A 66,340-nucleotide genomic window follows, 5' to 3' on the forward strand; every position below is an offset into this window, starting at 1 on the left:
TTTTAGAATTTATATGATTTCAGCCTTATAATTTGCTGGAAAGCCTAAAAATAACACGACACTGGCCCTGTTAGACAATGATTTATCTACTTAGAAGATGAGGGAGAGAAAACAGAGGAAAAAAAAATCTGTGCTTGACAGAAGCAAAGGGCCTGGTCAAAAGACCATGTATTCAATTGAAAGTCTTCTGCAGAGTCCATCAGGTTCTGGGGCTGGTCCTTGTATTCCTCCAGAACACGGCAACAATACTACTTCAACCCATAAGCTATGTATCCAAAACACAACCTTAAGTAAAACTCAGTGTTTATTCTATAGAACACACCTCTAGCATCTGTAGACCCTTGATTCTTACAGCACTTTTTCAAATTCTACATTTTTCAGGAGGAACAATGCTGTTTACTTGCATTTATATTTTTACCCAGAGAATTAACCTGTAAAAACAGCACATTGATTATGCATGTATTATTAATTTCAAATATGCTTTCTGTTTACAAAATCTGAGCATGCAAAGTCTAAATCTTCGTCTCTTCAAAGTCAAATTCTGGCTGGTTCTTTCATATACTTTGCAAAAACAGAACTGCATCTCTTCTGCATTTTTCTTAAATTCAAATTTCAAGTTTCTCTGTCTTTGGAGTGCAGACAGTAGATCTTACAGACAATGTTAGACCCAGGTGAGATTCTGAAGCTGTTCAAAGGAAGTGTGCATACTTTCCACGGTTTATATCTTCTGGCAAACTACATTCAACTGTGAATGGTCCAACGGTTTGTGAGCATCCAGATAAAAAGTAAACAAAGCAAGCAGCAGTTGCTTGGTTTACCTAGAGTGGAGGGCACAGAAGCCCTATGTTAGCTTAGGAAGAAAAACATTTTTCTGGAAATTATGCAGTAATATTGTTTTCCAAAGTTTTATCCCTCATCTATAAAATATATTGCAGTTTCTGACCCATTATTCAGACATTATCATAATCCATTGAATATTTTTCCTCTCCTTGCAGCATGCAAAATAGAAAAAATATATTTAAAATGGCTTGTTCAAAATTATCAGATAAAGGGAAGGCTTTCTTCATTCTAAAAGCCTTTGTGATGTTATTGTCCGTTTCCCAAAGCAGAATGCACAGTAAGGTCAGAGCTGAATAAGGCAAGATGCCGTTTCAAATTCCTTTTCGAAGCTGGCTGATCATAGAATTTGACTTCTATGTTGCCATTGCTGAATGCCTCCCTCCTAGCCTCGTCCAAGTCAGTGGGATCTCTTCGAGAAACACTTGCTTTTTGCCGCCTCATAGTAATCCCCAAGTCCCCAAGTCGCCTGGCTGGTGATGCATTTTCTTTGACAACCCAAAAGCAGATGGCAGACAGAAAATTTTTCTTGAAGTTTTCATTCATAAAAGCATACACAATAGGGTTGCAAATAGAATTGAAAAATCCAATAATTTGGACAACAGCAAAGATCATTTTGACTGTCACATCATCATACTCCTTTTCAAAGTTACCTGGAAAGAAAAAAGGAAATATGCCGTAAGCACAGAATGGTATGAATACCCATTACTAAGCCCATTTATATCCAGTCTGGCATTAGAAGCTTTTGTCTAGTATCTTGAAAGCAATAGGATTTCAACAGCAAGCAAAGATCAAGACCTATCATACAGTCCTGCTTTGTATACATGTAAGGAAGGACAGAGTAGTCTGAAAGACACAACTCATGAGCCAGTAAATAAATAAATAAAAGTAATAATAAAAAAAAATCTTGCCCAACGGCCAAGTGACAGAAAGCCTCCAGTCTGCTAAATGTAGGCTTTGTTTATTGAAGCATTCCTCTGACTAGCTCACGTTCATGAGAAATTTGTAAGTACTTTACCACAATAACACTAATCCCTGTTTTCACTGACTATACATACACAACTTGTTTCTCTGAGCTGACACAGATAGGCTCATGGAGTAAAAATGCATCTTGTTGATATCTCACATTTTAATTACTCGAGATCACAGAATTCTCCGAATTTCTTGAATTCAAATACTTGGCTAAGAAACTTTGGAATAAGCTGTACAAGGGTTTACATTGTGAGCCAAATAAGGCTTTTAAGCAGTGGAAATAATCCCTGAAATTGACAGCGGAAAGAGAGTGAAGTGTTACATAGAACAGTTCAGGACAATCTCAATATGGGACAATCCAGACAATTTTAAAAGTTACAGCTTAAGCATTTCTGGTTCTGTCCAGACATGAACATGATTTGGTTCATCTGACTGGCTGTAGCACTACTGATTTACCTGCTATGATCTTATCTGCAATAGAAGAAAAAGAGACAACTGTTGCTTTGCAAGTGGAGCACAGCTGGTACTGAACACTTCGGTGTTCCTACACATGGCTAGCTGCATAGTCCCACCTGCTATCACTGCATCCACGTAGAAGGAGGGAGACCAACAGTGCCCTCTCCCACCCTCTCCAAAAACTCCAGGCGTGGTTTACAGCAAGACACAGATCTTTTGTAGTGCTACAGCAGGGAAGAGGAGACCTGGCTGACACATCAGTATTTCTCACATATGTTACTCTCTCAAACACTACATCTGATAAGAGATTTTTGAAATGTACTTACATTTTCTGTGAGCACTGCAGATCTGTCTATCACTCATAGACTTCAGAGAAATTCATCTCTTGCTGATTATGTATCTCTATTACAAGACAGTGATTCAGGATTTATAAGCACAACATTAACCTTTGCTAGCAGAAGGTATTTTACAGCTAAATGCTGCAGCAGCACTAGCATTTCACAATCTGCAGTTCCATTATTGAAAAAGAAAAAAAAAAAGCCCTAAAAAAGATTTTACTGTATGACACATGGCAGATACTCACTGTATTCTATCATCATGTGAATCACATGGAAAGGTGCCCAACAGATTGCAAAGAGAAACACCACTGTCACCATCATAACAATTGCTCGCTTCTTCTTCCTGAAATTGCACGAAGACATTTTACACTGAATCATTAAGTTATGTAAGTTAACCTAAGTTTCACTGAGTTAAATCTGTAAGTATGTTCTGATGGATGCAGATGCAAATAACTTCTTGCGAGAATGCTCTGAAGTACATAATTCCTTTTGAAATAAAAAACTGTAGTATCATATACATCTGGTGCATAAATTAACATCTTTTAATTTCTCTCTTTCAGGGAAAACAACGCATGTGGCAGTTGCAGCAAGCAATGACATTAGCATGTCTTGCAAGGCATTGTCACTCTATTTAAGCAAATATAATTCCAGTAGTAACAGATGTTGAAAAACACTTAAAATTCCATTATAGTTCAAAAAACAAGTGTCCCTTCCTAGAACTGGGAGCACTGACTGTACTTGCAGTACCTCATTACACAGAGAATTTGACAGAGAGCAGGTGAGGCTATGTCCCCAAAATTGAGTTTTTGTTGCTAGGTGAAGTGCTGGAATAAGGAGCAAGGGATGCACTCCCTGCCCTAAATCTGACAGACTCTACATACGTATGAATTTATCATTGTTCCTGAATTGATATCATCAATATAACTAGTTTTATAGATCCCAGGATAGACCTCTCACTTGAGTTAAAGAAGTAACAATTCACTGGCAGCAATTACAGGATCTTCTCTCTGCTATGTGAAATGTTCACTAGCTGAGGACCAACACAAAGTTTAGATGAATGTCACCCTAAATGATGCGAGATCACATCCTCCATCAGTTTGACTGATAATGGTCTGCTTCTTGAGGCACTTCCTCAGACATTCATCTAAGGAATCTTTTGTCTTTAAGCTGCTTGCTAGTATTTTCCTTACAGTCTGTACTTCATTCGATACTTTCCTCAACGCACACAATTATTACAGGTTTCTAGTACGTCAGGTAACAGATCAATTTGCCAAATTAAAAGTAAAAGTGTGAGGTAATATGAAAGGTAGCCTATTTATAATAAGCAAAGTTATTATAAATGTAAATAAACTTATTTATTTGTCCAATGGATAATTATTGGGTTTATAACTTTTCAGATACAGAGTTACCATCTGGATAGCCTCACAAGGCACAACAAATCTCAGAACATTCAGATCTCTTTGGAAGCTATATCAAGTTAAATTGTATCAAAGTAGTTTTTAAAGCGAGTTCTGGTTTGTTTGTTTGTTTGTTTGTTTTTCCTCCCCATGTGCCAGTTTAACCTATAAAGGGCTCATAAAGCAGTGTTCACAGTCTTGGAGTTGTATCAAGAACTTTCCAAAGAACATATGGAAATAATATAGCAGCATTTTCCCAAATCATTTTCTAACTCACAGCCTACATCTTTTAAAAGCAACAACTTCACAATGCATAATATGAGATTTATTGAAGTGGCTTGATTTCCAAAGTGTGTCTACTGTATACTTTGATGAAAACAATCTGTTTAAGCTGTCTTAAATCAGGCAGCTAAGTGATAAATAGCCAGTTAGCTTTAAAAATCTGGGCCATGCTTGTAGACCTCCCACTGGATAAGGACAGACTTTATTGCACTGGTTCTCGAGAACTGCCAGAAGAACGAATCTGTTTTTTAAAAGTCAAAGTTCCAGCTGTTTTTTACTTTATGATCCTTGATATTTTATTTACAAACCTTGATATTTTAGACATTTCATTCCCATGAATGGTTTGAAGAACTGAAGCATCTCCCACTCGTTTCTTAATCCAGAGTTCATAACCAATTTTAGTGTACAAGAAGAGCATCAACATCAATGGAAGAAGGAAGAGTATAACAAGAATGAAGGTGGCATATATCTTCTGATAAATAGGACTGGTCCATTCTTCCAAGCAACAGACATACACTTTTTCATACAGAAAGTCATATTTAACCTGCAACAAGTGTAAAGGAGATGAGTTAACTACAGTAATCACCACAAGCATACAGACCAAGCACATTCAAATGTTCCTTGCTTTTAATATAATGACAGAGATTCAACAGAGAGAACTTTCAAAGCGAGAAAATTCTTCCAATCACTTTCCACATGAAGTGGTGGATTTATTGAAGTTGACAGAGAGGTCAGGATGTGCTGTGCTGTGATTTGTAATCGTGCTCAAAACTTTTTTTTTTCCTTTCTTTTTTTTTTTTTAAACAGGATTTTCAAAGGAAACCTTGGCTACATACTTTGCAAGTATGTAGACATGTCACAAAAAATCCCTTCTTAATGAAGTGTTCCTGTTAACATTCAGACCCACAAGCTGCAGATTCTGACAAGGCATTTTTCCAACAGTACATAATAACTCCTTAAACTATAATGGACAGCTAATTACATTTTAAACTAGATACAGTTCTTCCACATCCTGGAGAACACTATTTTATCCTGAAACAGTAATCTAAGCCATACACTGCTGGGTGTTAGTGCACCTATAAAACAAAAGCAAGGCACAGTGCAAGTCACATTTGCAGTTATTGCTCTTTGAAATAATTGGGGTATGTAGGTATGACCAGTCCCTGCTGGTAGTCTTTCTTCCACAGCATGGTAGTCCTAAATATTCGTCTTTCTCATGTTGGCATACAGAACAAAAGCTTCGTTTCTGTTGATCCCCTCTCACATTTGTCAGAAAGCTTATTCAATCTTGTTGCTAACCTTGCAAAAAGGTCCAGCAAGGGCCAAGTTTAAAACATAAATCTCCATTTCACCTAACATACCTCAAGCCGTTGCACGTGCCACATAGGTGACCCAACAATAACTGCCAGCAACCAGACTATGCCTGTAAACAAATACATTTTTTAAATACTCTGTACAACAAGAAGTGTAAGTTTCAGTGTCAATGAGTTTAACAGCTTCATCTGTGAGAGTCAGGTGAAGTAAACAATTTAAATTAAGAACAATATTTTTAATCTATGGCAATCATCAGTCAACATTCACATCAACAGCACCCTCTTCAATCATTAGTCTTCATTCTTTCAAGCTACCTTCATTTGTTGATATCCGAGTGTAAGGACAATTTAATTTACATAAGCAATATTACCTATGTTCCCTGTGTAACAATGGAAGGACCATTTACAACTGCGACATTCCTTTAGCTGTGCTTGTATATTTTGAATATTTCTTCTTAAAGAAAATGGCTGTCAAAAGTCTATCAGAGTCCTAGTCAAATAAATCTTTGACTTAGGATTCTAGATTTATTGTCAGGATTTTGGCTAGTAATCACTCCACACACAGACACTATCCTTGAGCTATTTTATAAACATTGCTAGATTTCAGCATTAACTCCACCTCTATATCACTAGTCCTATCAGTGCCTTTTGCTCTTCATACCATCTACACCAGTTAGACACATGATTAAGTCTCCAAACACACAGTCAGTGCAGGATGAATACTGGATATGCCTAAAATCTTACCAAGCATTGTGAAAGCTCTTTTATTTGTGTACTCAAACTTCATTTTCAGTGGATGCACAATTCCCTGATGTCTTTCCACAGCAATGCAGGTCATCGTGAGAATCTCAGTTACAATAGCAGTGGATTGAACAAACGGTACCATCTTGCAAGCAAAGGTACCTGCAATAGTCAGAAAGTAAATTACGCAACTCTTGCAGTTCATGAAAAAATACTAACATCAGACTTCATTACTGAAGTGATATTGTGGAAAAAAAGGCTGCTTATTTATTTTAACAGCTACACTGCTAAGCTGTGTATTTAAAACTATTCATCAAGTGGAGCTTTCAATAGTCATTACACCTGCAAAAAGAAGAGTTCTTGCTTTGCTCTGTATCAGTCAAACTCAGTCAAAAACAAAACAGGAATAAATTTTCAACCATCTACTTTCAAATGTCCCTAATTATAGGGATACTATCTTTTATCTCAGCAGATTATCCCTCAGTTTTACAAAGATTTTGGGTTTTCTGTTTTGAATTTTGCCTTTTCTGCTGTTACCAATACATTCCTTCCATTCATTTAAATACCTCTATTTCTGTACACTTTGGCACTTAAAACACCATTCTGCCAAGTGATACATAGAAGTCCTTTAGCGGGCTTAATTCAATCTCTTCATTTTTCCATTCTCCAGCTCTCACTCTTCTCTGATTAACACATTATGCTAATGACACTGCCTGAATTAAATGCAGTTTCCTGGGTGCAGCTTCACAAAAGTTGTAGAGTTTCCTACTGTGAGGTGCTGTATTTATGCACAGCTAGCACAGATCTATGGCCTTCATTGCTGCTATAGCTTCCTGAAAGTAGGTATTTAATTCTTAGCCTATTATTAGTCATTCTCCATTACTTATTCTCAAGTCTCAACCATCTCAACAGCTATGATTTGAATGACTCTCTCCTGTAAGTCTTTTATTAACACCTTTCCCAACCTACTTCTCATTTATTCACTTTCAGTCCATATTTCTGACTCTAAGGCAATTTTGTACACCTGCGTTCTCACAGTTCCCTCCAGTTCAGTATCAGTTATTCATTTCATTAACAGCTGAGGTTATTTCCTGTACTTGATCATTAATTATTCTTCACATGCCTTACCCAGAGATAATCCATACAACTCAAAATAGTCAAATGAATATCTGATTCAATTTTAAGTTAAGCTTAAAATATGGATGGCTATGTGCATCTTATGCATTTAAAAAAACAAAACAAAAAACACACATACACAGAAATAAAACAAGAAACTAGCAAAACTTAATCCTGCCCTTCAAGAAGGAAACAAGGAACAGGGAAACTTCTGTCCAGTATACCAGGCTGAAGCTACTGTAGCTTACAAGAGGGAACTGGTTTGCTACTGGTCTTATCAATTCCCACTGGCCAAAACAAAAAAACAAACAAACAAACAAAGTCACTTTTTCCTGCAGCTCCAAAAAGGGAAGGAGAGGACAAAGGGGGAAAGGATGGAAGTCAAGTACGTGTTCAACACTAGTAACACAGCAGGCATGCATGCAGATCTGGCTTAAAGCAGAATTATAATGTACCACATGGCCCTATTTTGAGCTACTTGAGTGAAATCTCAGCACAGTCAGCAGGAACTGCATGGAATAAGATACTCTGGGCTGCACGTCTGCTTCTCACCACAGACACACTCTATGCTGGTGCATATTTTGCCAGGGTGTTAGAAAAAGCAAGATAAGGCATCTTATCATGTCAACTGTAATTTATACAATAAAAATACCTACCACTACTTCCTCTACCTCAGTAAGCGCACAAAGCAAATCCCTTATGAAATGTAATCCCAGCCCAGTACAGGAGGCACTTACACACACGAGCACCAGACCCACTTTGCCAAATTCATACAGTCCTTCAATCAAAAGTGGCTGAAAATTCTATTGCAAAATGATAAAAAGAACAAGCCCAAATCATGCTTTCTTCACACATGCCAAATGCTGAAGACAGCCAGATAAGAGGCTATGACGAACAATCTCTAAATCAGTTCACTACCATCAGTAAAGCAGAGCTGAAAGGTTCTTTGGTCAGATCCAAATTGTACTGAATCAAAAGGAGGTTTTCCATTATTGGTTTCCAGTTCTTTTTCTCATTGACAGAGTAAGCTAGAAGTGACTCCTTATATAAGTAACTAACAGAAGAACAAAATTTGTACCTCCAAGAAAAATGTTTATTAAGTTCCTATTTCATTAAAGAAATGAGTCCAAATTTGAGTGCTAGAGCTGTAGCAAAAATATTCTGTCATATGCTCTTTCTTATAGTTTGGGAAAGAAAAAAAAAAGTACAGTACATCTGAGTGACACTACTTCATTATATGGATCTTACTTTAATGCATTACTCCTTTACTAAAATCCCAGCATTCCAGAGAATTCTTCAGAAGTCAAGCAACGTCGGTTTGTTATCCTACTTAAGTAATGGAAGTCAGACAGTGACTTTCACTAAAACTGTAATAGCTTGGTGGAATTTTCATCTTACATGTAAACTATTCAGAGAGCAAACCGAACACCAGAGTTCAACAGGTGGTAACACCCAAAGAAAGAGTAAAAAGATCCCAGAGACTTTCATTCCCTCTTAGCAATATCTTCTCCTCATTTTCTTCCCAATAATTATGCATCAAAGGCAGCACAGGCTACCACTATGCCTTTAACTGAATCACCAGGAGAAAAGTCTGCAGAAATTCCTTATTTCTTATCTCTCTGGAGGAAAATGCACAGAAACTAATCAACTAAGTTACATGGAAGTAACTGTTAAAGAGGTAGTAAAATGAAAAGAATCTCCATAATATCTACAGATTGATCCCGCTATGTTAAACTACAGGACACATCACCACTTCCAGAAATGTGATACAAAAAAATGCTTTTCACTACAGACTGAACTGGCTGAAATAGAAACACGTGCTCAGTCATACGGTATGCGTTTTGGGTCCTTGATGGATTGAACCTTTGTGACCAAAGGAAAACATGTTCACCATACTCATTTTTATAATCCAGAAATAACACGAAACTTTCAAAAGGGCAGCAGCTAAAAGCTATTCCAAAAGCCTCTATACATCTATAGTAAAAATAGAACAGTATTTCAACCTCCCTAAAACTTCTCATGCCACTAAGGCCAAGGTCTCCAAGTATCAACTTGCATTAACATTACAGTATTGCTTCAGGGCTCTTTTGCTTGCCCTAAGTTGTCACCCCCACTATACAAATGCTTCCTATCTTCTGAAATTATGAAATGCTCATCAACTTCAAATGAAGTCTGATATCAACATGCTTTGGATCCAGCTCCATCATCCCTGTTTGAATGGTATTCAATCCTTTAAGATTACAGGTGTCACTCTACTTGACTAAATAGGATATATTTTCACAAAAATGTTCTAATCTGTTCTAATCTTAGATTTTAAAACTTTCATGATTTACAAACAGACATCAGCCATTTCAAACTGCATAGATAATGACAGATTTTCTCCAAGTTTTTCAATACAGTAAGTCATATAGAGCCTACATTTTCAAACTACAGACACTCTCCACTTTCGTACAAATGGAAAATGAGAATCATATTTATGCTTAAATAAGATAACTATTTCAGAATGGTGGAGGTGTGGAGATAAAGATGAAAAAGAATCTGGAACCCTTATTTCAGATTCTTAAAAAGCTTTATGTGACCACACTGATTATTCAAGTGATATTCTGAAACTGAGCAGTTACATGGAGAATAATTCTTCAGTAGCTCTTTTCAAAACACTTCAAATCCACAAACCCTAAATCATATTTCTTCTTCACAAAAAGCTTGTTATTGTTGAGTTAGAACTAGATCTCTGAAAGGGCTTCAGATGGATGTAGAGATCAAATTGTCATTTTGTTCTCTGGAATCTGCCTAATCTTCAAAGTGCTGACTCTGCTGCTCTCTTCCTGCAGATACTTCTAGGCAACAGGTTCCCAGCATGGCCTTGCAGAGTTGCCTCAGTCTTGCCAAGCATAGAAGAGAATCACAGAATAACTCAGATTTGAAAGGACCTCAGGTCTCTAGTCCAACCTCCTGCTCAGAGCAGGCTCAGCTATGAGGCCAGACCAGGTTGCTCTAGGCTTTTTCCAGTCAGGTCTTAAAAATCTCCAAAGTTGAAGACAGCACAACCTCTATGGGCAACCTCTTCCTCTGCTGCACTGTTCTCACAGTGTTCACAGAAAAACATCTTCCTTATATCCAGTCTGAACATCTTGCTACAGACTTGTCTCTCATCTTCCCACCACGTACCACTGTGAAGAGCTTGGGCTCATCTTCTCAATAAACTCCTCACACATACAGCAAATTGTTATTAGATCTCCCCAAAGCTGCCTCTTCTTCAGACTGAGCAAGCCCTGTTCCTTCAGCTTCTCCTCAAAGCACAGGTTCTCCTGCCCCAGACATCTGGGTGACTCTCTGATGAAGTCATTCCAGTTTATCAACTCCTTTCTTGTATTGAGGGTCCAAAACTAGACACACTAGTTAAGATACTAAACACAACCTTGCTTCTAAGACTTGATTAAACAGGTAAGGAAGGTTTTACTAGATCACAGCCTACTCAAAACACAGATGTGGCATCTCTTCTTCCTTCACTTTCCATAAATTGGGTGAATGCTGTACTCACTGAACAAGGAAAGTGGAAAAAAGCAACTGGAATCCTTCTTTTTCCACCCTTTCAGGGGGAAAGGCTTATCACTAGGGCCCCCAGATATCCTGGAAGGGCAACACCTTCAGGGTCTCTGTCTGAAAGAGACATGCCTCTGCAAGAATACTTGTGGATTTGCAAAGCCAGAAAAATGTAAGAGCGAGCATGCAACTTTGCAGGTATTAAGGAACTCTCTTGGAAAATAGGTATTGAGGTGCAGACTCTGGTCCAAAAATTCACGCATATTTCAATTAGTATTTAACCCATTCATGTAGAACAAACTTCATCTGCAGCAAGAAGAACTGTTACAGTCCCATTCTCATATGCTTGTTAGTTGGAAGTCCCTTCTAGAAAAATTGAAGAAAATACTGATTTCCATTATAAACAAAACATACACATTTTGTAAAAAACAAAAAAACCCACAAATTATGCTAGCACATTATAGGTTAGACAGCATAATTAAAATAAGACTAGGATAGGCAAGAAACAGCTCCCTGTCTGAAACACTCATATATTCAAAACACATCAAGCTAATTTTCATGTGTTTATACTCAGGCTTATCACAGAGTAACAGATCATTTTAAGGGACTATACCATTTTCCTTGTGGCCTTTTTTCCTAACCAAGCCAATAAGGATGTAGCTGTTTAGAATATAGTTTGGAGAGAATAAGGTTTAACAGCTAATATCTAACAATTTTATCACTTCCCAGTTTTCCAACATTTTGCCAACCAGTAGCACTTCAGCACACTTCTTGATCCACAAAATGCTCGCAATGCCAATTCAATGAAATAAATACAGAACCTTTGCCTCTTCACATGAACATATTCTTCATTGAAGGCATTTCCTAAACTTTAGTTTGTTGTGTTATAGCACAGAGTTTTCACATTAACGTTTCAAAGCAAACAGAATAACTGCAGTGATAAGAGGTCTGACAGCAAGAGCAATTCAGCCATTCACCAATGAAATCAAGGTGGTTTTTTTTGGGGGGGGGGGGGGGCGGGGGGAGAGGTGACGTCTGTTAGATATTTCAGTTATTTGTATCAGGTATGATATCCTTGTCATGACGTGCTCATATTTAATAAATCAATATTGGATTGAGAACACAATGAAGTTCTTTATCTCCCAAGCCATCTGAGAAGAAGAATGGATTTGTATTTTATCTTCATGATAAAGGTACTTGGAAAAGGTTGTTTGTTTGTTTAATTACTTTTTAAACAATACATTCTTTAGAACAGAATTTCAGATGCTATCTAGACAGGACAACTAGTGAAAGAGTAACATACAGAAGGAAAGAATAGAAACCACTGAAGAGAAGAAGTTTTAGGCGGATTGTTTAAAGCTCACTTCTTATTTTGTTTTGGGGTTTATTAAGCTAACCAGCATTTGGACAAAGGAAGTATTTGCTAAAGAAAGTAATCACTATCTCTATGGGGGAAGGAGGGGAAGATGAAATGTTTCCTTGCTTCCATACACACTGAAATAACACTGAAAAAGCAAAAAGGTTTTAACACAAATTTTTAGAAACCTGGTTTAAGCTGTCTCAACTGATCATCAACATAAATCCGCAGCCACTATCAAGAAAGCAGCAGCCAAAATTGTTTTCTTTCATCTCACAGGCTACCTGCCTCTTGTTCTGATCATCAGAATTAGACATATTCATATTTTAAAAGGTGAGAAACAATTCAAAAGCAGAAAAGTATGCTTTTCTCTTCAAATCTATGAATAAAAACGAGGTAGGAGAGAATAAGATCTACTTGTTTCAAATAAACTTGACTGATACATCAATTAGAACAGTTCATTCACTGCCTACAGGTAACGCCATTGAAAAAAACTCAGGCCTCCATTTTAATTACAGTGCAGCTTCCATCCAACAACTCCTTAGTACTTGGCTAATGAGAATCATATAGCCATTCATTGTTTTCTAACATAACATACTAAGTTTCCTTAAAGGAAAAACCCATACATAGTAACATATAAAATATCCTCTTATATAGCAAAAAAGTAGTTGTGGGACAACTATCTTTAATTAAAAAAGACAACATATTTTAACGATTCTTAACTGGCAAGACGATCCCTTTCTAGCAAAAGAGCTGTAGAGTACAGATACCAGACAAGATCAAAATTTATATAAATCAAGCTAGCTGCTCATTTAAACCTGCTGATTTGCTAATGCCAAATTGGTTCACTTGATAAACATAAGATAAGAGAAGCTCCATCATTCATTTTATTTCCAAGCTAAGCACTTTGTTCTGCTATTTAATCCTTTATCTCAATCCAACCACTACAGTGTCTAAATCATTGAAAACAAAACAAGATCATTATTATTTGCCTCTTCCTTTTAATGATGAAAAATGCAATAAAAGCAGAAAAAAGCAAATATACATTCCCATAGGATTAGGCAGCTAAAGGCCCACTTTATACAACAGTCTCACATCCCTGCACTCTCAGTCCTTATTACCTGCTCTCAGAAGGTAAGCCAGTCTTCATGAACTACTTGGCTTGCTCATGTATTACTTTTACTTGACTGAAATTAGGTTTTTTTCTATCAAACCTCAATATGGTAGATTACCTGGTAAGTACAATATACAGAATTAAAAATGTAGAGAGACTTCAAAATTGAAATTTTTCTTCTATAGGCTGCTTGTACACACCTCCTGTTAAGAAGATTTCTCATTACTTTCCAAAAAGAAGGGCTCTCAACAATTACAATTGGGGGTGGGGGGGGTGGGTGGGAAGGCTGTTCCTTTTCAATATCAGTCCTCATTTCCCACCTGGAAATGCAAAGCATTCTTCCCCCTTAAAAATAAAGTCCAGAATCAGGGCATAATGACCAAAACAAACAAACAAACAAAAAAAACACAGGATGAATACAATCTCTGACTTAATCTTGAAAAACAATAATTTGCCTGATTTGGATGAGAAGCCTGGCTAGATTTTCACTTGAGCTGAAGTTAATATTCTTAAGACAAACTCCAAAATTTGTGCTGACATCAATCTGAGGTCATTAATCAACATCCAATGAGTCAAATTCAGGTTCTAAAAATGATGAAGCTCAGGAAAAAGGGTGCCACTGTCTGCTTCCCCACACAGAGCCCAAAGTCAGACCTATTCCAGGTCTTAGAGAGAGTTGGGAGATTTCTATGCTACGCTTCATAAAATATACAGCATCGACTCCGAACACACAGATAAGCACAGCTCCAGCACATTAACCCTTCTGATGTCATTGCATGGACTGAAGCCTTTTTGTGCTAAATAGGGTAGTGGGATAACTTAAGTCTATTTCTCAGATTCCTATAGGCCATTTTCTTCGTTTTGGCTAAGCTAAATTTTTCAGAATATAATTTTGTTTTAGTCCTTTTGCAATCCATTAAGTAGTTTTAGGAATCTAATATTCCAAAGATTTTTAAAAGGCCATTGAAAAAAACTAGCTAGAAAAGTATCTTTTTGGCCCTTTCCACTTAAATCCCCTCAATATAAAAATGTGTGGCTTTTTTGAAAATTTTACAATATATTTTACCTAATATTTTAAGTATGTATCAAAAACATTTACCTTTCTACAAGATAAGTCTTTCAGTAAACACTTCCAATAAATTGTTACTGAAAACAACATTTAAGCATTTAATACTGATCATTTCCAATGGGAAAGAAAATCATTTCCACAGGATTACTGGGAATTAAAATAACTAATTGCTTCTCCTTTTCAAGAGGCTAAGAGGTTCCCAAAAATACTCCATATGCATGGCTGAAAAGTGGATGGTTTTTTCAATGATTAGAGCTTTCCCTAACAATAACATATTCAGAAAATTGCAAATATAAATGATGTTCCCTTAAACAATTCTTCATATCTTCATTAGCAAACATTGCCCATGTATGAGGTAGCAGTTTCATCACCCATATAAAACATTTTTTGTTTTTACTCAGGTAAAAAAAGCAAATTTCTAAAGCCATTTTGTGATAAAAGTTAAACTGCTACTGGATCTGTTAAAACTTTATTGACCAAGCCCTTGTGCTTAAGTCTATGGAGTAAATCTCTATCACAGTATGTAAACCAGTTCTCTCCAGCTCACAAGGTGCAAGCAAGGTCTGCTTTCTTGTATTATGTAAGTTCAGGGGAGAAAACAAAACAGTTTCCACCATATAACAGATGATACGCTTGAAGGTCTTTCCAACTACACTGGGCAACACATTTTTTTATATTAGTTCTTGGGTATACAGGAATTTTATGTCCTTAGTATATAAGCTGTGATGCACAAGTCCCTCACATGTTACGTACACAGGAAAAAGAACACAATTTACATACATCTGCCCAGAAGAAGGTATAACTATGGCACATGAAGTAGGATCTGTGCTAGCTTAGTCTGATTATTTACAGTCAGCAGCAGCAGTTGAGATGAAACAGCATGGTATGAACCCACACAATTAGACTACGCACCTTGAAGAACCCATAATTTAGTTACCAACACATCATAGAGTCCAGACCACTGCCTCTATGCTGTGATTTGGAAAAGTGGACCATACAGCTTGGCCTAGCTCACCGCACTATCCCATCCCTGCATCATCCACCCTCCTTTCTCCTAGGTTCACAGGCAGCTTCTCCGCTTATGGGTTTAGAGCCACTGCAACAGGCACCACAGAGTCTTAAAGGCAAACTGGAATCAGCAGCAGCTTATTTCAAAATGCAGCAATCAACAAGTGAAAAATGTAAACACAAACGTGCAAGGACATGGGATAGCTAAGCAGCAAAGCTTTGCTGCTAGAACACAAAACTACTGCAGGAAACTGTACTATGAGTAGTTGTGGCACGAAAAAATAGTACAGGAGGAGTTTTTTGGGAGGGATAGGGGTTAGAGATCTAGATCTCTCCTGAAAAAAGGGGAGATCTAACAGGGAGAGAAGCAGCAAATGACAAGCATAGTCCTTGTTCACTCAGTGCAAGGCAAAAATCTCCAATCATTTCTACCACAGAAAGGAGGAAGTGACCGCCCCACTAAACCAATTCCTGCAACAGCAAATATTTTATGTCAGTCATTGTGTTTAATGCTCACATAAATCCACTAATGAGATGCACAACTTGTTAAAAAAAACAAACAAACAAAACCCCCCCCACACACACACTATGTTAAACGTGTGGATACAATTAGTTCCCTTTGGTCAACATTGTTTGCTGCTTTTCATTTTAGTCAGGTGTCACCCTGTCCCTCTATTATAATAAAACTAAGCCTGTTACTTCCTTTGCTAAGGCATTCACTGTAAAATCCTCTCTCAGCCTTTCTTCATATAGAATTTTATTCCTGCTCATGTGCAAATGCCTGAAAATATCAACAGAGCCATGCAGAATGAACGATAAGGCAGGATTTCATTGGCACAGACAGGATAGAACTAAAAAATTATCTTGTTCTTGTGGAAACAGACCAATCTGGAGAGACAACCTCTTACACAGCAGGAGGCAGAAGTGTCTTTCTTAAATCCCTGACTTGATGTAAAATGTTTAGACACAACTTAAATCAGAAAGTCAGAAAACCTTAAAAACAGGAGATACAAACAGCTGAATTCCTCATGTCCTGTTTTACTGTCTAGTACAGATCACTTGAACATACTTAACAGTATGCCAAGAAAGTTTGAGATTTCTTTGATACTGAACAATTTCCAAATAAATTCCAGAAGTCAGAGTGAAGAAGTTTCTAATGTCATACTGAAGAACAGAAATGAGATTCTATAGAGACGTCTCAGAATATCAGACAAAAAAACCCCAACTTCATTGCTAAGATTTATTTTTAATCTCACAGAGAGGGATGTTTATACATTCTAACACGGAAAATGTTGTAGGTAGGGATGCATAACTGTTGATACCAGATGGTTGGCTAAGAACTGAGAACACCCTAAATGCAGAACTGGCTACAACATGCAACTTAGTTTTCACATACATACCAAGGAGCTGCCATACCAAAGAACAACTGAGGTGCCTAAAACCAGACATCTACTGCTCTTCTAGATGCCTTCAGTAAGCAAGACACCTGTGTGTAACAGGGAGATACAACAGAGAATGTACAGAAGACCCGCACCTCTCTGCAGCAGCAGCTAGAGGCCAGGCAAGATACCCAAGGGCCTCTCAAATGCTGTTTGAGTGTCCAGTAGTGCCTCAGATGATTCACTACTCTGTAAACAGTGAAGAAAAGCCACCCTCTGGCATCTGTTTTGAGATGATGTATTTCATCTGCTCTACAGTAACCCGATGTCTGCCCTTTTCTTTTGCTGGTGCTATTATACTACACAACATCAAGAGTTATTTTCCTGTTGCTTCAAGCAGTACTGCAGATACTGCTTTTACTCAGCTAAGTATTTTCAGAAAATAAAGCATCTCATGTAATGTTTGGCCCAACAGGCACAAAAGCTGAAATTCATCTTTAATGGTACTGCCATGAGTATGACAATGAGACCTCTACTGCTCTCTCCTGTCTATGATCACATGAAAGCAAGATCTTCAACTGATCTAGTTTGCACTGAGATTACCCGTTTGCTGTATGTATTGATTAGCTTCTTATTCAATTTCCTATTTTATCCACCTTTACTAATAAATATGATCCCAGTGATCATCTATGCCAAAGCTGCAATTCAAATCTTCCCCCATATCTTCTACATAAGAGGGATTAGTTTGCAGCACTTGCATTAGAAGGTCTTCTAGAAGTTACAGCCTTCTTAATGGCGAAGTATAAGTAAGATGCTGCATCATACGCTGTCGTTTTAACAGTCTCATACACCTTTACAGATTCTTAAGCACTCAGGGAACCAAAGGTAAGACTGAATCACCTATTTTTGGTCATGATGCTGATGACCAAAATGTTTCCAGTTGCTGCCTATGCAGAGCTAGCAGTTCTATGTTAATGCTGGATAACCACCAGGCAAAAGGAGGCACACATTCAGCTTCTTGAAACTGCAGTTGCTGTATTGTAAGTGAAGTTAAAATGTATTAAGGAGTACACTAAGGAAGAAGTCATGCCAGTGCCTTAGTCTTTCCCATCTGTCAGAAGTGAGCAAGTTCTAATAAATGTAATGCAGTGATCATGAGAAATCTTCAGTTTCTAAAGAATTTAGACAAACACACTATCTATCATACGAGCCACTCTCTGCAATTCACAGTTTGAATTATTTTACATCACCAGCTATCAGTGTTTTCTCTGGAGTTCTGTTGTAAACTATGCACCTGGAATCCTTTGGGATGAAAGTATTACATCCTTCACTTTAGACACACCAAAATGGTAATTAGTCCTTTCCAATAGCACTCCCAAAATGCCTTAAAAATTAACAACTGCTCAAAAAGGGTGGCTGTTCTTGTGTTTGCATGTACAATCTCAATAATCAAAGGTGTTAGCAGTTCTGCCATCACACCTCCCATTCTGTTCTGCTGTGGATTTTTTGGAAGCGAGAATAGGAGAAAGTGGAAGGAAACAAAACATATGCATACAAGCATGCAAAACCAGAATCAAATCCAATTCAAAGGCCAGTACAAAACATACCTATGTCTCAGTTCACATAACCTAGTACAGGTGTTTGTTTTAGTGAAGCAAGTGCAGCTAAATCAAGAAATTAAATGACCCCAAATGCTCAGCGATCCAAAGATATTTCTAGGAGCAAGTGTCTCAGGATGCACCACCTCTTCCAGCAGGGATGTATTATGGCAATCAAAGTGCCTCGTCCGTAACAGGATTGGAGCTTGTGCTACTTGGAGCAAAGGTCTTGCACTAAGGTGGACGAGAATAAGCTTTCCTCAGACTAAAAAGTGGGAGGCAAAAGAAAAACTACACCAGTAAAGCCAGCAATGGAAAGACTCCTCCTAGTTTGGTAGGCTCTGATTTGCAATATGACTGTAATCGCTGTTCATGCTTCACAGTGTGAGCCTCGAAAATCAGATACCCTTGAAGCAATGCCATCAATTTATATCTCATTTGTTTCCTTAAATTTTACTTAACTCTTTTTCAACAGTCAAGGGTCTGTTGAACATCTAAACACAAAGGTTTCAGTCGGTGGCATTTCCTGCAACTGTATCATACTTTTTACCCCCACTGCTTCCAGATTTTGTCAAGCACCCCTCCCCGTAAGAGAAGGTAAATGGGAACATTATGTTTACTTTCCCTGTACTGCTCCACGTGCCTCTACCATATGTACAGTGGTTCACCTCCAGCAGGGGCTTCATCCCACCCAACTTCTAGATGACTCTGGTCAGTTGCGGGGCCTCAGGCTTGACAGACTGGAGTGCCCTCTATGAGGGAGAAATATCCCATTTGTTATCTTTACGGGAAGCAATCCAGTCCAGTCGTCTCCCCTTTATGGGGAATCTCTTGATGCCTCCAAGAGCTTTCTGCTGTATTTTGTTTAAGCAAAGAGAAGTAGAGCTAAAATAGTCAAAACAAGGACATGCGAGAGTAGATACCAATGTATTCCTTTAATGTTATTGCACATGCTTATTAATTTTGGGGTTCAGCACTTGTACTGCTTTAAAACAGTGGTGGCCTTCCCTAAAGACAGCTTGTGAAAAAATAAAACAGCTGCATAAAAATAATTTTTCATCATCCTTACTATCAATTACCCCTATTGTTCCTCTGCTCAGCATTTCTCCTACAAAGTTCCTGGTTTTGAGATAAAAAGTAAAGCTTACTTCTCACTGGATTAGACTTTCAGCAGTGTGGTTTTCAAGTCTGCTCTGATCTGCCAATTTCCATCCCATATTTTAGCCTATTGACTGTACTGGAATTAAATCTCCATGTTCTGAAGGTAACCTTCACCAACTCCCAACAGCAGAATCACAGGGAGCCTTGAGAACTGAAATGTAATGGTGCCACTGTATGAATAGCCTTTCAGTTACAAATGTTTCAGTTTGCAGAAAGACAAGATCTTGTCTGCTGCAAAACAATCCCTTATATTTTTTCCCACATATGATTGTCAACCACCGTCTTAAGATCAGGAGAAGGAAGAGAACTGTCCTTTTGCAATGTTAATCCACCTTTTTCTTTTCATAGCTTTACTTCTTTGGAAATACAATGCAAAAAATTACACCTGGGCATCAGTGACACCTTACCCAAAGGTCCTTCATATCAATGGGAGGATAACATAATTCCAAAGACACAAGCAAGTCTTAAAAATAATTTATCATTCCAACATAAATGAAAATTCTGTGCAAGAAAAATAGTTGTCATGAAATTTTCTATCCTGCAATCCCCCAAAAAGCTGATACTTTACAGTTGGTTTACAGATAAGCTTCTTTATAAATAGCCAAGCCACTGGCCAAAAACACCCAAAGAGCCTACACCCTAAGAAAACTGGACAAGTTCCTTGTGTATTACATTTGGTCAGTCACCAAGATACCTGACCCTGCATATAAGCAGCTCTTAAATTCAGAATATCCTAGAATATGTTTTCTCACTGCCTCCCACCCTGTTTTTTAAGAATACACTTCTTTCTAGAGAAGGGTTAAAGGGTTCCAACTCCAAGCCTACTGATCTCAAAGGAATTTAAGCTGAATAAATACGGAATGATGTTTTACTTGTCAGCCAGATCTCTTAACTTGGGGAAGATTGGGGGGGGGGGGGGGGAAGAGAGAGAAGAAACATAAAAAAACTTTCATCTGCACCACACGATCTGTTGTTTCTTACAAACATACTGCAACTTTTAGGAAGACGGGAGCACAAAAGAACGAGAGGTTTAACATAACCTGAAGGGTTGGTGCAGCCATTATGTAACTCTGCTGAAAAGTAACAGTACACTGAGGGTAAGGAATTAAACACCTAGAGATAAAACTCTAATCCCGTGAGAAAGTGTACGCCTGAGCACGGCCAACGGCTCCCGAGAGCACACACGTCTGAAGTTTTAAAGAATTTAAACGCTGTAAGAGTACGAAGCACTTCACAGGTGTGCTCAGAAGTTCACAAAAATACGTTTCTATTAAACATACCAAGAGACCAGCAGCGCCCTTCACAGGCGGGTCACCGCGCTCGTCCCTGGCGCGCGCCCTCCTGCGCGCAGCCCAACGGCCGCGCGACACCTGTCGCCCTTCGCGCGGAGCCCCTCACGGGCGGGGCGGGGATGGGGGGGGGGGAACAACGGCTTCACGCGGGGTTTTGCGGCGACAAGCGCTGCCCCCGGCAGCCTCTCCGCCTTCCCCAGCCGTCGCCAACCCCATAACGGCCCGGGAGCGGCCCCTCAGCCCGCGCCTCGCCCCCCCCCCCCCCGACACCCACCTCCGAGCCAGTTGGAGGAGATGTTTTGCAGCATGGTGAAGGGGACGCAGAAGAAGGCGATGAGGAGGTCGCTGAGCGCCAGGGAACAGATAAAGATGTTGGTGACGGTCCTCATGGCTTTGCTGCGGGTCACCACGTAGAGCACCAGGCAGTTGCCGAAGAGCGCCAGGGCGAAGATGAGCACGCAGATGAGCACGAAGGCCACCTTGGTGCGCCCCGGCAGTTCCGGGATGTACACCAGCGGCTGCAGCCCATAGAGGGCGATGAACTGCTCCCGCGTCATGTTGTTGTCCCGCAGGAGCTGCGCGAACTGCTCCGGGGTGATGTTCAGGGACCGCATGGCGCCGCCCAGACCCCCCGACCCCCTCAGCGCGCCCGCCCGGGCCGCCGCCGGTGCCCCGCCATCGCCGGCCCGCCGCGGGGCGAAACACGCGGCGCCGACTGAGCGGGCGGCGCCGCACCGGGGAGCGGAGGCACCGCCGAGGCAAGCCAGCAGAGCCAGGGGCGCCCCCGCGCACGGCCCTGAGCAGCCCAGCCCAGTGCGAGCGGGACACGGAGGCAGAGCGGCTGGGCGACCCGCTCCGCGCGGCGGCAAACTTTGAAGCGGCGGCAGCGCCCGCAGGCGCCGCCAACCGCCGCCACCAGCGGCTAGAGAGGACGGGGTCGGGGGGGGGGGGCCTTAATATGAGGCTGCAGCCAATCAGCGCGCAGCGCGGGGCCGCGCCCCGATGCGGAGCGCGGGGGGCCAGCGCTGCCCTCCGCGTGCCCGCCAACGGTCCGCTAACGGCCCCTCGGCGCCGGGCGGCCCCCGCCGGCACGACTCCCTGAGCCCGGAGGGAGCACCCCAGCCCAGCCGCTGCCAGCGTTTCCCCTCATCCCCTCCAGAACAAGCTGCCGGCGGCTCTCAGGACGTATTTCCCCAATGGAAGCTTGAAATACCCAAGATGGGAGCTGAAACTGTGGAATCAACCTCATGGCATGTTTCCATTAAGCTGAACAGCAAATAAAAGAGCCTGAATCGGTGCACAAGGCCTTGGCTGAAACAATAACAGCACGGGCATCAAAAAAGAGATAGGGCAAATCAATAGTATTACCCAGCTCCTTGACCTGACTAAAATCATACTTTGAGTAAATATGGTTGAGTCACAAGAGGTGACCTGGTCTAAAACCTGCTGAAGTTACTGAAATGACTTCTCTGCTTCCCTCACTCTGCGAGAAAAGCATAGGGGAAAATTTTTCTGGGCAGACAATTTGTGTTCTCCCCTATCATGTGTCCTGTGGTCCAGCTCTCCCAAGGGATCAGCCACTGCCTGCTTTGCTGCTTCCTGCAGGTCACAAAGCAAAGCAATGTGGCAATGTGAGCCTAGTTTCATCCAGCTGTTAAGTAAAATAACTGGTCATGTCTCTTCTCTAGAACCGAAAAGGGTGTACACATGTAAGGAGACAGTACTAACCTTGTTCCTATCCAAAGATATATGAAACAGCCTTTTGAAACAAAATGATTTCTTTTTTCTTAATTACCTTTTTATTTTGTAGAATTCAGCAACTTACCTGCTGCCTCGCTTGCCAAAGATGGATACATTACATTTTCCAGCATGATTTTTTTCAGTTTTTAATTATGATTCTCCATACTTTCCATCATTCATCCCCAAACCCTCTTCTGTTTCCACTGAGATCTACAGAGTTTTGCTATTTACTGCAGTGGGTCTTAGGTCACACCATTACATGATCTTTGTAATACTTAACCAATTAATGTTTGTAAGTACTTCGAGAAGCTGTAGAACACTACAAAATGAAGATTGTTATTAGCAGGTACATACCTTTATAAATTATAATAATTTAAAATATATCACTTTTATGAATAATAATCAGAGGAATGAAAAAGTATGTTCTCAAATATAAAGCAGAGTTTGAAAAAAAAGTATTCTAACAAATAATTGACTACACATAAACAGTGTATTTTTCCTTAAGCCAATTAAATGTCTAGAAGTATTTTAGTTGTGTATCTAGTATCCAGGTGAAATAATCTTGCTACTTTAACAAGGACACCTGGTGGGTTTGCCAGAAATGTAACTTTGACCTCAAAGAAATTATTTATTCTTTTATCACAAGTCTATAGATTCATGATCATGGAAAACTGCTGAAATACTACTTGTACCAGACTGCACTCTGTCAAAAACACTCGTTTTTTTCATACCACCACATGCAATCTTTTTTGTGTAGATGAGTCATCAATATGACACTTTCTTCTCACTGAAGAAGACAGATCCACAGACAGAAATACTGCCAGTCAGTTTGTGCACAGGTGATAATCTTTCACCTTGCAAAGCTAAAAGAAGCTATAATTGCACTCTAGTTTTCCCCCTTTCAAGAGCAAGCAAAAAGCTCAGGGTATGGCTGCTATGAAAAGAAACAACAACGAAATTTGCAGATGGAGTTTTGCAAAAATTTTGTAAACTGAGCAGCATGAACCTGGTAAAAATTGTGATCGGCAGACATTCTGAACCTAGAAAATAAATATTTACTCTGTGTAATCCTAACATAGAAATTTTAAAACATTTTTTTTCTTCCAAATCTCCAGTCACATACTCCAGTACAGGCAACAGAAACAGATGACAGTACTACTACCAGAATTTTTTTTTCCCCTCTTCTTCTTCCCTTCCCTTAACATTTCCAAAGACTTTGGAAAAGATACCTTGCTTCAGATGCATGTTACCAGTTTTTAAACAGCCACTGCAACTAATGACTAGCAACTTTTTTAGCCTTGCAGTCTTCGGTAAATATGTTGTGAATATGCTGGCACTCACCTCTAGTCTAGATTAGTAGCACAGCTTTTAGGATCGCTCTTCAAAGTCTCATACTGTGACCCTGCTGATAAACACTGCTGGCTGACGATCCTTATTCTTGTGCAGCCTTATCTCTCCATGTTGTGTTCATGGACATCTTTAGATTTAGGGATCCCTACTTAGTTTTATAACCCAGATCCATCTTTCTGTGACATTAATGTGTAGTGCTTGCGAGCATGCCTGTGTATGAGAGAGAGAGGGACAAAGAGAAACACATTTAGCCTCAAACAACTTGCTAGTAATATTTGATCGAGCAATCTAACACAAATTAGAACACACAGGAGATTATTGTCTTTGTTTAAGCAAGGGAAGCCTGGCCTCACTAACCTTGACTTTGAAGAGCAAACACAGATCCCACCGTATCTCTCACCATGACTTGTTGCACGGCCCATGTTTCCAGAATGCGGGCTGTTTGGTCAGGCAGCTGTTGTGCACCTGGCACAGCTCTACTCTGTTCAAGACTGAAGATATGCCAATGATTTGCCGTGGACCCATGTAACCTCTGCATCTAAAAATTAACATGAACAAGTTTTTTGTCTTATAGAAAATATTAGCAACTTCTCCCAGTGCAGTTTCTCATTCACCCAAGCCAAGACTTGGTTGCTAAAGCTGTTTTGATGTTATTTGCATTATAGGTTTTATCCTCTACAGTCTACCCCAGCCCTTCCATGTGTACAGTTGCCACAGAAATCTGTTCACTGAGCCTTTTAAAATCACCCTGAGAAACTGATCTCTTCTCTCACAAGAACACATTTCAAATAGGTCCCAACATGTATGAAACTTATCTCCATTTATTTTTCACCCCACTTTCTGACAACCTTCCCTTTGGCTCCTTCCTGGATTTTCTTCCTGCTGCAAATGAACACTTTTCCAGCAGTGTCAGTCCTAGGCTAGGACTAATTCTTTTAGACACTTTGACTTCTCCTGTCACTTGTCATCCAGAAACATTTAATGAGGAAATTGTAGAATCTAAAATAAGCTGCAGCAAGTGACACTCTCAAAGAAAAGAATTAAAATGGATTTTTTTCTTCTACTTTCCCACCTTTCCTCTTCTATCCTCTCTTGTCATACAAATGTAACCAAAATAAAGAAAAAGACAGTCAACAGCTCACAACTTTAAAAGATATACTCTTAAAATGGTTTTTTTCCTTTGAAGATTGGCTTTAACTATATTATCTAAAAATTAAGTAGCTATTATCTCCACATGTGCGAGTATTATTCATATACATGCCAAAATGCTAGGCCATAGCATTTGCAGATGGAGTTTTGCAAAAATTTTGTAAACTGAGCAGCATGAACCTGGTAAAAACCTGGTAAAAACTGTGATCAGCAGACATTCTGAACCTAGAAAATAGGTTCCTGAGTAGTCATCTCACTTTCCCCTTTTCCATATAGAGTTTCTGTTCCTCCTTTCCTACATATCACCACGTACGTTTCTCTAGTTCTTTCCACATGTTTGTGCTGAGAAGCAGTTCATCGGTCTCTAAAATCTCTAAATCTCTTCTCTTTCTAATGACAGTTTCAATCAGCTTTCCCCTTTATTCACATACACAGAAAACCGGCTACTTTTTGCAGCCACAACTGCCACAGTTTCCCCCACGTAAAATTAAATTTCCTCATGTGATTCAGAATCAGGTCTTTGTCTCAGCTGCTGATATTCTCAGGTGAAAACTCTCAGTCACCTCACACTGCAAAACAATTCATCTTGTAATCTAGCCAAAGCTACCCTCACCATTAATGGAAGACTATTAAACCTATAGGAATACTCTGTGGAAGATGCAGGCTGCTCCAAATTAACTCCAACGGCATTGAGAAGAGGTATCAGCTATACTGTTTAAACTTCACATACTTGCATATTCATGCTAATCACACCTCCTTTGCTGACTGAGCTATGCAAGAAAGTCAAAGTCCATCAAAAGTGTGACTGAAAAGCAAATCCTCAAAATACATGTACACCAGCTTGAGAGGAAATCTTATTTCCTTGTGTCACTCAAGGTATCTGTGGCCAAATGTCAGTCTCTGAAAGCAAAAACATGGAGCAACCCTCCTTTTTGTTGAGCCAACTCAGGTTATCAAGAAGAGCTCAGGGACATAATTAAAGAAGGCCCTGTAGCCTTCCATGGACACTTTGATCATTTCTACTGCTACTGCAGCAACCATGCTCTCCAGGCACTGAGTGTTTCAGGAGAGGTACTGGGTAAAATCTGAAGACTTGCCCTCTGACAGCTCCAGTGAGAGTGCTGATTTACAAATGACTCAAAATCTGCCTTCTCTTCCCTGGAATACATCATTCCTCCTTTATAGCATAAACCCTACTAACCACAGTGGACAAGCAAGAAAATAGTAACACATTTATTTTCTCTCCCTCAGCCCTTCTTCACCCCGCTCCTGTAAAGCATTAACAGAGCTAGTGAAGGCAATACTAGACGCAGCTCATACAACTCAACCTACAGAAACCGTCTCAGACTAGCCATCACAAGACAAACACTGGAAATCACCATCCATACATAGCCCCTCCAACATCTACCCTCTCCAAGGGAATTGTTTGATGAGAGCCAACTGCAAACAGAAAAGTTTTCATTGTTTCCTTTGGAACAAAGCAGGACAAGCTTCTATTCCCCATCATTCAGTAATTTCAAGAGAGAAAGAGAGTCTGTCCTATTCCAGATATGGAAGGACTCAATGGATAATACAGCACCTCAGGTTCAAGATGACATTTATTTCCATTATTTCTCATTCAAAAGCTCAAGCCAACAGCTTTTGGCTTCCAAAAGGCCATGCAGTATATTGCAATATACATACATTCAGCTCACCAAAAGAGCTTGAGATCTGCAGCAGGGCTCAATAATTAGCATTTAAGTCTGCCTTTTGTACTCTTAATACTGGGAATAGTTACCAAACACCATGCAACACTGACAATGGACTCTAGGAAACAGGTCACCCATTTCCATCCAGAGGAAGGCAACATTTTCATTGCTCCCAGAAGGACTGCCAAAAAATCCACTTGTCTTAGGTCATTGCAATGATCCGTACTTCACTTTAGGACAGTAGATTTCATATTTTAATAATAAAAATAAGATTTGAAAAAGGGAGTTACAAATAGCACTGCTACAGCTTGTAGAATGGCATTTGCTGTCTGGAAAAGATTCTGCAAAAGTTGTTAAGGCTGATACTTCACAAGCTTTAGAGGGTGGATATTCCATACTCTGGAACAAAGCAATAGAATCATTCCCTTATTACCCTCAATTTTTTGCAAAAACACTTAATCAGTTAAATGCTCATTCCCCTTTCAAAAACCACAGCTCCTGTTAGATCAAACACGAACAGTAACAATTAAACAAAGAATACCATATTGAATTCTATTTGCTGATTTTTTTTCTGTATAAAACATTAATATTTACAATCCTTCTTAAATCTTTATACAAACGACAAAGGATTTGCAAAGTCAAAAAATAACTTCACTTCAAATGCAAGACAGTGTCCCTGAGAAATTACTTGGAAAACAAGCTGATGAACAAATTAATAGGAAACACTGCAAAGATAGAATGAAACAGAAATAACTAGGGGACATCAATATAAAAGTATGAACAAAATTTGGTAGTATGGTTTGGCTCCACAGTTCCCTTCCCACAAAAGAACTTGCAGAACAAATCCACAGATGGAGTGAAATGAAGGTTGCCCACCTACAGATAAAATATTTCTTATCCTTTTTGGTGAAATTAGAATTGCATACTCAGGCTTTTTTTAATTTAAGAGTGTTCCTACTGCGATTAATCTACACATTCTTTGAGAAGGTAATTAGAACAATCACACTTCTTCTATGAACACCATGGACTAGATTGTCAAAAAACATCTGATGATTTAACAAGTAATAGTCTCAGTGAAAGTCAGTGCACAGAACCACTTTCAAAATCTCAGCGAAGGGCTAATCCTACCCTTTTTGATCTGGGTGTTTGCTACTTTGCCATGATATCCATAGCAGCTGGATCAGTCCCTCTAAACTTTGGAAGATTTCATCACAGCAAACCATGTTCTAAACCCTAGATGTTTGGTCTGACAGGCAGCAGTTTCATAACTTAATTTATCACAATATTTCAGAAAAGGAGGAAATTCAGTTGATCAGATCCCCTGTGCACCACTTTCCTTTAAACCATTCAGACAGCATTCAAGTAGGGATAAATCATAGGCCCCTTAATATAGTCAGGCACAGGCAATGTAGGGTTCACGTGAATGATAACCAGGCTCTTCAGCTATAATCTGGGTATCTTTTAAGTATTCTCTAATACTATCACGACTGGGGACCCTGCTAAAATGCTACTGCACCATGATTTAGTTAGGTGTGATTAATTTCACATAGCCCATATTGTGGTAAATTAGATCAGCTGATTCTGAGTCACTTCTATTAGAATATTAAATCATTATTCTTCCTTTATAATGATTTGCATAACTCCAGCTAGAAAGGGTAGCACAACGTGCTAAGTAGTAAGAGACTCATTCTAGCACACTTCTGCTGCTTATATTCATGTTACCACCTGCTGTCCACAAAAATAAAATTTACAGAAGAAGATACATCTGCAAAAGCACAGACTCTAAGGTACAGGCAAATTCCAGGAGCTTTTCTCTCCTGAAGTAATCACATATAATATATAATCCTTATGAAGAAATTGTTTTAGGACATTTAACCAAATGCATATTAAAAGTGCCAGGATCAACAGCATACAGACACAACTGAATTTTGTACTTTTAAGGTTTAAAGGCTTTTTCTTTTGGACAGGGATAAAAGATGATGATTGCTTCTGTGACAGATTGCCTAATTTACTTTCACTTAATATATCTCCATAAATTGAGTGTCACAGCACATAACGTCAGCATATAACATGTCACTGCTACACAATGACGTAGGAACCAAGATGCGTCTGAATGCATTGTGCAAGCACACACATTAATCTGTAGAATATGGGTTAATCTCCAAGGAGAAGTTCGTTAGCATCCTAAGGATTACGAATCAGTAGGGCAGAGAAGAAAGGATGCCTAGACATCAAAAGAGAGGGCTACCAAGTCTCACCTCCTTTAGGCAACAGGTATAGAAGAGGAATAGCTACAATTTCTCACATGGAGTTACATCAGTCTAAGGAGGTGGTCACCAGGCCAGCAAAACCAGCTGCAAGAACGAGGAAGAGAGAAAATAACAGGAGCTGGGAGAGACTGATTCTCACTCTCAAAGCTCAGATGGGCAAGAATGGGTTTATTCCCCCCACCCTTCAAGCACAAGGTTATAGCTTGCTTTTGAATAATAGTTGAAAAGTGAGTTGCAGCAGTTCTGCAGTTCCAGTAAAATTAAAAATAGTATTAAATAGTTAAAAAAGATCAAATGCCATAAACAACTAGGGAAAAAAAAGTAAGATTTTCAGTCAGTTACAGAATTCCAGCCTAAGGCTGAATAACAGCAAGCTGTCATAGGTAGATGCAGTTGCCAAAGACCAGGTTTTTTGACTGTGTTATGCACTAACATGGAGTTATGCAACAGGAAGATTTTATACACACCTGAACTCCACTGATATCCATGGGAATAGTGAGATTTCCAGGACTAGGTATCCAGTTGCCAACTCTTTCAATTTTTTCTAGAATCTGAAGAGACATCAACATCTCTATGTTGGTACAGCAATACTTTAGAAAATTTGGCCCGAAGAGTCTTAAGACATAAAAGAAAACTCATTGGTGTAATCCAAGGATCCAAAGTGCCAACAAACTGGGGAAAAGCTATTAAAGTTCATTTAAAAAGTGCAGGCGTTTTCCAGAACAAATGTGGAGATTAAAGACTGAATTATGTAAGAAATTCTGGGACCTTTCAGTTAACTGAAGTGCACTGAGGTGCAATGGAAGTGCAATCCGATTTTTAAATGGCATCTATACCAATAATCATTTTTCACATTATAGAAATGTATTCAGGGCCACTGTGATCTTTCTTTTATTGTATGAGCATGAGTGGTTTACAAAGTAAACACCATAAAATGAATCTAAGTAGTTCTTCCCTGGTTGCAGTAGAAACAAGAAAAATAGAGCTATGAATCAAATCTTCACCATTTAATATTTCACAGCTGTCATTATATTGTACACTGTCCACCGTGAACTTTACTCAGATAGAATTCAGATCTTATTTCAGGTATGCAGGCCTCTCGACATCCGACCCAGAAGAAACAGTAAGAGTAGACATAGGGACTTGCACCTACACACTAGCATCTCACAATCCCCCCCCAAATTATCTCCAACTGACACAGCACAATTTTATATACATAAAAACCCTACATATTCAGAAAGTATTCAGCCCATTAAGCAACTGATAGCAGAGAATTTTGCAATTTTTCAAAGGGTGATTTGAGCGTGGCTCCATGCACTGTTCCAGTGCTTTATTTGGTAAATGAAGTGTTTAGTTCAAGTAGGCGGAGAATTTCTGCCAAAAATTTCAGTAAATCAGGAAATCTCATGCCTGAACACAAGTTAGAGGGTTCCCAAATGCTCAAGATTTAAAGATAAAACATTTAGGTACTAAGCACCTCATCCATCTCTCCTTGCCAGTGCAAAGAGTTTGCTAGAAAAGCTTTATTTGCTTAACAGCCTTGGATAAACTTGTATTTGATCCTGTAATATTCACCCAGTACAGAGAGAAGGAAGGACGGCATGTAGAAAAATAGTTCTGCCTGCACTGGAAGTGCATGCACGGGACTCCAGGAAAACTCATTATGTTAATTTTTTTTCCTCTAAATGTTTCCACATTTTCCTACTCATGTTGAAGCAAATTAAATCTCTAATCAGTATTTATGAGCATGTCACAAATGAGAGCTTGTTCGAGCACCCATCACTCCATTTTAATCAAGATAAATACACTGGACAAGAGGTGGGAAACAACATCCTTTCTTGTGGCTGAAAAGAATTTCCAAATACCTTTTGGGGGTTACTTCACATCTCAGGTCCATCTACACAAGTACAAATTTATGACTTTCAGATAGGATTAATTTACCTAGTTATGGCTCAGAGCGTGGACGGAAAGCGCATGGAGTAGTCTGCACTAGCCCCAACATTGATCTTAGTCCACCTGGGGATTTCAGAAACCCTCCTTGTCTTCAGAAAAGCGTGGATAGGAAAGAGAGTTCCTGCTAACAATATGGTTTCTATCTTTGATACACCACCTTCATTTAGAAACAACAGCCTACATTCACAGTGCCAACAGCAATCCCATCCCATCCCTACCTCCATGGCCATCCGCTAGAGGGAGAATGGCTGCAAGGACATGCCACTGTCAGGCACCATGGCAAGGCAGAGGAGGGCAGCACAGGGTCTCAGGAGTTAGCAGGGCACTTGATAACAAGCCTGAAGATCAGCATCCTTTTCAAGCTGAATTGGAACAGTTTGGTCAACGCACCTGCCTGTTGCAGGCAGACACAAGCCAGCTCTCTCTGCACTGAGAGCAAGCCAGGCACCATTCAAGAGATACATAGCTACATCAGTGTAGCACCAAGTCTAAGCTAATATGGCCTCTTGCTAATTAGCTTGAACGCAGCTCTACAGCTTCCCAGTCAGAGCTGACTCCAGTCATACGGCTCCAAACACAGGCAGAGTTTGTTCAAAGTTGCTCAAGAAGATCCTGTAGGACAATGCAGGAGATGAATCTTGCAGAGCTACTTTGAAATCTTCTTGCCTGTTCTGAGGGCAGTGGGAGAAAAGATGAGGCAAGAATAAAACTTCTTTCCCTCACTAAATCCCAAGAAAAGTTATCTTGATGTTTGAGGTTTCTTTTATATCCAGTACAAACCACTGCTTACCTTCTCAAGAGTAACACTGGTGAACAAATATAACCATAGCTGTCTTCTATGTTTGGACTGGCTTTAATAACATACCCTTCTTTAAGTTAGAAAGAACAGAACAGCAACAGCAGTTAAAATTCCCGCATGCAAGTACTTACGATGTCTCTGGAAAGCAATGCAGCATAGCACAGACACTCTGACATCAACTGACATTCCAATGCTTTCCACAGGAAACAGTAACATTTTACTAATGGGAAAGCTGAAGTACAGAGAGAGATGATTTGCTAAGGGTCATTCTGTAAAAAAACTAGAGATGAGACTCAGGGATTCTGAATGTCAGGCCAGAGGTTTCTCCACTAGACCACAAGCTTTCCCCCTCGCATGCTCTGTATGGAAAATCCATTCCATATGTTTTGTTTCTTTCCCTCCAGTGCTTGCCTCAGATAAAACATGTCACTTGGCAACACATGTATCTTGACATGGTGCAACAGGACAAAAGATTTCACATCTACATACCTCCTTGTTCTCCCAGAGCCACCCAGTGACGTCTTCCCGCCACAGAACGCTGCTCTGCCTCTTGTGAGCTGCCAGCTGTGGCTGCAGAGGAGCCTTGGGGAAAACTGCCCAAATTCCTGTCCCTCACTTACAAGGCGTTGCCAGATGACAGGCAAGCCCACATGTTCCTTATATAAGCTTGTGTAGTAGTGTCATGGGTCTGTGTGTCTCTAGCCAGTGGACAGCAAAGCAAGCATGAGAAGAGCCTTTCCAAAGGACCCTCGTGTGCCGGTGAGTTTGGTGACTCACAGCAAACGTACTGTGCAGATGCACCAGGCAGCCTTATGGCCTGCAGCTTAGAAACGGCTGGGTGTTTTGTGTAGGGCACTGCTCTGGGACAGTCTTCTGCAGCCCATCAGCAACTCAGCATAACCTTATCCCAGAAAGATGGGCTTGTTGAGCATAGCAAAATAACAGCTGAGAGAGAAACTGCTCTTTTCAGACATCTAAAAAGCATAAATACTAGAGAAGAAGAGCTATTCAAGCTGGAAAACTAAGCTGGGCCAAGAACAAATGTCAAAAATAATTTGGGGTTAGGAATCAGAAGTCATCTTTTTTACAAAATCTAGCCCCTGCATCATGCTGTGCTATGCCTGTATCTTAAATGCAGAATGCAGTTCTCATTCCTCTCAGTGCAAAAACAATTGAGTTAAACTAGAAAAGGTACAGAGAAGGATGAAGAAGGTGAACTAGGCATGGCTGTTCTTTAAAAAACAAAAAAAGAAAGAAAAACAGGGTACAAAATGAAATCAGCAGTTAGCAGGTTCAAAACAAGCAAGAAGAAACCTTCCTTCATATAACATCCTCCTTGCCAGAGGATATTTATATGAATTCCAATAGTGACCAGAGAAACTGAGGAAAGAAAAGTTTGACAAGTCATAAAATTACTACCTGAAGTGCTTTTTGCTGGAGTGGAACACCCAGCTCTGGAAGTACCACTGGATACTCCGCCAAGACCACTTTCAGATACAACTAATAAATTGGATGAGTTTTTTATCCAATGCACTATGGCCATTGTCCACTTCTTACAAAACTTCTCAGACTGAGTTTCAGGAAAAATCTCCCAGTAGGAGCATAGGGTGCAAAACCAGCAGAAATAGACAGCTCAGTTTCCCAAAAGGACTGCATGATGTAGTAGCTACAATACCAGGGACATGCTACAACTTTAAGATCATAAAATCTTGCCTACTTCCAGTCCTGTGTTCCTATTGTCTCCAGATTAACTCTATCTAATTTAACAGGTATGTTGCTCATTTGCCTGTATTTGTGAGCACTGCAACACCCCACTGGCAATTAATTATTCATATAGCTTATCCTTTTGCTGAAGAATTTGTCTGATTATATTTGCTCTTTTCAAGCAGACAATGGCATAAAAAAATTAAAACCACAATTCTGAGAAGACACAGTGTTTAAATTTCTAAGTTATCATAAATGCATTGTGTTTAAATATTAAATGTGTCAACAAAAAATGTATTAACTTGACCCACATAGGAAAATAGAGGTGGTTGTTAGTAAACATGATGTCTTCTCATTCACTACTCTGGCAAGCTACCAAATCTCCACCATTCAGCTTTCCATTACTTTTTAACTCCAGGCTGACAACACTCAGCCCCAAAACACTTCTGTCCACCGTTTTTGCATAGCTAAGTTACCAGAGATGGTGAACAGGACAATCTGCTAGGAGAGAGTGAAAGGACACACCACCCCGTGTACAGGGGTGGACACGGTACAGCAGTGGATTCAGCGACCTTGTCAGATGGAGAGAGAAGAGAGATAAGTGACAGGTCTCAAATACGCACAAGTGCTGTCTCCCTTTTCCACAGGCTCCAGATAAAGGCAAACCTAACTCTGATGTACAGACTGACCTCCTCATGATCTCTTTATCTTGTTACTGCCCAGCCTGCCCAACATCAGCTGCCGTTTCAATCTGAGACACATTCACAGGGAAACAAAACAAGAGTTACATGATATGGAGATCTACAGTGGTGTGATTGCTGTGAAAAGGGATGCTGATTAATTATGGAAGAACAGATTAATAAGATATATTAACCAGACAAACAGAGACGTCTCAGGAAGACTGAAAGAAAAGAAGGATGCCCGAAGTAATCTTTTCTCTAGTGCAGGCCCCATCTGCATTGCTCTCCGGTGCACACTCCAGGGCCCACGGCAGAGGGCAATTTCTCGTCTGGAGAACCCATTCATGAGGTATGATCAAAGACAGCAAAAACCTTCCTGAGCTTGTACTCAAGGAACAGGGAGGAATCAAGGAGTATGGCACAGAGGAGATCAGGAGCAGGAAGTGGTTACTGGGTATGGAAGCACCATTTTTCATTATTGCTGATTTTGTATCATATGGCTAACTTGATATTTTTCTAGCTAAATTTTCCTTTTGTTCAGGATGAAGATGGCATTTTCTAATTACTTCACCTTTGATATTTTTGAGTTAGTGACAGCCAAGCACAACTAAAAAAGAAGACAATTTTTTAACTTGCATTGGTTCTGCTTATCAGAAAGAATGTAAATCATTGCTTTAGAAAAATTATTTTGCAGTTTAAATAGTTTTGAGTTAATGCATTTTCTATATAAAATTGCATTTGAAATAAATACAAAGTATATTCCATTTAAAAATAAATAACTTAGAATTTATAAAAACAATGTTCAAGAACTGCCTAGTTACTGCCAAAGTCATAAAGAAGGAAGACCACTGAATCAGGAAAGCCACTGACTGAAGAATTGCTATTGGAGTTTTTTGATAACTGTCATAATGAATAGTATTAAATTTAGCCTAAAGATGAAATTGCATTGCAGACCAACTCACCTTAACGATTACCATTGAGTGCAGGTCAGCCTTTCTTTACAAAACAAAAGTAAATTTAGTTATTAAAACAAGATTACTTGCTTGCTGCGTTAAATCATATGGGTTTATATCATTCCTTACTACTTATTCTTTTTGCCTTTGGCAAAGTATCACTGAGGACATTTTTATCACTTCTGTGCAAAAAAATATATATTTTCCAGAAAACTTTATTATATATTTTTTTTAAATTCAGAGACAAAAAAGTACTATGACAATCAGGTACTCAGCATTTAATATTTGATACTTTTAGAGACCTTTAGAGAACAAAATGTCAGATTTTGAGATTTCATTTTACAAGGGCACATCAATCTTTTCTTAGCGTTACAGAACTCCGCTAACTCCAGAGATTACCCTTCCTTACCAGGGGTACTCTACAGAAAAACACTGCAGAAAAGTTTTAACTAACGTGTATTTTTTCTTGCCATATCTCAAGATCTTGCAGAACCCTTTTCTAAAAGTCTTTTTCATTTTAATACGATTCACTGGAAACACTGTACTATACACAAGCTGAAAACCTGAAACTTACAGGGCAACTGGATATATAAGAAATGTTCCATGAGAAAGCAGTCCCTATTTGGACTGCTCCCAGCCCAGATTATCTTCCCAGCTTAAACAGCACTTCTCCTTCTCCAGTGTTTGTTCTGTAAGTGTTTGAAAAGAGCAATCAATTTCTCTCCCAGCTGTTGTTTTGCTGGTTATTTCTGGGAAAGATAACTCCTAAGAGAACTTCACATCTATCATTTGCCAATTCGTTCTTTTCTTTCTTTTTTAAAGCTATGATTCACTTAGCTGAGGTATAAAACATAAATAAGCAACATGACAAATAGCAAAAGGTAGGTTGGCTGGGTACCCCTTTTTGTCCTGTTCTTCCTGTCACTTAAAACACCAAAGATTTTCTTTGTTCTGACCACAGCATGACTTTCAACTTTCTCTGAATCAGAAGGCCCCAAATATTTTCCACGAGAACTATAACCCATTGTGAATCTGACATATGTAAGTAGCTGGAGAGCCATTATTTTACCATCACCTTTTTGCAGACCTCTTACAGGTAGTCCACAGACCACGAGCTAAGTGTTCCTTGCCCCATCTGCCGGCAGGTAGCTACATCTAAGTGCCGTTGCAACACGTAGGTGGTTAGTACTGGAAGTGACACCAGCGGAAAGAATACCTGACATCTGAATAAGCACCTAAGACACACTATGAGGTAATTAAAGCTGTAATACAGCGATGACAGGCAAAGCAAGTACCTTCAAAAAGACCCGTTGATGTTGTCACAGGTTGAGCACGTTAGTATTAAAAACCTCCTCTAGTTAGTAATGTGGGAATTAGCTTATAACACATTCCTTTAGATGTTTTTAGATAGATCCATTCCAGATATGCCTTTTTGATTTGAGGAATTTATTACCTGCTTCAAAAAAAAAAAAAACCTCACAAAAAAATGTGCAACACTACCTGCCTACACCATTTCCAACAGGCGCTTCTTTTGGATGAGCTTAATTTCAAAGCTGTGTCAGCAGCCACTGGGTTCTGCTCCCTGCTGTGCAACAAGATTAATCACCTTTGAAAACTGGTCCATGTTGTGTACAGCTAGGTAAAAGGAAATTCCCTGCCACCATTCATCTATTGATTTTTACTAATCTGCTTACACTTGGACTAGAATAAATAGCTTCAGACTCTAAAGTCTATCATAAAACCATTCTGGTAAATGCGAATGCCATCATTCATTGATAAAACTGAGTTTTCTGACAATGTATTTTCAAAATAGGGAATAAATGCATATTTTATTACTTCAAGTCAAATGACTTTTACATGTGGCTCTCTTTCAATAAAACTTTGAAGAAAAACAAGGGTAAGGAAGAGCAGCTTTATTTTTTTCCTGTGTTAGCCTTAGACTAGGCCTGTCATTGAATACTAATTCTTTAGTTTGCTTTTAGCAAAAGCGTGTGCCAAACTGTGATTTTCTTTGATCAACTTAGATTATGTAACTAGAATTTTACACTGATTTTTAAGTGCCAAAACTGCAGCTTGAAGAATATGGTTTGATTCAAGTAGCTACAGTGGCAGCCCTTTCCTAAATTAGCAAAGTTATCTCAGTCTTCTTGTTTGTTATTCCAAAAATAATGGTTACCATTTCATATAATTGCCCACAGTGCATAACCTGTATTTTTAAGTAAGTGGAACATTTTCAGTAAAGAGTTTGAGCAACTACAGCTATCTAACAGTGAATATTTTCCCCAAGACTGAAATTTGGCAAATTTCAGCATACGCTACCTTTTCTTACAGTTCAGTACTAATTTTTAATGCTGGACTGGTTTCCCACTCATTTCAAGTTCTTACTTAGGGCTATAGGTAACAGAGAGTGATAGGAGTGATCAATTTTAACAGCGTTTTTCAACAAACCTTGGAAATGTCATTCCATTTGTTTCATAGGTTCATGATGAATTTGTCAAATGAAAAAAGAATCATGCTTAGAAACAAGATTCAGTTTTAAATGGAGATCACAATGAAACTGTAAGATATAACTCACATAAGTATGCACTGGGTACACACTCTAGGGTTAGCCTTCAAGCCAGTCCAAGAATATTCTGGCAGCTTTTTGGGTAAAAACAATGGCAGTAGCAAATTTATGCACAAGTTTCCAATGCCTCTCAGAACGCTGCCTGAGATGGTAATTGAGTTTTTGGAGAGAGGAGAAGGCTTGGCAGGAGCTCAGAATAAAAAAACCCAGCATTTCCCTTTTAAGTGTCAGAAAGAAAGATTTGGCAACATCTGTTGACAAGCAATTCAAGACAACTTTGTCTTCAGCTTTCAGGGCATAATTCAGGAAGCAATTGCTTTGGTGGCAAAGCTGGCAGAAAAAGTTCTTGATTTTGCCACCCATGTCCTGCTTGCAGAGTTTACCATGCTCTCATTTGAACCAGCATAGTGGCTTGTGGATTTGCACTGTAAACCCCACTACTGACATGATGCACTTCAGAAATAACCCATCACCTGCGAGGTGACCAGCAAAAAAGCACAGGGAGTGAAATGACCACACAGGAACCTGGCTTCTTAGCCAAAGCCATTAGCTTACGAAATTGTGCCCTTACATCCTTTACTTCTGGGGCTTGTAGTCTGCACCTTTCAAGGTGCACAGCTTTAAATTTGTTTTATTTGAATTAGCTTAGTCTCAGGCTATTAATTGTGGTAAGTTTAGGACCAAAATTTTAAATTGTCATTATAAGCTGGCCATGACATAGTTTAGGAGCCTGAATATAGCAATGATATATTCTTGGAAGACTGAGTGCTGAAGGAGCCAGGCAAGTTTGTTTGGTACCAGTGGACAAGAGGCACCATTTTCCTACAGAGATCTAGTGATGCACCTGGAGGTGACAAATGCATTGAGGGTTGCTGCCAGGTCCAGACAATGAAGATTCCTGGAGAACTGAAAGCACAGGTGGGATCCTGCTATTTGGTTATCCACGGCTAGCAAGGAATTCAACAGGGATTCAAGGAGTCCTACAATTACAATCAGCACTGCTTCAGTCAAGTTGGGAGATCAGAAAAAAAAAATATATATATATATATGACAGGGGGCAAGAGTTTCTGTGCATGTGACAACAGAGGCACGGCAAACTCACTGAGTTTCTAAACCTCAAAATCTACATATGTGTAGATGCCATTTTTGTCTGGGAACTAGGAAAACCTGTTTTTTTAAATATGCGAAGCCTTTTCATTTCCATAACACCTTTCCTTATAAACTTTGAATTATTTTTGCTAAGGAAAGAGAGTTTAGAATAAATTATAGAGCAGCCATCTGCATAACTTCTGTCTCCAGAGATAATCATTCCTGCCTTACCATCATCAGCAATTTCTTAATGAAAACAGCAAGCATTTGTGTCATATAGACTGAGGGGACTTCACCGATCCTGAAAGTCTCAGTAGTAGTTGAATCCTTAAGACAATGTTGTTTATATCCCTTCCTCCTCTAACTTTTTAAAAATTTGAAAACAGCCAACGAAATCAGTGATAGTGTTTCTTCTCAGACATTCCTAGGTTTACTTTCATTAAAAATATCTCCCCAGAAAATAGGTTTCCTGTTCTGTTTTACAGATATGCGGCACTTGCTTGTACAATCCCAATAGTAATTGGTTGCTAGAACAGCTTCTTATTATTATTCTGTACTTTACCGGAAAATTTCCTTTCTCATGCTGCCCTCACATTTGTTTCAGGTTCATATTATCTACACTTATTTCCCTTAAAATTGATTTTATATATATATATATATAGAGAGAGAGAGAGAGAACGGCCATTCCTAGAACGTGAAAGAGCTTTGTGCATTCAGAACGTATTTCAGCTTGCTTAATTTAGAGTAAAACAGTTGCAATTAAGAATATTTCTTTTCGTACTTCATATTCATATTGTATTCACAGCACATGAATCTGACTATGGGAACAAAGGATAACGATGCTTAATTATACTAATTTCAGCACGTTTATCCTGCTTTGGCACACAATATGATTTCACAAAGAGGTAATTTGTAGGATATCCCTGAAAACATTTTTTCCCTCTAGCTGCATTTTTATTCATCCTTTCAAGTAAGAAGAAAAATACCAATATTTAATTGAACAAACTTATTACACATCCAAAGAAATGGCATAAAAAGAAACAGGTGTTGATCATGATTAGAAATAACCTTGTCTATGATACAAGTGATGAGATGGCTAAAATAAAACAGACTGTTGAAAACATGGGTTGGCTCTGTGTGGAGTAATTGAGTAATCACAGCATACTGAAAGCTGATATTGCTAGTAAGACTGCTAATTAGTTTAATACAATCTTAGCTTTTGTTCATTAAAAGTGTTCACTGCCCATTACACTATGATTTTGCAGCTCTTTCGTTACTGGAATACTTTGTTAGGAAAAATGTCCAACTTTTTTTGTTACATTCAAGCAATGGTATAGCTCTGGAAAGTCTTTTCTGAAAACAGCATACAGTTCTGGGTAAGAGATTTTTCTTTTTCTTCTTTCTTTTTTTCTTTCTTTAACATCTAAAAATAGCAGTTTAACGCCTAGCATTAGTTATTACCTTCACTTATGTCAGCTCAATATTTACAGCTCAGAAGAATACAATAATCAGATTAGTGCACAGATTCCTTCTACACAGCCATGATCTTAACTTCATTCAGTGTGATAAGCAGGTACTCCACACCTCCTAGATAAACTTCCATAAAACTCAAATGAATTACTAAAACCTATTACAAGACTAAATACTACAGCAGTCTGCACTGGGAGAGATGCTCCTTCCAATCAGTAAGACTATAAACACAGACTTTGTTGGGGGGGGGATTATTTTAGCAAATTTATCACAAACCTTGAAAGCAAAAAAAGCTGAATGCTACCAAAATATTTCAGGATTTGAAATAAGCTTCTCTGAATCTAAGTGCACAGAATAAGGGAAATGGGCACCTATAGATTTATAAGTGCATTAAAAACATGTATGTTTCACATCATCATCTTATTGTCCCAATGTAGCAATTATTTCAAAATAAGCTACCTCAGAAATGAGTCACCTTGATCACAGCTTGCCAGAACTGGCCAATATCTATCCAAGACCACCAGCCAAAGCAGTCTGAGCACAAGCTGAAATTCAGTTTGGCCTTTAGCTGGCATTGCCACATGTTCCCCCCACTCAGGCTGTTAAGGCTCCAGAGGATGATCAGTGCCAAGTGCTGCTGATGTACATTGCAGGATTGATATGTTAATTTATCTGAAATGTTTCCCACAGCACATTGGCACAGAGGTCATATCTGAGCCTGCTGAGGATTTGGCAGCAGAAAGGATGCAACAGGAAACAAGTGGCCAGGTCTGAATTATTAACCTCATTCAGCCAGGTGCAGTCCCTGCTTTTGGCTGTTTAATAACTCCGCTGCATTCACCTCCAAGAATGGCTCCCGTCCATACCAGACCTCAGCAAAGCCCTGTTGCACAAGTCTGCTTCTGAAAATTAATGTAAACACACTTTGCCAGACAGAGATAGAAGAACATAGGAGATAAGGTATCTTAAATGCATCTGAGAAAGTGGGAAGAATTATTAGCACCAGGAAGGGTGAAGAGTGGGAAGAGAAAAGGGAAAGAGGACAGTACCTTGAATTACTATTATTACGCATTCTGGAAGTATTAACTCTTCACATTTTCGCTTGTCAGCATAGCCTATCACAACAGGAGCAAGAACAACACTTATTATGTTTGTATAATTCTAGCCCCAGTTTTCAATTTTCTCCTGAAAAATTGATCTGATTTTACTGAATCAAGTAAGTTTTGAACAGTTGAGCAAAAATAGTTAAAACTACTCTGAGAACAAACAAGGTTCAAAAAGAATGTGGTTTCCTTACTTTTTTAAAAAGATTGATATTTTTGCATGTCTTTAGAGCTAAAATAGTAGAAGGAATAAAGCTGAAGAATAACATGGAAACACTTTTTATAGAAGAAAAGTTGTCTGTTATAAAAGAAAAAGCAGGTTTCAGGTAATCTCATGATGATACCTAAAAAAAAGCAGAACACACATAAAATTGGGAATTTCCTACTTTTATGAAGTATATGTTAGGGAAATCGGACTCTGAGAAACAATGTTTCTCAGGAGGAGGTCTGTGGAAGCTTACAAAAGGGGAAGGCCTATGGAACGGTCTATGTGGAGAAGAGCAAAGCTCCAGAGCTGAATCTTCAGCTCTGTACCCCTGGCTATAGGCAAAATATTTTTTGTGAAAGAACAGCTCCTAAAATGAAGTGTGGAAGTTACTCAGGGCACACTGTTCTAGAAAGAGCTATGAGATTCTTGAGATAAAGAGCTCGTAATATTTTTTTTTGTTCTGCTTTTACCAAAAGGAAATGAAAAGAAAGAACATGAAATTATGATATCAAAAAAGACAGACATAGTATGAAGACCTAAAAATAGTGTTCCCTGACTTCTGAGGATTTATCAATACATATTCCTCTTTGCTTTTCCTCCTCAGTATGCATATTCTATTTTGAATCACCCACATCACATCTTGCATTTCTTCATGCAAAACTAGCTTGCCATATCTGTTCCAGACACAAATACCTCATATTTTCAGGCAGCATCTTTACTTATTTTTCAGTATAAGAATTCTTTTTTTCCACACCTGATTTAAGGATACAATAATCTCATAAGTTATCTATGTCTCATCTAACATATAAATTCACTCTGTTCATCCCAGTTTAATCCAATGCGCACAATAACTTTATAATCTATTTTCCCCAAATTAAGTATATTACACCAAAACAGCTAAATTGATGATATGCTAGAAAGTAGTAGCTGACAAGATGCTTTAATACACTCAAAACGAAACCATTAAAGTACGAGTTACAAGAGAACTTTGTAAGATTTAATTTTGGTAAATTGTTGCATGTACATAATATATTAGCACTATAATAAGGTTCGAGCAATATTACTGCATTTTTCAGAAACAATTAAGTGTGTGTTAGCAGGAATGGCTGAATCAAAGTCATATTCACTTTGAAAAAGAGTATTTTGGCCTGTTTCTCTTCCTGAGTTTTCAGTAGACTAAAAGCAATTGGAATCATAGAGATAGGTTGCTCTAGAAATAGGAAGACAGACTCCCAAAATTCAAAAAGCTTTTACCCCTATCAAGTTAATAAACAAATAATAGCCTGTACTGCATCTAAAAAAAAAAAAAAAAAAAAGAATTTCACATAAACAGGGAAAAAAAGTCAACACAAAGATGAAAGCAAACTGGTAAAAGCACATGCAAACAATAGCAGGAAGAATTATAGCAGGGTCTCAGTTACACCGCATTATATATATATCAGAGTCTCTGTCTCTGGAGATATTCAAAACCCACCTGGATGCGATCCTGTGCAACCTGCTGTAGGTGACCCTGATTGAGCAGAGGGGTTGGACTAGATGATCTCCAGAGGTCCCTTCCAACCTCAACCACCCTGAGATTCTGTGGTATCATCCACTCATCTATAGTCAAACACACAGCTACAAAGAAGTTTAAACTTACTAAAATGCTAAAAAATCCCAAACTACAAACTTTGTGCTTTCTTATGAGGACTTCCAGTTTCTTTTTCTTTAATTTATTTCATTTCAAAAAGCAATTCCCTTACTTTATTCCAGTAGAGATACGTGCCAGAAAAAGGTATCACTGAGTAAATCTGCATCTGATCAGGCGTTTCTAGCCAGATGTCTTTTATCCTTCATGTTGATCCCTCACAGAAACACCACTCCCCTCTCACAATGCACTAATATCACTTGCGAGCACAGCATTCACCAGGTCTGAAAATGTTCCTGGGCTTTTTATAACGTCAAGTTCACTTCTCAGAATAAGCGTTGCTCTACAACAGCCACAGATAATTTCCTTTCTGATTAATTTCCTTGTTTAACTCTGCACAATGACAGGTTATAAAACCAGATTAAAAACTGTCCCTGAGATCACGGTGATCTAACTCACCCAGCAGCTGTGATACAGCTACAGCAGAAAGGTTGCTGAGCTCAGAAGCCTGCCCCGAGGGGTTCATCTGCTACTGCTAACTGTTCCCAGACAGAAATTTGCCCATCCATGTTTTCGACATCACTTATTTCTGACACTGTACATGAAGAGGGCATTGCTTGTGGCATATTACTCAGTCAAAGTCAGTGACTGTGGGATAAAGTACAAAAGGGCAAATATCGTTCACTGTCACAGCATCGAGGCAGACTGGATAACTACGGACCCCTGTAGTGATGGCTCTCTTATTTCAGTGAGCTCATGGTTTTCAGCAGAGACTCCTTTTCCCTGAAAAGTGCTTCCATTTTTGTACTCAGCTCTATTCACTTTGAACTAGAGGTAGTCTTCCTTACTGCTGAGTTGAAGGACTATTGCTTTTATTTCTGTCTGAGAGTTTTAGGTGCTAATAGATTGACTCTTTCAAGGGCAACCTTCACCAGATATTTCTCAAAATTTCAGTAATAGAGAAGGCACAATCATTTCTAGTCTGTTAAAAGAATATCTTCCCATGCCAACCTAGTGTCTCTTTTTCTTAAAATAAAGTTAATAACACTACCTTGTTTCAAATTTATAATAACCTCTTCATATTTTACATAAATCATCAATAGATTGTTAGGAAATACTTTAAAATTGCTTGAAATAGTCCTAGGTTTTGCAAAATTCCTCATTACTGAGCATTACCACAAAATTCTGTCTTAAAGCAGCTTTCTGGAAGCAACAGCTTTGATGATAACTTCATGCTATCATGTACCCTTCAAACCAGCCTACAAAAGGAAGCAGTCGCTCTCTGATACATGTGCTAAGAGGTTACCATGACATTCAACAGCTTCTCAGTCTGCAAGTGCAGATGTATTTTTCTTCTAGGAAGAACTGAGAATAGTTGACCTGCACTGAGCTGTGAAAACATTTTATCCCTTCAGCTATTAGACAGAAATGCTGCAACGCATTTGTTTTGCTGTGTTTTGCACAACAGAAGACTTTCTTGGCTTAGACAGTTCAGAGCAGTACAGGGACCCAGGCAGAAACCTTGCTTGGAGAGGGCTCCTTTTTCCAGCTCAGACAGCCCGTAATACCTAGGCCTCCCCCTCTCTCTGACATTTTTTATTAGCTGCCATGTTGGCTTTTATAGATGCCACTCATCATAGGCACCTAACCTTCCTCACATACTGCAAACAAACCTGTGTGTTAACCTGAGACTGTGAATCCCACAGCATCGGGGGGCACCTAAGAATTAGGTATTTGCAGGGCAGAGACAGCAGCCTGCATCTTACTGAGAGTAGCAGGTGAGTCAAGGGGTCGCTTGGTGAAACCAGAAGGATTGAGAGTAACTGTGTGTTCTTCACTGAGAATAATGCCTTCTGATTAGGGAGACTAGGCTGACGAGAAAAACACATGCAGAGAAATACTCCTGAACAGGCCTCCAGATCGCCAGATGCTTGAAATTCCAGCTGCATGCTATGTCAGAATATAGCAAGTATAATAGCTCTTCTGCGTTGTTCTAAGAAGCTTATGTTATACGACTTTTCAAACCAAGGTAAAACCCAAGATTTTTTCTGTTTATCTGACATGACTATAAATAAATCTTTACAGATCACTGGAAATACAAAATTGTTTTGGCCTCAGATGACTATAATCAAAATTCCGTCTTCGTTTAAGAACGTACACACCAATACAACTAGCGACAAGATATGTCCAGGCTTTTCAGGCTTGGACTAGATGCAACGCTTGGCAAATTATATATACAATTGATTCTAATAGTTTTACTGCTCTTATATATGCAAGCAACATAAAAACTGCCTGGAGTTATGCAAACAACTCATGTGCAGTTACCACCAAAAAAACCCCCCCAAACAGCAGTGATACATTTCATTTCTGTACGGTCTGTTGGCTTCAGCTTCCAGAAACGTCACAAACAAAATGCAAAGTTTATACAACATTCAATCATGAGCATTATTTAATGCAATGGTTTCAGTAAAACGCTTGGTTTGTTTGTTTGCTTTTTCCACGGAAGTAAAACAATCATGTAACACTTCAGGCCTGGTGAGATATCAACCTACTTTACTTATATGCATGGTAAGAAATACTTTGTAATTTTTTGTTATCTCAGGATAACATAAATGCAGAAAAAAAAGTCACAGGGATCTAAACATTTCTAAAATACGTGAAAATTCTGAGAAAGTCATCCCTTCCCTGCTAATCACTTCAGCTTTGTGCCTGTATTTCTTCTTTACACCTTTGTCCACCTTGTCTGTTTAGTAAGGCAGGAGAATTCAGCCTCCCTCTCTGCCCAACTACAAGTTTCCAAAAAGCTCAGTAAGCACTCCTTCCACACATGCCATGGGTGATAGTCACATCCCTGTCTTGCCTCTTGTCAGCAATTTTGGAAAAAATAAGAGAGAAGGTCTAGGATTTCCTGAAAGATAGTTTCCTATCAGCCCAGGTATTACTTTGGAATTGGGATTTCAAGGCCTTGAAAGACACTGTAACTTTGGATAGCATTTCCATCCTCAGAACTTCTGAGAACTTTAACAACTGGAGCAAATGAGGGTAAAGGAAGGCGATCTGTCTTGTCTCACAGGGCAAGAAGAAACTCAAATTGCAGTCTTATACCTCAGGACATTGCTGTACCCTTGGCAATGACGCAGCGCTCCAAGCACCTCTGCGTGCTGCTGCTAGCCAAGTGATTTGATCCCATCTCGACGAGATGCAGCTTGAGATGAAGAAATACTGGTAAGTGAAATCAGAATTAAAAACACTGGAAACAGTCATTGATTTCTTTTATGAAAAACAGGAAAAGGAAATCCATCATAGAAACAAGCAGGAAAGAGAAATCACTGATTCTTTAAATTGAAAGATTAATTAAGAATTCCATTTCATTAAAAAGCTTTTAAAAGGGGATGTTAGTGCTACTTTTGCAGGCCCTTATTATTAACACTTAGGAGTACATCTTACTTCTGGATTTTCAATACAGCTAAAATACAGATGCTATTTCAAGCTCTTAGCCCATTTAAAAATTCAACTACAGCTACTTATCGTACCATAAAGGAGATGTACAGAATTATCAAGGCATGGAAAAGAATTAACAACTGTTAAAAATAATAAGATCCAACATCAAATGCAACTTCAGAAAACTCATAGTAACATTAATTTCTGATTGCTTTCCTCCACTAATCACCACTTGCATTGCAGCACCTGCATGACTTAGTAAGTGGTGTTTCTACTACATTAGCAAGTGACACCGAGTGAGCGACACAACTTTGACTCCCATAAATTGTCAGCAATTCTGAGAGCGAGGTGTGGATTGCTGCTTTTACAGAAGTTAACAAAGTCAACCACCTTGGAGCGCTCGGCTCCCTCACCGGGGCAGGCGATGGCTCCTGCCTTGCACAAAGCTATACAGAGATCATCACACGAGGGCAAAGGCTGCGCTGGCAGACTCTAGGCTATGAAGACGACTTCCTGGGGAAGACTGCTGTGGAAGGACAAGTGTTCAGCATAAGGTGCACTAGCCACCTTTGGAAAAAGGGTTTTTTGAATCCTTTCTGCTCCATCATTTCTATTCTACTCCTGGTGTTTCACAAAGTTAGGGGCATGAAATCAAACTCCCACAGTCTTTAAGTTTTGCTCTGACACCCCCTTACAAAGCCCAGAGAATTTAGGCAGCCTAACGTATTGCAGTTATCAGGAGATATCTGTTTCACAGACAGAGAACAAGACTTACCGGAACGACGATTCCCCAGGCAGCAGTAGCAGCAGGCGAGTGACTAAGTGACATATGCCTTGACAACCCCCGCAGGAGAACCATTCCCCAGGCTTCAGAGAAAGGTGGAAACCTACACGGTCCCTGCTAGGCAAATTCATTTCTGTCTCCAATTCAAAGATGAGTATATGCATGAAAGCAAAAAACACCAGGCAAAGACCAGAAAGAGGATCCTTTGGGCCACCTCACAGGACTGGCCCATATCAATCCTGTGCCCCATTTCCAGGTAAAGACCAGTTTCTGATCATTCAGAGGAAAGCAGCAAAACAGATTTTGTAGCACTGATGGTGAGAACATGCTGAGGAACGAATCCTTCCTTGGCATGATGGGAGACCTGTTACAAAAATCTGTCTTGATACAGAACCACAGTGACCAAAGTGAAGAACCGACAGGCAGTGAAAGCATCTCCAATTACTAGATTTAATCACATTTTTAAATCACTAAACATAAAAGCTTGATTCAAATAATGAATTCCAGTCTTAGTTTGCACCTGCACTTTTTAGTTATTTTCCATTTCCAAGGAAACTGTTGGGATGCAAGCAAAATACAAACATAGCCCCCATGCTAAAATCAGCGCTACTTTTCCCCCAAAACATACGCATGTTGAAATAACAGTCATGAAAGTCAACATCTATTTGCTGCATACTCAGGTGATGTTGTGTTCATTTTGAGAAGCGCAGGTTATGTGCCAGCTCCAACTGAAATCATACTGACATAAAGTTTAGAATTTATAAACTGATCCAGAACTCCTTTACGACTGCTGTGTGGATAAATTCTCATGGACATCACAGACACCGACTAGTCCCGCAATGTATCATTTTCTATTTTCCCAAACCAGGCTGGACCTGCTCTGTTAATACCCTTATGGATCTAACCCATAACACAGTGTACAAAACATACAATCTGGCAAACACGGTTTCCTAGTTTAAGAGAAGCTGTTATTCTGCACAACAGGTTGTAAGTTTTAGCCCTTGTTACACTCTAAGCAACTGCTTTTTCCTCACCACCTCTTCCACGTATCACTCCAGTCTTTCAGTGTAGCTGGGTCCAATACAGACAATTCCTTGCGTGTTCCCTGGCAGTCTGATCTTTAAATTTCCTTCTTTGCTGTTATTACTAAATGGGCACATGTGTCATGTATACTCACTCCTAGCCTTCAGCAGCTACAAGGTCACCCATATTGTCTTTGCTTCCTTTATTGAGGTCTGAGATAATTCAGTTACCTCATATTCGCCTTGGGCTAAGAGCACACACAGACAGTTATCATCTACTGATTCTTCATTTACTTCTGGAGAGATTTTTACCTTAAAAACAATTTACTAAATGTCACATGATGCCCTTCCAACATGTTCCTATCAGATGAGGGACCACTTCTAAAGTTACGCTAGAACAGTTCAAATGCTTTCAGCTCTACGAATTGCTGTAAAGCCTGGCACGTCTGCTATGTCCTCACTCACTTGGCTGTTCCAAGTACCACTGTGCTAGAAACCTATAGGAGACTATGCCAATTAGTTATTTGGCTTGACTAGTGAAGACTACTACACTGAGTAGGAAAGCTCACCGCCAGCAGAGAAGATAGTGCAAACAGCAAATCCTATCTGGCCTTTTGTCTCTGTGTGGCATTTGTACTGCTTGTCAGGAGATAACCAGCCCACCGGGCCATTTATCTTCTGGCTTCATACTGCCACAGCTGCATGGCCCTCCGCGGAGGTCCGGACCACGAGGAGACTGAGGCTTGCCTGCAAGGTGTTCTTCAGATATGTGGAATATGTTCCCCTCACCTGAAATAAGGTGACTTTCCAGGAACAATACTAACCTTGGGCAAGGGTTCCAGGAAGGCATGGACAAATGTCCCCAGAGGGATCTGCAACTGGATTTGGCTTCTGTGAAATCCCTCTGTTTTCAGCTACCGATTAAAACATTGTTTTCACTGATGCTGGCTGGCAGAGTTTGTTTAATGGTACATTTGTCTTTGTGCTGTTGGGTAGCAATTGCAAATCTCATTACTGCCAAAGTGGCTCTCGGGGCTTTTGCACAGGTGTTTTGTTTAATGTTAAATCTAAATAAAAAACATACAATCAGGGGCCAGTTAATAGCAGTGTGTGACATGAACGAGTGCTCTGAAGAAGAGCCACAGATGTCAGCCACCCCTTCCCTGCTCCCCCATGCTATTTAATCCTTCAAGCAGAACCACTGGGTAAATCAGCAATTATCTTCACATCATTTATAGGTAACAGTTGTCGTAGTTGCCAAGCAAGCACACTCCAGTGGTGCTTTCTTTTTCTATCACTGCTGGCAACAGAGAGCTAATTGATCTGTGAAGCCTTATCTCTACAGGACAGCTTTTTTCATTTTCTTTGACTAGTGTCCTCAGTAACACCTACATAGTCCCACAGATACAACTGTCAGAGATTAATAAATAATCCCACTGAGAAAGTACAAGAAGGAAATGAAAGTATGCCAGAATGCTTCAAAAGCAATTTAAAATATACTTGCTACTCCATGAAGCACACATTTCTTTGTAAACACACAAAGGTACACATTGACTGAGAAGTTGCCTTTTTTGTATATTGTAGTGTTTCACAGTAATATCTTCAGCATGAAAGGCTTGTAGGTTTGAATAAAAAATAGGTGCTATGTTTTTAATAAAGTTTGACTCCAGAATTGTTAAGTAAAGGGCACAGCTGCTACCAATAGAAAGAAAAACATTGTAGAAGGTGTTGACACTCTCTATTCTTCATTCTTTCTGTATGCATTTTGATACACGCAATATTTGATATTAAATCTCTGTGTACACTGGAGGAGTCTTGGGTGAACCATTAGCTCATTTATTGTCAGCTGTGCTTCTCTAGCTTTCATATCAATCTATATTACTTAACTAGAAAGTTTTCCTGAGAGTGTTATTTAATCATATACAGACTGAAGTATATCACTATCACTGTTTCAAAACAAGATTGTCTTCTTTGCTAATTATTATTCACGTTTAGTTTTCTTTAAAGAAAAGATTAAAGAATGTTTTAAAGAATGATTAAAGAATTGTTTCATGAAACAAAAGTATATGTAAATTGAAGCCTTAGATTTTGATTAAATGAAGGTATGAATTTTTTTCCTAACTCCTTTTTCCAAATGAAGTTGGAATCCTTTATGGTTTCTGAAGAAAAGAAGAAATTTTGAGAAGTGAGAAAATGGAAGTTGAGCAACTGCCGACAGGATTTTCTTGCCTAATATTTATTTCCCGTATCAAATGGAAAATATTGGAAGAAGATAGGATGATCAGCTTGAAAGTGTAAGAGCTGGCAGTACAAATTCATTGAGAAGATTAATAAATTCTCCAGGAAGACAAGAAAAGTCAACAAACTTCCAATTCTAAGTCTTTGGGGACAGGGGGGAGGGAAAAGGGAAAGGTTGTTTTTATGCTCATTCAGGTTTTTACAATATATAATATCCCAGAATTTTTAAAACATTATAAATCAAATGTTTTTTGAATCCTCTTTTAAATGAAATTACAAACCAGCTGAGTGTCCAGTTTGAAAACAGGGAACTGAAAACATGACTGCTTGACAAGTGTAAGTGCATATTTGAAATTACTCAATTGCCTAGGTTGGTAATAATGCCTAAAAGCTTCGTGACAGCCTCCCATTCATGATTTCAGGGACTTACAGTTTTGATCTAAGAGTATCTTGCAAAATGGTCTTTCATGATAGTGCATTAGATCCATTTTGTTCAGCATTGATAACAGAAGATTTGTAGGCAGGGAGGCAATTTTATGCCCTGTTTAGAACTTCAGAAGAAGTTTCAGTCAAATTTGATTCTAAAAATGAGTAAAAATTAAAGTTGTGGCCAGGGTAGGAAATTCATGTTTAAAATCAGCTAGTTTGGTTCTCATTTGAGTCTGAAGCCATTTCCTTTGCAAATGCATCACCTTTTATGAAGCAATAGATTTTTAATAAGATTCTATGAGTACAAAAAAGGAAACATTAGTGGTTCTCTGTAAGAAATCATGAAAGAAAATCTCCAGGTGTCTTGCAAAGAGCTGGAAGAGAGGGAAGTTCAAACCTACTGCAGTCCTGTGTACTGCTTTGAGCAATGGCATCACCAGAAAAAGAATAGGTGAACTTTATGCAAGTCTAACGAAACTGGACTAGACAGGCCAACTCAAAAGCATGGCAATGAAGATGGAAGGTGTGCTGATGTACAGAGATGCAGCTCACCTTTTGGGACGTGATTTTATCAGGTTTTTAAAGATGAAGGCTTTACTTTAAGGCAGTTGAGACTAGTTTGAGCCTGTTAAAAATTTGTAGCAATTTTACCACTGACTTCACAGAAGAAAGCCAAATTGAATCATTTCATCTTCAGCTTTTTCCTATGCATGGGTAGCTGATCTCCTCACATACTCCAAGCCATGTGCCTTTAACTTTCTTTTCAAGCTTCAGAGCAAAATGGAAGGCTTTGAGAGCTGCTGGCTTCCTTTCCTTTCTGTATTTAGAGAACTTTTCATCCAAATAAATTTAGGATCCAGAAACAAGTTAAACTGCTATATAGTCTACTTCACACTAGCAATTACAGAACTACTCCCTACCTGACTTCCTTATCCTTTTTTCAAAGTATTTCCCTGGAAGAAGTCACGACTAAATCAGCAAATGCTTGTCAGATGTGTATTGGCAAAGGAAACATTCTCATATGTGAGGCAAAATGTTCTGAACTTCAAGATGTTTGGTGGTGATCAGTTTTTGCTTCTGGCATTTCTTCCTCCAAGCCTTCATTTTATTTACCTCAGTTCTGTATTTCCCCAACAACAGAGATGGCCGGTGGAATCCAATTTGGAGACAAACTTTCATGCATACTCTCCCACCTTCTAGGGAACAATTCGGATGGTTCAGGTCAACTTCAGAGTGAAAAGGCAGCCTGAAATCCACCCACCCCTCCCCACCAGCTCTGAAGCCTATACTGTTATGGTTCTGCTTTTAAAACCCTGTTTCTCTGTACTTTTACAAATTTACAAGGCAGGTAACTAGGAAAATATGAGAGATATTCTGTCTTCTTTATCACATAACAAAATATATCCAGAAAGTGAAACATTAGCAATTCATTCAAGTATTTCAATGAATAGCTTGTCCAACAATTATTTTTACACATTTTATAGCCATACATCTATATTATAACAAATTCTCTATATAGCATCTGCTTGGCAGTTCTCACAGAGAGGAGGCTTCATTCAAAAATTAGAAATACAGTTCAACTTCTATAAAAAGGTAACAAAGGAAATTCTCTAATACCAGAATCCTGAAGAACTAAAGACTTTATCAATCAAATGGAAAGAGCAGCCCAAAAGACTTGCTTACTCCAGCAAATATTCATGCCAAATTTGTCCTACCAGAAGAAAGTACCTTTCAAAAGGTACTCACATAATAAAAAAGTAAGCCCGGCTTACCTAACAGGTCAGTAGGTACAGAGGAACCTGTACAGACCAGCTGTACAGAGACTTCACAGTTTTCCTGATCTACTCCAGCACTTCACTATACTTGCCATGGAAAAGTCCTAGTGTGCACCTCTGAATTTTCTTCACTTTAACTTTGTTCATTCTTGTTTTACCCACTGCAGTCAGGTAGAACAGGCTGTTCCCATCCTCTCTGAAACAGCCTTTAAGTATCTGCAAATATAGCTCCTCTCAATTCTCTCTTCTTCAAGCTAAAGATTATTCACTTGTTCCATCTTTCCTCTCAGCAAAGTGTTTCCACGCTTCCAACAACACTCTTTTCCTCTACAGATTCCTCAACTGGCACACAGATTTCTTGGATTATGGTACCCAAACCAGCATACGATACTCCAGAAAAAGCGTTAATAGCTCAGAAGAATTCACTAATCTCCCTCACAAGCTATATATCCCATTGATATCCCGCAAGAGGACTTTTTTTTTTTTTACAGTCTTCCCCTACAACTGTCATTCTTTTTCTGTACAAGTGCTACCCAGCCAGCTCTCTCCATACCATCATCATTCCTGAGCACAGTACCTTACATTTTTTCCTGTCGATGAAGTTTTACTCTTTTCAGTCTACATTTGCAGTTTGTCAAGATCATTTCGAATTCTGAGCTTGTCCTCCAGCATCCTTGTGGCTCCTCTCAGCTTAGTATCCTCTCAGGATTTAAAAAGCCCATTCTCTCATTCCTTGTCCAAGTCATTAACAAAAATGAACAGACTGAATAGATTTCATCCCTGTCCCATCCCACCTAGATGGAGCTATACTGTCTGCTTTTAGATAGGAACAGCTAGCTATCTGCAGACTTCCAGAAAAAGGTATTAGGTTATAGCCATTCATAAACGAAACACAACTGAAAGGTAGTAGAACACTGTCCTCATCATTGATCTAAACTGTATTTTACTCCTCGAAAAAAGAAAGACATTTTGATACCAAGGAATGTATGCATTCCAATCCTTCCTCTGATTCATAATCAGATTTGGAATTCAGAATACAAATTTGTAAGGCTGTTGTTTGTACATCGTTACCCTGTAGCAGTGGGATTTTAGCTCCTCAAAAATGAACAAACATAACATTATAGGCATTTCTCTCTCTAATGTTTTATCATTGCAGCTTTTATGTTTATTCTTTCTTATTCCTTTTACTGAACTGTAGCCTAATTGTAAACTCCCTATCTGAAAAAATACTTCACTGGGACAATAGGTTTGTAATAAATGTTGAAAGATACACCAACATTTATTTTGAGAAATTAGCTTCTCACTGACAATGAAACCCATTGTTCAAGAATAAGAAAAGTATCATCCAAAGATACTTCTCCTCTGAGAGAAACCTTACTTTTTTATTTCACCTAACAGCAGTATGTGAAGAATCTTAATATTCATCCAAATCTCTCTCAATATTATCTTACAGAAGTTCAGAAATTAATTCAAAATAGCAGTGACAAAACAGAGAAAGCCTTGGCTCTCAAAGTGATTTTTAAGTTGCAACTAATTCATTTAATCTCTTTCTGCGCATGGCCAGAAACAGACACAGGCAGGGCACAGAATGCTTTAGGCAATTGCAGCACTCTGAGAGATTTGGCTGTACTCAGCCTTGGGAATCCTGCAAAATAAATGAGAGATTAGCAGGCTTCTCCCAGTAGCTCATGCAAGAAGAGAGCATTTACAGGATGTTATAATCTGGCTGCCACCTGGAGAGCAGTGTCAGGGAACGGGGCTAACATAAGGGAGCAGACCAGTTCCACAGCCCCTGGGAAATCCATAAAGGTGAGGTCTCAAAGCACTTTCCACATTTTAGATCATTTCCATCATCAGAGCAACATTAAAGGGCCTTCACGTAACTCAGATTGGGGCAAATACACCCACAGTTTTATCTATCACTCATTGCTTCTGAGGTGAGGCTTGGCAGATGTTTAACAGCACCATTTGGCAACACTGGGCAGCAGTGGTAGGCAGTACAAATTTGCCATCTGGTTGGGAACAAGAAGTCTAAAACAGACAGATGAATCAACCACACTGAAACCTGTTGCCAGTGGTTATGGCTAAACAGTAAATCGTAAATCAAGCCAACGAGCTGCCACTGAAGAGACAACCCAGGCAGCCCTACAACCAAGCAAAATACAGGCCTAGGTGTAGCACGTGTAAGGTGGGAGCCAGTATGGTGAGGGGCTACTCAGGAGGAGAAACAAAGCAAGAGTGTATGGTAGCGCTATTTTTGGAGGAAGGGCGGTGATGGAGGGAGATACGGGGCAGAGATTCAGTATTAAGGTTTCTTCTACAGAGGCTAAACATGTACCGTAGCAATCTAGAAGGTAAAGCACAGAGATAAAATGCCTGAAAGCCAACTGGCAACGCTCTGGTCTCGCTGCAAAATGACTGAGAAGCTATTAAGCCCAAATCACTGAGTTGGACAGGGTCTTAAATCAGTTAGATGCTCTGAGAACTTTATCTTAATGCAGATTATATGATGTACTAAACAAAGCTTTCAACACACTCCATCAAAGTGATCTTTGAAAAGGTTACAAAGAGGGCTGTTACCCAATAACTAGTTTTGTAATCATCAGTTTAAGATACGATAATTGGCTTAACATTAAACCTAGCATCAAATTTTTCCCCAGGGGGAGGGAGAGGGTTAGTGAGCAGTAAAGTAAGATATATTCTGGTGAGATTCTGCAAAAAATTTGGAGGCTGGCGGCCTGTTACCTCTCCAGGTCCCTATACCCTCACAGCAACTTCCAGAGTAGCGTGGCGTCAGTGAGGTGAGCCACAAGGACAGGGACTGATGCCCCTGAAAGCATCCAGGCCAGCTGGAGGAAGCAAAGACAAAGCACCAGAGAGTTGCACTGACCAGGGCTTAGGGTAAGCGGGAAGGAGTCTATGTGACTACTGATATTTGTATACGTACATACACACCTGGAAGAGGTCAGTAAGACTAGTGATGGGGAAAACGGAATTAAAACCTCAAGCTGCGTACCAGTCAGTTTGTTTGCTTCCTTTGCTCTCATCAGCTGCAACTACTAACAATCAACTCCTTCAGTTTAAATGACACACTTTTCTCCATGTTTGAAGAGCACGTAGTCAAAGAAAAGCAACCACATTCAACCAGTTTGCCTTGAATTAATTTTCCCTCTAAATTTGCATTGGCTACTCTTCTGCACAATTATTTCAATGTCAGTTTAGATAAATCTTGTGGAGGCTGAACCACAGGGATCAGAAAGTCCCAGGCAGTATGTGTTTTAAAGGAATGTTTGGTAAGGTCTCACCTTGCATCTGTCTCCTTTTTCTCAGGCTACACATGATCATACAATGAGCATTACAAGTAATGCTAATTCTTATTCAAACTTTTTGCTTTTTTTATCAAAATAAGTCTCTCTAATTGCTTAGGACAGTTTCAGATAGACATTTTCAAATTATTAAAACACAGGAATCAGTTGTTTCTGATTTGCTGTTTGTTTTGACTACTAAATGCCTGAGAATCATTTAGCAAGGCTACACCACAAAGTATATTCGTTTCTCTGCCTTCCACCAACTTTCTCAGACACTGCAACAGGAAAGCTCCCCTGGCATGTGGCCAAACCAAGATAATAAACAAAGAAAGTAAGTTGTTTTTAAAACCAGTCCTGTAATTCTAGCTCACACCAAGGAACATCACTGAGCCTTAGTATTTCCATTGGAGCTGTCCAGGCAGACACAGACTGCTGGAAATGAGTAAAATTTGCAAAATAGGACTCAGTATACATTTTTTCATCGCTATTAACACATCTCGCTTAGAGTTTTCTCCTCCCAACCTATATGCCCCCACCTTTATCTCTCTCAAGCAAGTCCTGTAATGAGAAACAGGCCTATGCAACTCCAAGGTGAGTAAAAATATTTGAGACAATATGAAAGCCAAAGTTACTGATGGCTGACAAGTTAGGAAACCCCAGAAGTCTAAGTCCAGCTTTATAGCTGCTTTATGTACAGTAAAATGAAACCACTTTTTTATTTTCCAGGCTGTACTATCCGTAGGTTTCCACTACTCCTTTGGGCACACAGATCACAGAATAGCAATCACTTATGGTTTCACTCAACCATGTCTTATTTGCATAAGCTGTGTCTACTAATAAAATACAAGCCTATATTTTCCTCCATCTGGAGGCACAGCAGGTTTGGCGAGTCACCAGCGAACCTACAGTAGCTTTTCTAAGGCTGTGAACAGAACCCTGCAGTGGCTTCATTAACTAGGAAACTGGTAATAGCATCGAAAGCTGTGTTGCTGTTGACAGCCAGATTCTATTCTTAGACATATCCTATCATTAAATTAAACACATTCCTACTGTCTCATCAGCTTCCCAGCATCCAGTATTTCTTTGTACCAATCTGACTTTCAAACATTTAAAAAAAAAGCTAAAACAAAGCTCAGACTGTACAACTCTTTGCTCCTCACAGTCAGACTCCCTGTATCACCACTCTTGGATCAGTCAACACATTTACCATCAGAATCTTTTTTTTTTTTTTCCAAGCGACATGTCACATCCCAAACTGAAAATGCAGTCTGATTCCCAAGCAACTCAATCCAAGAACCCCCATTTCAATTCAGCTGTCTTGGGTTTATGAGGAAAAGAGATTTTTTCCCACCTGGAGACCACCCAAATGCAGCTGAAGAACAAGAGCCACACTGTGGGCTTTGTGGGCTTTTACAGACACTTAAAAAACCACCAAAGTCCATAATTCAGTTGATGCTGTGCATGAAGAAACAGTCCAGGCCAGTGTCCCAGCTCTATTGACTATAAAAGGCCAAGAGATTTATGAACGGGTCTTCAAAAAATTGACACCTACACTGTAGTCTGGAGCATGGTATAAAGATCTCCAAGCTGGCTTTAAAATGAGTTGACTGGGACACCAGAAGCAGATTGACTGCAGCAACAGTAAGGCCAAGCAGACTAACCTGTGCTGAGCTCTGTGCTGCCAGAACCATGCTGCCTGCTCATTCAAAGCCAGTTCAACAGCCTGTTGCCAGAAGTCTGCTACATTAGAGGTACCCATATTTTTGAGGTACCCATATTTTTGTCTCTGAATCTAGCTCATCAAGAAAGGAAGTCCAACTATTTTAACTACAATTTTAAAATTGTGTGCCATTCTGCAGGGCTGCACTTTGAAATTTTTATGCATGCATCCATGCACTTGGACTACCAACAGACTTTTGTTCAGCTTGAACTGGTTCATCTAACCCTAACAGAAACAATGACTAAAATGAATTGGGACCTAAACTTTGAATGGAATTCAAATTCTATCCTTTTTTAAAGATAGAAAAATTGTTAGCATCTGACATACCTGAAACTACTGTCAATTTGGTTCCAACCTGAGAGAGAGTCTCTCACTATGTTGGATGAAGTTCTAAGCTTTAGCTCTGCTCATCACAACTGGTTATTATTTGGCAGAAGTGGCTACTACTATTATTTTGGCATAATTGGTTATTATTTGGCCAGACAGTTGATGTTTTCTAGTGAATAGTCTGGGAATCAATCAATCCAAAGTGTTTGCTATGAAGCAGCTTATTTTGAATTATTTTTCTTTCTTCTCCTTTTACTCCCTTTCTATAATCATGATCCTTACTGTAATCATGCAGTGAACTTTGTTATTATCAGATCAACATGCAGTACCTGTAAGTGACAAAGAGAAACTTCACTCCTTTCATACTCTGTAAACTGTTTATCCTCTTCTACAGTTCCTTCTTTCATGAATAAAAAGGTCAATTTTGAAGTAGATATGGTAACTACAACATTTCCAGAGAAATAAACAAGCAAATTCTGAAGTTTCCCCGAAAACCTGTTTTCCCGAGCATTCCAGTCTGGCTTTGCAGACCACAGATGTTCGACAAATATCATTTTGCTCATTGCTAATTGGATTTTAATGTTTGTGAGGTGCACTGTTATTATTTTCCCCCAGCAGTACACTGTCTTTGGGTTGGCAGACTTTGTTCTGCCAATGAACATTTCCTACTGGGTGATGAACCCAGACCATAAAAGTCGTCCTTGTGTCCACCTAGCAAATTATTTATCATTCATAAGGTCATTTCCCATTTACTTTTTCTTGTCATCCTACCTGCCCAACGTCCTACTCATTAGCTGAGTTATCATTTATAAAGTCATACACCAATTCACTTCACAAACTAAGTCAGGAGCATATAGCTATCTCATGGATTTACCTTTTTCTCTTACCACTCTTTACCCCATCACATGCCATTTACCAAAGCTGCTAACACTGAAGGTGACCGTGGTAAATATATAAAGATTTTTTTTAAGCTAAAGTAAAGAAGGATGAAATCTGTTAGGATCCAATTTGTCTCTTGCTGACGCAGAACATAGACCCTAAGGGGAAACTCAACTGTATCAGATGCTTGGTATCTCGGCACCAATTACAAAACAGTAAACTTTACTGCACATCACTTCACAACAGCTCTAAAGCTTATTAGCTTTTGCTCTAAGATCCGGTGTTGCCATGAGCCATATCAGCTCCAGCAAGTTAAGTGCAGGGCAGGTAAGGTTTAACATCCAACAGTGCCCTGAATTTCAGCATGTTAAGCCATTAATGTAATCAAAGGTTAATGTTTCAGTGGGTGGTTAACACCAGCATTAAGATACTGCACATGGCAACATGAGCTACAGGAAATAAAGTCTTTGCTTGCTGGCTTTGGTATTGTAGTATGATGTTTCAGGATAAAAATAAAGGAATCAAAAGGGCAATAGTTGCATTTTATAGTGTTTAATAAGTATGTCCACATGGCACTGCGGGAAACATTAATATTGTATCAGCTACACTAACCCAAGAAAAGGGAGATGTATATACTTGTAAACGTGGTAGATCTTACCTCGCACATCGGCTGCTGCTCTAGCCATCATTGATTTATCTTCTTCGAACCATGGTGAACTAACACCTAATTTATTATCAAAGGAATCTGAAAGAAAACAATGCTTTTATGGCATTCAGTATTTTCCACTACTTGAAAGTCTCAACACTATCTTTCAGTCATTGATTTCTTCCTATAATATTTCTCTCGTTAGAGATGTACAATTCATTACACATTCTCCTAAATGCCAAGAACAAAATTCTCCATAGACTTAGTAGATTTTTTTTTTAACTTTATTTAGCTGCTCACAAACATTTTTCTCAAGGTAATTAATACCCCTTTAAAATGTTTTGAGCAAGCATCTCTTATTCAGTTCCACACCTCATACGGTAAGTCTAGTCTTCAGGTGGATATCCCATCTCATGCGAGTCCCCAAAAGAGGCCATAAATCACTTGTGTTGTATCTAGGCTAGACCTTCTTTATTCTCCAGATCAGAGATTCAGTCTACAGCAGTTGACTCCAGCAAGTATGTATGCACTTTAAATATAAATTCACAGCGCTGTTAATAGCATTTCCTATCCACCTTAGTTTTGTTCCGTTATCGGATGGTTGGAAAAATGTCTTATATCCATAAAATTCAAACCCAGGTGGCATAACAAGGTGGAACAAAATTCTGCTCAGAGAAACACACAGGCTGAATGCAGACTCAGATAAATATTGAGAAAATTACTGAAATTTAATTTTCCATTTAATTAGGTTTTTGCTACCAGTCGATGTCCACGTTCTGATGCTTGCCACTGATGAGTACCTCAGTTGGGTTAACTCAAATCATTCAAAAGGCAGGTAACGCAACTTGTAAGTGATAAAATACAACAGCCAGTAACAGATCTGTTTACGTTCGCTTCTGCTGCTGCCACTCATGAAGACCTAAAGCCAGAGGAAATATAAGCAGCTCAGGATCCTGCAATAAGAATCTATTAGGATCTTCTCTTCAGAAAAGCACAACGGTTTGTAAATCTACAGTCATTTACAGGACTAATTTTTCTGGAAATTTTTCATTTAAATGAAAATGCTTTTCAGTAAATATGGCAAATTCAGTCAGATTGATTTGATGCAGGAAAGGAAACTCAGACAGGTTGAGATCACCCAAGCTATTAAACAATGATCCAACCACAATAGTCGCTTATGAGCTTTTAAGTCATCCCTCCTTGGCTTTTCTTCTGCATGTAAAGCTGAAACAATGACCAGTTGTGGTCAAACAGAAAATAGTTCAAACTCTAAGTAGGTGGGGAAATAATCTCCAAAAAGTGCTGGCTTAGCACCTAGATACCTCTTTCTTTTCCAAGACAGACAATCCAAGCTTTGCAAAGACTCTCTCCAAAAAAAATGAACTAAAGATAACATTGGTCAGACTTTCAAGCTGATCACAAAAACCTTTCTTGTGGGTTGGTACTATCTTGTCAGGTAAGATATGCATAAATTAAACACACAGGGCTGTTCTGAGAAAGAGGGCAGTTTTACGTGGCACTGCCACTAGCAAGCATCGCAACAACACTTGCACGATAGAAGCATGCTGTCAGATCTCAGTTCATTGTGCCTTATTCCCAGTTCTTCAATGCCTTTATGAAGGAATACAACCTAATAATAAAGTTTTAAGGTAGTTTTTAAGAGATAGTGAAAATATAATAACTGGCCAGTTATTTTCACTATCTCTTGTAAAGGTCACTTTTCTTTTTCCTAAGGTTATACATCAGCAAATACATTAGTGATGGAAAAGGCTAATTGTATTAGACCAGAGGATTATTTACAATTACTTGCAATACATGGAAAAAATCAATTTAACCACTCCATATGAAATATAAAATTAGAACTGAATTAAAAACTGATCTAGAAAATTAGATCAGACTCTTTTTTGTCCCATGCTTTAAAAAAGTATTGCAAACTAATGCTATTGATTCAAATTTCATTAATTTTATTTAGTTATTTGGGAGAAAGGGAAGGGAGGAGGGAAGAAGAAAAAATGGGAAAAACTTCTGTAACTAGTAGCAAAGAACCATACTATAATATCTGAAATGAGCAAGTTTGATATTTTATTTGAAGACATTTTGAACCGTAATTTTCTTACATAGATTCTTTTAAAAACTTGAGAAGTATTCAACAAAACATTCCACTCCACCCAAAACCAATTATTGTATTTATTTCTTGAACTTCCATGTCAACATAAAGTTTAAAAATAAATCACCTCAGCTAGACTGAGGTAGAATATATTCACTTTCCATTTTCACTTTCATACTTAAAGTGAAGGAAATCTTCATCAAATCTTTGTTAAAAACCTAGAAGTTGCCAGAAGCAAGGATCTTTAGAGTCAAAGGAAAACACAAATTAAAAATAACTTTCCCAAGATGGTTCCTCATCTATATTTCAAAACGCCACCTGAAACACAGCTTTACACAATAGAAAAATCTACTGAGGACTGTTTCTAGACTGTTCTCTTCCCAGTGATGTGCAATGAATATCTCTCCTAGGAGAAAAAATTCTAAGAGCACCAAAAATGTGTATAAATGATTTATACCAAACTAAATTACTTCCATGCATGAGCTCAAAGACTTTTTAAAAAAGTTTATGGCATACCATGCTTATCTAGCTGAGCTGATTTAATAAAAATAATGATGAAGAAATCAACTGCAATGCAGAGATTAGCTAGTTCAGATTTAAAATGCCTTAGGATTCTCAATACCATTTAAAAAAAGCATCTAATGGATTATACAGAACTGTATAAACTGGAAATTATTTTACTGAAGTTGATGTAAAATGCCATAAAGATGATCAGAATGAGGATTTAAGTTTGTAATAAAAATTGCAAGTACTAATGTTGTCAGTGACTGTGCTGTTATGCTAACAGTGATTTCCATTTCAGTAAAGGCCTCGTTCCCTCATTGAGCTCTTACCCCATATTGTCTTCCCCAAGGCTGTTTCTAGCCCCCATTGTAAATGGACAGGTGATTTTCTATTAGGATTCAAAGATATTTTTTCCTTCTGTGTCTTCTCATTGATTGAATATGGGTAACATGCAAGGATATATGCATTTTCTGCAAAAAAATTGTAAAAACAAATACTGGAGCAGCATAGGTGTACAAGATGCTGAGGGCATAATCACATAGCTGAAATTTCAGGCTCTTCCAAGCCTTACTTCTAATATCTTAACACCAGTCAGATCTACGCTATTTGGAGCAAGGAGCCTATGCAGAGAGTGTGCTGGCAGAGGTGCTTACCGCAGTAAGTATGGTCTCCTCTCTCAAAAGGCAGCAATTTTCTTTTCACTTTCATCACCTTTGCACCATCTTGCCCCCACTGCTATCCCTGTGGTGCCAACAGTCACCAGAAAACAGGGAACCTGTATCTCTCCTTATATTTCTGATAAACATGTAGGTTTTGAGTTGCCAAAATGAAACAGAGGCCAACAAAAGTATAACTGTTGAGGCCAACATCAAAATGAACCTTATAAAGTGAACAGACTGGCTGCTCTCTGAAATCTGGCTATCAAAAGCAGTTGCCAAAGAATAAATGGTAATTCCATTTTGCTGTTACAGACCATTTCTGCTCTCACTGAAGTCATAAAGGATCGGCTTGTAACAGCTATGGGAGCAGAACTATACGAATATTTTAAAAATTGCATCCTAAAAGGTGCAACCAAAGAAACAAAAACAAAAAAGACCTTATTCAGTCCCTAGAAACTTTGTGGTATTTGTAGGCTGACACTGCAGAGAGATAATTTTTCTGATTCCCACAATATAGACCAAAGGTGAAAAACAAATCCATACCTAAGTAACAGTTGCATAGACATACGAATATGATGTCAAAGCAAGATTACCAAACTGTAATGGAGACTGCTGCTCAAAGCACATGTAGGTACCACCTCTGCTCTAACATCCCCTCTTTAAGGGAAATACATTTCAGAAGCAGAATCACAGCTTGCTTTTCTGTAGGAATCTGGTTGTAAAAGTGTTTGTCATATTTCTGCCACTTAACAAGCATGTATATCCTTTATCAAAACTATGTATAAATCCTGCTTGCCTAGGCCTATCTCCTACAGCTTTTCTTAAACCTAGGTTCATGTTCCTTCACACCATTTCCTTATTTTGTCTATTTTTATATAGATTACTTGTCCTATCACCTCAGTTTTATAGCTACAGTAAGGAAAGACATAGTCATGCTTTACTAAGAAATAAATGGCTAAATATTCTGAGCTGTAGCAAGAGAAGTAATAGTGAATCCAAAAGAAAGTACAACTAATCAAACCATGCAAAGCAATTGGACAGTTATTAGGTATCACTAATGCCTTCTGGAGAACAGTTCATTCTGACGACCACGGAGCTCATTACAATTTGTCATATAATTTGTCAGTGATCTACAGCGAGATTCTCCTGGTCAAATATTTGAAGACTTAACAACAAACTGGAACTGAGAGACAGCCCTATTCACATCTCAGTTCTCTTGGACACATTTGACTGCAAATATTTCTCTTCTTATCTAAAGTGTCTGCAATAACTTTTTATTTTGCCAGGAAAAATCATCCTTAGAAACTGATCATTTTGAACTGATGAATTAACCCAGATGTTACCTTAGCATTTTATACTGAGCCCATACTTGCATAACAAATACCTACATTTACAGTAAGTCAAAGTCAAAGTACCTACAAGTAAGTCAAAATCTGGAAGTCAGAGATGTAATGGGGGCTGCTTACTATCTAGCTCTTAACCTTAGATACTACAGCAGCGATAATAAATATACTTCAGTAACAGGAACTGTATTTAGACTGCCTATGGCTTGTGAGGACATGGGATCTTTCTCACCCAGTGTCATCAGTTCACCAAAAATCCTAGAAATGAACAGTCACAGTGATTTGTTTTTCAGTGTGCTTACAGCTGACATGCTGTGTGTGGTTCTGTGTACGGTTCATCCATACTTAAGAATATGAATTCAAGCTAGAAACGATGAACAGAAGGACTGGGCTGACAAAAAAGGAAGCAAAAGCAGTCATCTCACCAAGAAGAGAGTTAAAGGCCATTGTGCAATTAGCCTAGTAAATTGAAGAATGGGAGATAGGACATGATTGCAAATACACTGACATGAAATATCGTGGGGGATAAGGGCTGCTCAAGCTGCAAGACAGTCCTGGCCCAAGAAATGGAAATACAGTGGCTGGTTTTAAACTGAAAATTGGAGCGTCCCTAACCAGTAGAGCAAAGAGATCCTGGAACAGCCAGGACAGAGGGTAATGGAGGCAAGCAAACTGTATGATGTGGTGGCTGTGACAGAAGAAATAGGATTTGATCAATCCAATGTTCCCAAATCTCAACATAAAACTAGCAGGAATTGTTTTTCCTCTCCTGCTTGAATAAGGTACAAAGCAAAGGTTTACTACACAAATGGCTGCTGCATGACAACCTCCAGGTGTGGAAGAGCTGCCTTTCAGTAACAGAAAGACTGCAAGCTAAAGAGCAATTTAGCAAAAACAAGTCTTAATTATAAGGTTTCATTTTAAACATATCAGTCAGTGTAGAAATACCTTCCAGAAACACCAATTTGCTGCATTAGAATGGCAAGCTATCAATTTGCTGCATTAGAATGGCAAGCTATCTATTCCCATTTATGTCTATGTGACACTCAAAATCTCAATTCATCTTTCATGAGTCTCCCTGCCTCTTCTGCCATGCTGTATTTTAAGAAATAAATAGCAACTTATGTGTCAGTCAGGAAATTACAAAACCAGCCCATCATAAGGAGAGACAATTTCAACTCGCTTTGACTGGAATTGTACACATCAGCCCTGACAGCAACCAGTTCTCTCTGCTCCCACGGTGAACGCTTGAAAGCAGGATATCAAATTCCAAATACTATATCACAAGAAAATCTCATTGGCTGGATTCAAATGCACTGCATTCTTACCAGCTGCTTACAAGGATAGACAATATGGATATTTATTGGCTTTCCTGGACAAAAAACAACAATAAATTCTAGCTTCGTTCTCTTCATTTTCAAGGAGAATATTTTAATCGCATCAAAAATCTAATGTATTTTTCAACAGAGAGTTGAAACAGGATTAACCCAACTGCACTTCAGGAGCATTGAAAGTTGTTTTCTGTTTTAAAGTACAGTGCTGGCCAAAATCCATGCTAAGATCCTACATTTTTGTCAGTTACACTGCATTTAGACACACCTTTAATCCACGTTTTCATTTTAAGAAAGGCTAGGCCTTAAATCTCACTTGCCTCCCAAGACCAAAGCCTACCCCACGTCATTCATTAGAATGTAGTGTATAGCAGGGTAGAGCTCACGGAAGATTTTATACTTTATCTGCCGAAGCTGCTAACCATAGCAGTTATAACAGTTTTATCACAACAGTTACAGGTTAAAGATAAGTATTTTCCCATAGCTGCTATAATGCTGAAGTAAT

The 66,340-nt window shown here is 39.0% G+C and overlaps 1 protein-coding gene across 3 annotated transcripts; it reads right to left on the reverse strand.

Moving 5' to 3' along the window:
* Positions 1–286: 286 nt before the first annotated feature.
* On the reverse strand, positions 287–21,906 carry QRFPR (pyroglutamylated RFamide peptide receptor). Of its 3 annotated transcripts, none has more exons than XM_026096093.2 (7): positions 21,248–21,906; positions 6,340–6,498; positions 5,644–5,705; positions 4,591–4,826; positions 2,849–2,946; positions 2,592–2,667; positions 1,358–1,490 (listed from the first exon to the last, which is right to left on the reverse strand). In XM_026096093.2, the coding sequence occupies exons 1-6, from the start codon at positions 21,585–21,587 to the stop codon at positions 2,621–2,623; spliced, it is 942 nt and encodes a 313-aa protein (XP_025951878.1). In that variant the 5' UTR covers positions 21,588–21,906; the 3' UTR covers positions 1,358–1,490; positions 2,592–2,620. The 3 variants fall into 3 exon arrangements, with proteins under 3 accessions (XP_025951877.1, XP_025951878.1, XP_025951879.1); XM_026096094.2 differs by lacking the exon at positions 1,358–1,490 and adding an exon at positions 1,513–2,489; XM_026096092.2 differs by lacking the exon at positions 2,592–2,667 and having other exon boundaries at positions 287–1,490.
* Between the last annotated feature and the right edge of the window lie 44,434 nt (positions 21,907–66,340).

Source organism: Dromaius novaehollandiae, chromosome 4 (assembly GCF_036370855.1).
Source record: "Dromaius novaehollandiae isolate bDroNov1 chromosome 4, bDroNov1.hap1, whole genome shotgun sequence".
NCBI lineage: Eukaryota > Metazoa > Chordata > Aves > Casuariiformes > Dromaiidae > Dromaius > Dromaius novaehollandiae.

Bases quoted from the DNA above. Each gene is read 5' to 3' on its own strand.
- QRFPR (XM_026096092.2), bottom strand. From the start codon at position 21,587: ATGCGGTCCCTGAACATCACCCCGGAGCAGTTCGCGCAGCTCCTGCGG. The intron at 4,827-5,643 runs GTATGTTAGGTG...CACTTGTTGCAG, and splicing joins GGCACGTGCAACGGCTTGAG to GTTAAATATGACTTTCTGTA. The intron at 2,947-4,590 runs GTTTGTAAATAA...GTGCAATTTCAG, and splicing joins GAAATGTCTAAAATATCAAG to GAAGAAGAAGCGAGCAATTG.